Source organism: Colius striatus, chromosome 2 (assembly GCF_028858725.1).
Source record: "Colius striatus isolate bColStr4 chromosome 2, bColStr4.1.hap1, whole genome shotgun sequence".
Taxonomy (NCBI): Eukaryota; Metazoa; Chordata; class Aves; order Coliiformes; family Coliidae; genus Colius; species Colius striatus.
The window spans coordinates 69,052,836-69,124,924 of NC_084760.1; the positions used below are offsets into that span (position 1 = coordinate 69,052,836).

Consider the following 72,089-nt stretch of genomic DNA (forward strand, 5'->3'; position numbering starts at 1 on the left):
CAGCAAGCAACAGTACATAGAGAAAAACAAATTATAACAAATTGTGCTATAGGAATGAGAGTCAACAACTGCATCGACAATTAGATTGTGTTTTATAGCTAACATAGATATATTCTCCTGAAAGCATGCCATAGGGTCATAATTTTCATAAGAGGAAGGTTATACTCTGAAACTATATACTTCATAAGGCCTACAGTCTGCAGAAATGCTAAAATGCACTGAATGGAGTGACATTTAAATCTAATTATAGACAGATTTTCAAACTCAGTAGACAATGCAATTTCCTCTCTAGTTTAGTGGGGCCATATTTAAATTAGTTTTCTTGATTTTTCTACTTACATAACCCAAACCATTTCAATATAAAATAATGAGGTGAAGATTCATTTTTCTGCTTTAACATCGACCAGAAGAAATATGTCTTAGGGAGTTAATTTGGCAAAGCATCATGCCATTTGTCAACAACTTAAGATATAAAAGAAGTACCTTGGGAGCAAAGTCACGAAAGTATATTGCACAATTGTACACAAAATGCTGTGATATATATTTTTTCATAAATATTTGATGCTTTAGGGTAGTTACATCCAGCTTTGCTTTCAATCGGAACTTCCCGGAAGACAGGCAAGATTTATACAATTCTGTGGTAATAGTACATTTTGTTCTCACAAAATAATGTCTATTTATCACAGAATATGAATGGGAATATCTAAGCAGACAGAAGCCTGCGGCTAAAAATTTTTGGAATGCCTACCTTCGGGTTTCTGAATTGGTTTTTCTAAGCTGTCACAGGCCTTTTGGTGTAATGCTTCTTCTGGAATACTCTTTGCCTCCGGAAAGTCACACATGGGCCACACATTGCCATTTGGGAAGAGGCAATATGTCAGCAGCTGGAGTGTCCTCAGCATATGTTGCACATTTTCACCATGGTAAGTCACTAAGGCTAACTCTGCCAGAGGCATGCTGCAAGGTAAGAACTGTACACCAAAAGGATTTTTCATCCATTGATATTTCAACTGAAAACAACTGCTGTTTCTTAGTGAGGTATAAGGTGGGAGATGGTGCATCACTATCAGGGGAAGGTGTCAAGTAGAAAGGGCCAATGGTGACTGGCAGTAGAGCAGTTGGGACATGGATAAGGTTTGGATGTGCCTGCATACATACAACAATCAGAAAAGCCTGTAGGAAGTATGAACAGAGAGAGTGTGGCATAGAAAAGGAGCAAACTAAGATCCCACCAGGGGACAAAACTTGCTGGCAGAGACTGGGTTGGAAGTTGGACATCCCTTCTGCATACTGTATAAAAATACATTTTTCCTGTGCTTTGTACACAGACTTTACTTGCTGGCAGCAAACATCTGATTCCATCATTGTTTTCTCCTCTAAGCAGTGCCTTCAGTCAGTGGGGATTAGAGGTTTACAAGGCAGGCAACTTCTTCACGAAACTGCAAAAAATCACTACTGTGAACTTTACCTGTCAACCTCCTAATGATTTCAGTATGGTTTTGCTGGCTCTCTTGACTATCTTATCAAATGCCTGTCCCCACCTCATGGTGACTGAGGTTCAAAAAGTGTTCTTCTGTTTCTATGACACTATTTTCCAAATATAAAATGAGGAAAACAGAATTTCCTCACTCAAAGGCTGGTGGGAGATGAAAAGCAATAAAACTTTCTCCTTTTTCAATGCTCAAAATCATTAAGCTGCTCAGTAATTATGGCATAATAGTATCATATAATAACTTAGATAAAATGGTGGCTGAATAGATTTCTTAATAGCACAAAGATATAATTATGCAATAACACATAGAGGAGAAAGTTCTTTGCAGCCCTGAACCTGATTGCTATTGTTATGGGAAGAAGGAATAGCCATCATCACTTTCATCATCAACATAATCCCTTCCAACCTCACTCATCCTGTGATTCTTGTCATTATTATTAGTTGACAAATAGTACTTCTAGGTGCCTTAAACAGTTTAAGGCAACCCCAACAGATCGCTTCACTGGTTTTGGCTGGGGGAGACTTGTCTTTACTGTTATTCTAACAGGAGAACATTGAGCCTTTAGCTGCTGGAGGTATATTCTTCTTGTCTTCTCATGCTTGTCTCCTTTGTATGCCTGTACTGAGACTCCTTTGAGGACTCTGAGGGGGTCGATTCAGCATTAATCTCAATGTTTAATATCAGTGAAGGTTAATGCTTAAAATATATCACCATGCATCACTCTTACAGAAATCTTGATGGAACTGTCTTTTATTACAGTCTGATTTTTCTCTGGTTTGCCTTCTTGGAACAGACCGTGCCTTATGTTTCATTATTGTAATCAAACCTCAAATTAACTAAAGAGTATGCAGCCCATGAGATACTTCTATAAACATTACTCTCCATTTCAATTGAATAATGGATTTTGGATATACTAAAATTCATAATCAAATTCACTTTTGCTTGCCAACACTGGTTTACACGGTTGCAGGCAAATTGTACTCTAGCCGTAAAGCTTTTTCAGGAAGAAATATTTAATATGGTGTAGTAGCTGCACAACTGTAGTGAAATTGAAGACATCAGCACAACATGAAAACAATTTATTTGTCCATATTGACTAGTAATATTACAAGTTATTCTAATGCCCAATAATATTAAGGGTTTCTTCTTCCTCTGTGTATTGCCTGTAAAAATACTTCCCCTTACTTAGTAAACAATTAAACAAGTGTAAATTCAATTTAGAGGATGTGTATGGGTATGAAGAGAACTTTAGCTAGGAGCAGGAAACAGCACAGGTATCACAGAATCACAGAATGGTAGGGATTGGAAGAGACTTCTAGAGATCATCTAGTCCAACACCCCTGCTAAAACAGGTTCACCTAGATCAGATCACACAGGAACACATCCAGGCAGGTTATGAAAATCTCCAGAGGAGACTCCACACCTTCCCTGGGCAGCCTGTGCCAGGGCTCCCTCACCCTCACAGTGAAATAGTTTTTCTTATATTTAAGTGGAACTTTTTGTGTTCCAGCTTCTTTCCATTACCCCTTGTCCTGTCTCTGTATAAAACAGAAAAAGAGTGATGCCCCAGCCTCCTGACACCCACAATTTAGATATTTGTAAATATTAATGAGATACCCTTGCAGTCTCCTCTTATCTAGACTAAGCAGCCCCAGTTCCTGCAGCCTTTCCTCATAAGGAAGATGTTCCAGTCCCCTGATCATCTTGGTGGCCCTGCGCTCGACTCTCTCCAGAAGTTCCCTGCCCCTCTTGAGCTGAGGAACCCAGAACTGGACACAGGACTTCAGACAAGGCCTCACCAGGGCAGAGTAGAGGAGGAGGAGAACCTCCCTTAACCTCCTGAACACACTCTTATCATCGTTCCTAACTTTAAACAAAGAAGTGAGGGAAGTAAAGAAAATCATAATGCAGCATAAAATAATAATCTATAGTTGGCAGTGTTCAAAAGGGTTACAAATGTTAGTTTTCAACCTCATCTTCTCAAAGCGTTTTGTAGATCTGTCTTAACATTAAGTGTGAGAGATCAGAAGAGAAATGGTGGCACTGTGAGAAATGTGGTTTTTTTCCCTGGAAACAGTTTTTTGGTCTTCTAGTCTTTATTCTTGGCAAGGTTAAGGACTTGTCTCAAGGATAGCATGCTGGATTCTGGGAAAGAGATTTCAAGAGGCAGGAACGATCTTCTTCTAGCATATGTTGTAATAGTTTCCCATATACGTCTCATGACCCAGACAGAATAGGATCAGGTCACTGATGCTTGTTTTGCCATAACAGCAAGAGAAACAGATTTGAGAGGCAAAGGGTGTTGGTATTTTCAATCACTTTGTGCCTTTCTGAAAGTACAGGGGAAAAAAAACTGTCAGGTTTTTAACTGACGTTTTTCTGGATAGACCTGCATTTTTAGACATTTCTTTAATGGACTGTAGTCCAGAGAGTTTTTATATTTCTTTCCAAGCACACATGCCCTCATGAACATCTAGTAAATCTTGCAAGAATGTACAGTGCACTCCGACAGAATAAAACGAAACAATAACACTATTGTATTATATTAAAACTTTATCTATCAAATAGCATAAAATATCACAGTAAAGTTTTCTACTTCACAGAACTTTTTCTCTTTTCTTGTGATGTTCTTTTTAAGCGTCTCTTTCCAGGGCAAAGTGTAGAATTTGGCCTTGAAGGAACTGTAAATTTCTTAAACCTTAAAATGTCTCACATGACTCAAGATTTGCAAAGGTATCTAGGTCTGAGTGATAAAATCATCCTTTTGTGGTTCTGATAGGTTTGTTAGGTTGATTGAAGAGTCAGTGAGTGAAAATAGGACTCCAATTCTGATTGATGAGTCAAATGACACAGTTGAGAAAAAGTAGGACACTGCAGCTTGTGTTCCCTCTAAGTGGATAAAAATAAAGGACTAAATTTTCAAAAGATTCAGGTCACTGAAGTAGGCTTGGTATTCATTATAGCAGGTGCATGTGGCAATAGTACCCATGGGCTGTTCCAGACATTGGTTCGGCAAGGCAGTGAGCTGCACTTATTAAAATTTAACTCTGCTGAGGTAGAAGGGTTGCCTGGAAAATGAAACCATCCAAATAGCATGACTAGATGGGAGTATCACAAATTAGATGGCTTTGCTTGTGTTTCCTCATCTGTGAGTAGTAACTCCTGCTTACCTCATCGTGGTAACCTGGGTAATCAGGAATAAACACAATGGCTGAGGGTTTCCAGTACAGTGTGTTGGTTTCTGCTGCACTCCCAATGATAAGGTATTAGGCCTCAGAGCTCTCAGGACTGACCACAGAGAGATGGATTTGCTTTGCAGGAATGATGAGGGAAGAGCATCTGCTTCAATGCTCACCCCAAACATGTGCCGGCTGTAAAGCATGTGTCCAGGGAAGCGGATTGCCTGAGTTCTCCAACCTGCTAGGGTAGTTGTAGGAAAATATTGGAGCTTCTGCCAGCCTACAGATAAACACTAAGCTACTTCAAACTGTAGAATCCATCCAGCACACAAAATATCCTGTCAGACACAGAGGTCTTTTCATGTATAGCCGAGAATCTGGAATAAAGTGAGATTTATGTAATAAAATCTAGCAACTATACATAAGATGGGTCTCTAGAATTTAAATTCTTTATGAGTCTAGAGTCCTGAAAAGTCAACTTGCTGTACATCCTAGCTATCCATTATAGCTGCAGCAGGAACAAGAGACCTTTTCCTAGAGCTGCAACTGTACACCTTCCAAGATCCCTTACTTCTTGGGTTGCATCTATGCAGCATCTGAAAGCCATCCCAAGAACCTGCCTTATGGCCTCTGTATAACACAAATGCACCCACATTCAGCACCAGACTTCCCTACTTTAGCAAAGTGACTTGGCCTGGAAGTGATATGTAGTTACCACAAGGTCTCATATGGGTCAGGATGGTTGCAGGCATCCAGAAGTTCACTTAAAACCAACAGCTTCAAAAACATCTCTAGCCACTTGAGCCAAACTGCCCAAGGCAAAGAGCAATCAACGTCACAAACAGATTTCAGCACACTGACTCAAGTGCATGAAGAAGTCCAAGTGCACACGCTGTTCAGGCTGAACTAATTACCCAGGTCAGGGAGGCCCCAGAGAGCAGTGCTGTGCTGTGCACGCATGCTGGGGCCCAGAGGCAAATGGAACTGAGGCTGAAGGCTATTTTGGCAAGTTAATGTGACCTCTATGAATGGGTGAGAGGGTGTGTTAGCTGTCAGTAAAAATGTCACCACTCCTGGGTCCAGGTTTACTTCTATGTATCCTACCATAATACAAGTCCAACTCAGCCTGTTGCATGAAATTGGTTATACAAGTACACAAATTTTAAGGCAACGCAGACTGAATTAAAACAGGCAAAAGGACTTACCAATACTCCTCAATGTCAGCACTAAACTAAGAGACTGGGACTGGGCCTCAATTAACCAAAGCCAAAAGTCATGGAAATATTGCCTAACTACTTAAAAAAAGTAATTACAGAGAGGCCATCTAGTGCATAATCCTTTTTGGGGCTGTCTGTTCTGAAAATGACTCAAAGAAAGTTGGCACCATCATTTCCTGGTACCCAAGAACCAGCACGACATCTCTGAGACAAAACAAACATGGGTCTCATAAGACATAAGATCAGGAGGGCAGCTTGGGCACCCACAGCTTTTGGAGTCCACCTCAGCTACTGTATTATTTTATTTCCCTCCATAACCATCTTTAACACCAGCCTCAAGAAGGGGGAAGAAATACTAAATTCTACAGAGTAGAAGGAAGAGATAGAAAGTATTTTGTGAATGTTTATTTTCAGTATAAAGTATTAAGTATCTTGAACAGGAGGTTTAAAAAGACTGATTCTGCTGGCTGATTGCCACAGGACTTAGGAGGGCAAGGTCACTTCATTTAAAACACTGAATTTGAATTAACATAATGTTCTAATAAGGACATGTTGACATCCTGAATTCTCTGAGCTATTACATTCCTTCAGCGTTAACAGAATACTACAAATCACAGGTAATTACTCTTCTACCAAGATAAGGCACAACATAGAATATAACAGTGAAGAGTTACATATAATTATGTAAAAATATATACACATGTATGAAGGCACGTATTTATGTACATATATGCAGCCTTCATACCCACTGAACTAATACCTCTTAGAGTGACCAAGTTCCCTTTTTTACTGGGTAAAACTGACAGCAAGCATACATGAAATTACTTTTTCCATGACATAAAATGTTTATCTTACTAAAACAGTAATCTATCGGTTATTTCAGTCAGACATCAAGGTTGTGTGTTAAATATGAATGCTCATTGCAGCTCCGAGGACAACTACATTTACGCTGCATGAGGCCCGACTCACTCAAGAAAGAACTTGTTCCTGACCATGCATATAAAATTGCTTCATTCTAAATACTACTACTTCATGACATAAGCCTGCTCCTAAATATAGCCCCCAAACCTCATTCTTTTGCTGTCACAGATCAGTGGTCTTAACCTTTGTGGAGAGCGTTGCACCATTAACTTAACAGCATAGAATGGTTTTTTTTGAAGAAGCCAGGAAGTCCTAAGCCTTCTCCTCTCCGTCTCAAGTAGAATGCACAGGCAGGATATTGGAAATGGTGTGGACACAGATTTCGCTGACTCTTTTTCTTCCACTGCAATATTTCTACTGTCACCAGTTTGCTTGGAGATAAATTTTATGAACCTAAATATGTCTGTACTCTCCTATTGCATTTCCATCCTCCTGCCACATTAAGATGGGAATGAATCCCCTCTTCAGAGATTACTTTTTTCTGTAAAGTCGGTCTGTGATGTTTCGTTTTTTATAAGATTCACATTATTTGACCCAAATCTAGATTATTCACTTTAGCCAAAATAGAACAAACATCGTACCCACTGGAAGCAGAACACATGGCAACCCAATTGACTGCTTCTCGACTTATATTTGTGATGTTGTCTGTGAAGGCGTGATTCTTACAACCCCACATCCTGCCTGCCTACAGGGGCATGACATCCAATCAGAGCCACTAGACAACCTTATATTACCTTTTGTAAAAGCCCACAAATTGAGTGTTCAGAAACAACTGTTCAGATTTGTTTTCGTCACCACAGGAAATGTATTAGGTTCCAGCCTTCAATTAGCAGATAAAGCAGATGATAAAGGATTCTACTTCTTCTCAGTTTCACTTAAAAAATATATAATTCATGAGAATTATAAAATGTGGCAGAATCCTTAATGCAAGTGAATTGAAAGATTGTTACATTTATGGCTATGTCTCTTCATATACACATAATTTAGGACAGAGCAGCCAGACTGTAGACTTGCTTAAGCACTCAATTTATACTCGTATCAAACTTGAAGGAAAACCCTGAAGGACAAATCGTTTCCCTATTGCTATTCAAATTCAGCTGTCCGCGTGATGCAGCTTTGATGTTATTTCATGTTCTCCGCAAGAAACAGTTTGCCGGCTCCCATAATGTCCTGGGTCATCCCATTCTTCCCCCTTCCCCCCCGCCCCCTTCCTCTGATCACTGCACTGTGACCTTATGCTATTGGTGTGCCAGAGCAGAACGAGTTTTGGCAGATTTGCCTGGTCACTGATTTTATTTACTCTGCTTCTCATGACTTAAGGTTTTCCAGTGTAAGTATTATACTGTTTTGCAAATAAGGAGATATTCCTCTAAGATTGACGTCAAAACAGAGGATTTCGGTTGTGATTTTGCCATGAGACTAATTCTTCTTAAAAAAACCCCAAACCTTTCAGTGAACTTGAAACTCTTTGTATGCAAGTCACTTTCAGTTATTTCTTTTTGGTGATAAAACGTATTTCATAGTTTTGCTGTTAGTAACAGTGCCAAATATGCACATTTCCCTTTCCCCAGACTCAGCCCCCTCCGGGTCTAGAGCTTAGTGATCAGTACAGCAGAACCCTAGCATCAAATCTCTTTGACATATGCAATTCCACATAGGCCAGTTTCTGGGCTGTGGAGCACTCTTGAAACTATTCTTGCTTTTCCCCAAAGCTAACATTTTTGTTTAATTTACATTCACTGGACAAAAGACTAGAGTACAGTGGTCCCCCTCTCTGGTCCTTGTCAGCTACAAGGCTGTCATCTCTCTCCAGCCAACCACCTCCTCCTTGTCTTCCAGTGTTTGGAGTACTTTAGCATTTCACTGGAAATGTGTCAGTAATAAAAGAGATTTTTAGTCAACCAAAAAGCTCAGATAAAAATAGGCTGATATTAACACAAAACTTCTTTATTTTGATTTCACCTCTCCTAACAGAAAATGTGATTCTCACAGCACTGAGACGGCCTTACATTTTTTATGTAGGAGAGAGGATTTTGTCAGCCTCTGGACTTCACTAGAGAAGCTGCTAACTCAGTGATGTGATAAGGGAGTTGTCCTATCTCCCCAAGCAGCAGAGTTAGACAGACTAATAACTTTCTCTATCCTTGTCTAGCACTCCAGGATACAAACATGAGTCCCGTCTCAGTTCTATAGGTGAATTAGCATGTCTATCTTCTGCCCTTGACAGCTTACACTTGCATTTTCTGTACCTCAGAGGAGAGTTTGGTGCAATAGAGAGCATCAGTGACCACCAATAATGGGTTTCTTCTCCCTGCTAGCAGCTGGACTTCTCAGGCAGTAAGGAGCCTAGTCATCACTGAGTATAGCTAGTGGATGAGTGATGATGTGCTACATTTTATGAATTGGATTTGTATTTTATTAAGAGGGGTGATCACAGTATAACAAAACTTCTGCTGGAAAAAAAAGACTGATCTGTAGCAGCCTGCTCCAGAACTTCAGTCACTACTTGCTGAAGCATGTTGTGACTTTCTTTTATATAGTATGTGACACTGAATTCAGTACACCGAATCCTTGACTAGCAAAGCAACATGAAAATGGACAGAACATACTCTGGAATTAAACTGGAATGGCATAATTGCATCGACATATGAAATTATAAAGGTAAATACAATCACTTGAAGTCAGAAAACTGAACATTGTGACACCTTTCTGCACATCTATCCCAATGAAATCTTTAATGAAACTATTAGGTATGTTAAGCGCTTAGAGTTAAAACATGAACATAAAAAAAGGCGGCTAAAATGCAGACTGTTCAGACCTTCACTTTGGAAGCAAGAACATGACATAGCTATGCTGCTCTGCCGTTGTTCCCCTGTTGTCCATGCCTCCAAAATTCTGTGGGGGAAAAATCCAATTACAAGAGCAGTGCAGGTTCTGTTCAGCAGAGCCCTCCTTTTCCCACTAGCCCAGCGAGCCTCCAGGTGTGAGAGATTTCTAAAAATGGAGAACAAGTGATTTATAAAAATGGAAAACTGAAGGAGGCCAGTAATAAAACTGTTCCGTTCCCCAGCCACAGTTTCCAATCACCACTAAAGACAGGTGTGTTCTTAGGCAAACATTTCCTAACCTTTAAACAAATATTTGGCTTGAAGGTTGGGAAAATACTGCTTTATAGCAAAGACATGCCCATTCCCTATGATAAATGCAACTGTACCTACCAGATGTTGCCATAAATTAGATCCTATTATGAAACCTATTGTATCTGGCAAACCAAGTACATTTAATAAAAATGGAGCCCAGTATGTCACCCATATTGTTTTAAATGGCCTTTCTATGATAGATGGAGGTACTCAGTCATTTGGAATTTAAGAGTACAAGTGATTAAGTAATTGGATGGAGTTAGCCAAGCATATCAAATTGGTCAATGAAGTTCCTTAATCTCTTTTTCAGTAACGATGGTTTTTTTTCCTGTAACAATGCTTAAATGCAGACTCAGTGCAATGCAATAAAACATTTTGGAATACTCCCTTCAAAAGTTTGTCTGAATTACATTCTTACAGACAGTGTCCATTCTTAATTGTCATTGCTGTTGGTTTAGACCATGTTTTTTCTACACATTTACAGAAAAAGGTACTTTTTAAAGATACACTGCTGCTGCTGAAAGATGCTGAAGTGGTGGTGTAGGGACATGACATCTCTGCCTTTGCCTGTCCTGCTGTCAATTAACTTTGGGATATACATGACAGATTTTCTTCAGTTGCTCATTTCAAGCCCCTCCCCTAATTTAACCAGGTTTGGTGTTTAACTGTGATTGGTAGCACTGCTGTTTGAAGTTCAGTATATACATATGAATACCATTTCCCTGGTATTACCATTTACCATTTTCATGGTATTCATTTCTCTTTTCATTTCACTTATACATATGGAAATATTTTCCTTGCATTTTCCTGGCAGTTCCACCATGGTGGAAGAGCCGATGAGCTGATCTTCTCACCAAAATTCCCAAGCATTCACAGTTCCTGCTCCCTGGTTTTAGGACTGAATGTGCATGCACATGACAGACACATGTTTGTAGGCTGACATGTGTGCCCTCCTGGCACAGCATCAAGAGTCTGCTTGCTCAGCCTGTCTCCTATGCACCTACCATATCCCAAGTGTGCCATTTGACCAAGCATTCAAGCAGCTGCTTTTTGCTTGCATTAACACATTTACATTTCAATCATGACACAAGACAGGGTGGGTTAAGCCCCTGGAACAGCTCAACTATAGCTGGCAGTGGGGAACAGGCCAGGAAGTGAATGAGCTGTTCTGCCAGGCCAGATTAATCCCACAGCCAAAGAACCACAGTAGCTCTGATATAAAAGGAAATGTTGATACATCGTTTTAAGTTTCTAGCATGAAAAATTATTTCTTGCCTTTCATTTTTGTATTCTCCCATTTTACTCTTTACAGATTATGGGGTACCTCATGGCTTAAGATACAGTGCTGGATTCAATATATTGTGTCTGAACTCACAGGCTCTGCCTCAGTAAGTTTCTCATTTACAAAATACTGCCTTGTCTCTGTGACTGTACGAGTCGCCATCACCTAAGACGTGAAAGGGAAGTGGTAGAGCCCTGCAGGATGCGACCAGGGAATCTCCTCTCTCTTTTACTTGAAGCTGCCTTTAGTCACCTTTGGGATACTTTAGGAAGTTAAATTTGTCACTGCTCCAGTTCATGTGGTGAGGAACTTCTTTGTGAGTTAACTGATTGCTTGCCAGAGCTTGAAATGGATGAAGAAATTTGCAGCAAAACTTAAGATCACTAGTTCTGAACACACAAAGGGCTGTCTGGAGACTGCATTTGCATTCATCGTGGACGCTGCTCTGAGTACCAGTTGGATACTTCCCACTATTAAAAAGTAAGCATCCCCAGGATAGAGAAGTAAAGACTCATTCAGCTTGGACAGGGCTTCTGAAGGACACCTGGTTCAAACCTCACTCCCAGATTAGGCCATATTTTGAAGTTACATCTCAGTAGACCCGAGAGAGGACATAAATGTCTGTCATCAGTGTTCCTCCTCAGCCTCAAGCTTTCCAGTCGCTGGCATTATCTTATTCTGCTTTGCTCAGCACCATTTGAAATGTGAAAAAAACACAACCCACCCAAAAACCAGTGTTTAGAGGGTTTCTCACTATTGCGGGGGGCGGGGAGCAAGGAAATCTGAAACTGCAGTGCGAAAAGCGAAAACCTCTGTGAGGCGCCCGGCGCGAGCCGCCCCGCAGAGGGCACTTGGTCAAATTCACTGAAGCTTAGCCAGGGCCCCTCGCCTGCCCACGCACTACTGGGTGACGAGAAGCAGAAAGAGGCAGGACGCCGGTTCGACCGTATGCGGAGGCGGGGGGTCGGGCGAGGCGGCAGCAGGCCGGCCCTCAACCGCGCTACCTGCGCCGCGCGGCCACGTGAGCGCCGCCACATCAGCGCCGCCAAAGTCAGTGGCCACAACCCGGGCAGGCGGCGGCCGCAGCGGCCACGCTTTCCGCCCCTTCCCCAGCCCCTCGCTCCCCCCTCGGCGACGCGACTCAACCCGACCCGGCCCGGGGCGCGCAGCCAGCCCCCGGCTTGGGAAGATGCTGCAGTCGCTGGCGGGCAGTTCCTGCGTGCGGCTGGTGGAGCAGCACCGCTCCACTTGGTGCTTCGCCCTGCTGGTGCTGGGTTACCTGCTCTACCTGGTGTTCGGCGCCGTGGTCTTCTCCTCGGTGGAGCTGCCCTATGAGGACCTGCTGCGCCAGGAGCTGAGCAAGCTGAAGCAGCGTTTCCTGGAGGAGCATGCCTGCCTTTCCGAGCAGCAGCTGGAGCAGTTTCTGATGCGGGTACTGGAGGCCAGCAACTACGGTGTCTCGGTGCTCAGCAACGCCTCGGGTAACTGGAACTGGGACTTCACCTCCTCTCTCTTCTTCGCCAGCACCGTCCTCTCGACCACGGGTAAGGGAACGGCGGGCCCACAAGCCGCCGGAGGCCTTCCGGGGAGGCCCGGACCCCCCTCAGGCCCGTCGCGGAGATGGAGGGGTTGGTGTGGGGCTGGCGGGCCTGTGAGAGGGGCGCAGTCCGGGCCTACCGTCCCCCCACTCATACTCAGGCAGCCCCGCGGCCCTGAGCGTGAGAGAGGGGGCAGTTGGGCCCCGGAGTCATTGCTGCTTCCCAAACTCTCCTATGTGAGAGGAATATTTAATGTGGGATGCCTCACCCGTATTTTAACCACCCCTCATTTGGCATTAAGAACTAGATAGCCAGTTTCTTCCCCACTCCTCCCCACAGCCCCTTGCAAACGTTGGGGCTTTCAAAAATCCATCCAAATGTCCACCTCTTTCTTTTGAACTTTTAAATGCTTTTTAGGGGTGTCTCCTTAAGCTCTTCGTCTCTTTGGCTTTCTTTAAGTCTGATTTAGGGAGGAAACTGCTAACCAGGGTGTACTAATGAAGTTAAATTTCAGTTTCATGTTTTGCCATCAGTTTCATGTTAATATTTAAATGTAAAAGATTAAAACATGCTTGCTTCCAGATAGCAATTTTCATTGGTGTTTTGCAAAACTTGAGGAAACATTTCCTTGACCATAGTTTTTATAAGCACTTATTTTTACAGCATTTGTGTTTCAGGTAAGATTGTAGAGGACAGCCTTCTCATAAAGAGTTCAGGCATTTGTGTTGGAAACCTATGCTGTGGTAATTTGAATGTGGCTCACTGAAATAAATAATAAAGGCTTCTCGAGTAAGAAAAGCTTTACAAGAATCACCTTAAAATTAGTCCAACCAGAGGGCTTTGAGTCTTGGTAGTACATTGATAATACTATAAAAGGTGCGGTGCTTTTTTTTCTTTTTTTCCTTTTTTATTTCACCCTGACTCCAAGTGAGCACTCTGTTATGGGAAATAAAATCATCTGATGTTCTGTAGTTTGCGTGGTCTTATTTTGGTGCTCCTGACTGATTTCAAGCAGGAGAGGCTTGTCCTAAAAATAGTTGTCATTGAGTATGCAGATCAGGTTGACTGCTTGTTATAAGGAAGTTGGCTTTTTTTAAGAAGTCAGACAGGGTTATGAGTGTCCTTGTAGCACTCCCCCCACCTTCCTAATAACTAGAGTTAGAGTTTGAAGAAGAAAGTGACACGCTTGTGTCAATGTGTTAAATGCTTTTGGTGAGTAACTTTCTAAGCTTAATCAATGCATAGTAATACTATTGGTGAGAAAAGCCTGGAATTGTGATAGTACTTCAGCACTTCATTTTTTCATTATGATTATTTTAAAGCCATTTAAACTTAAGGTGCCAAATTGACCTTATGATGCCTGTTTCCATTCCTAATCAATTACACTGTCTGGTACTATCAAACGTAAATGATTTTTGTCCAAGAGTTATTTTTGTATTCAAATTATTTTTTTCTATAAAATCATAACCAACATTTTCAAAAGTAGGATATTAAAAAAGCCTTGCTTTTCTGTTTGAACTTGTACAGTGTCATATATGTAACTTTTTTTTTTTTTTTTGCCTTTGATCAGACAAAAATGTAATCCACAGTCCCTGCAGTTTTGTTATTTTTAAATCTGGCAATATTGATTTCAGAGTTGAATTGATCAAAAAATGTTCACAGTCAGGACAGTGAGGGTTGGGACAGAGTGGGTAATGCTTTAGTACTGCCTGCTAAGACACAGGTACAGGATGTTGGAATTTGGTAGTACGGTTCAGGGAGAGTTATCTCGTTCCCACTGAACATCTGCTTAAGGACAAGGCATAACGTGGCCCTGCATGTTTAACTGATGTGATCATAGAGGCTCTACAAGGAAAGTCTTGAAATCACAAGCTACCAATGTCCAAACTGAAAACCTGTTAGAAAACTCCACTTAAATGGCGTGCACTTAGAAAACAGAGATCTGAAATTTGTGCATTATCTTTATTTCCGTGAATTTCAGAAACTGAAGTTTACCAAATCATCATTGATGTAATAGGCCACGCATCAAATGATGGTACTTCCTTGTTTGTCCAGCAGTCCTTTGGGTTGGGCACTCTTTAACAAAACCCATCTCTTTGGTGGTTTATGCAGTGGCCTTTGGCTTGTTTCCTATTTTGTATAGGCAAGAACTTGTACAAGCAGACAAGTACAAATTCAGACTGATATTCTATGTCCACTATTTGCTCAAATTCCCCCCAGAGCACATGGATTTCTGGTGAGGTATGTTTTTTCCCCTCCAATTTACTCTGCACGTGTGCAAGAAGTCTTTTCAGTCTTTTGAAATGGTCAATAAAATGAAAGACAAGCAAGAAACTGAACCTACCTGGTCATCTTAGGCGGCTATTTGGAAGTGTCTGAATGATCAAAAAATGCTGTGTTATTACAAACTGTGCACCTCAGGTGCCCTCTCTTTGCCAAGTACAGTAGGGACAAATGCAGAAAAGTGAACCCTGATACTACTGGTACCAACTGAGAGTTGTTTCTGTGTGTAAGTGAAATTGCAGGCAGCAGTGGCATGTTCCCTATGTTTAGCTGACTGTCTGTATGTTCAGCTGACGGAATTTGTCATTCATCATGTAAATAAATGCACACCTACGCCTTGTACAGAGAACAAGACTTGCTTTCATAGCTGTTTATTTTTCTATATAAAGGACGTATGGAAAGTGCTTAATTTTAGCATCCCGAGCTCTACTTCTTCCCTCCTACCCTTAATGGTATTCTTTGATGTCCTGCTCACTGGAGAAAATCTTTGAAGAAAGTGATTCAGCTAAGAATTTTGAGTTTAATAATAAGGACTTTAAGCAGTTTGCAGAATAAACACAGTAAGGCAAATTGTTACCTGAAAGCAATTTATAGAGGTGCACACATGGACTGTCACAGGACTGTCACAAGCTGCCTGAAGGACAGGCAAACAAAGGACAGTGAAATGGATTGGGGGTGAGACTTCAGCAGATTATAGCAGTGACTGGCAGCAAGTTTCTCTTCTAACAACATTATTCCTGACTGTGCAACATAGGCAGCCATGCAGAATGCCCTACGAGCAGTGTGCAAGAGGAAGCAATTTGGTCATTAATCATTGAGAACATAAACACTAAGAATACACAATGGCGCATTTAACTAGCATCTGTCCTGGAAACTGTAATTATGACCTTATGCACATCTGTGGTCATCGCTTGTCTCAATGCTAGATGTCATGAATGATCCTGCTGAAGAAGTTGTTTCTTATTGACTTTTTTGTGAGGCCATCTGTATGAAGATGTGCTTTATTTCTAACAATAAAAGTTAAGTAATTCTTCACGCTCACTCTCCCAGGTAGCCTGTTTTCACTGTTCTTGGCATACCATTAGGCTCTTAAGTTCTTACCCCATATTGGTGCAATATGGGAATACTGTACTACATCAATTGTAAGTAGAATGGAGTAAAAAGAGAAATTTAAATTGGTTGTGTTGTAAGGTACGAAGAACAAAGTGGCTTCTGTTTCTTCTGTTTCTTGTTGAAGGAAAATGCGTAGGGAAAGAAAGGAGACGCTAATTTAGGAATTTAGGGTTTGGTTTTGGGAAGGGGCTTCTTAGTGTAAGGATATCCTACAGTATACAGACTGTAAGTCTTACTCTGGCTGTCTGGTCTACATGACTGTAGATTTCATTTAACATTGGGGTACTAGAGGGATGCTGAGAAGGAGCTTCTTTGAATCCTTCTGTGTTGTAGTGAAGTTGGCAAGAGATACATTACAAGGAGGCTAGGATAGTCCAATCCCGATTTAAGGATTCACAGAAGAAAGGTGAGAAGAAGTTGGAATTTCTATGATAGCGATGTATATTATTAATTTTTTTTGTTAAAGCCAAACTGGACTCTCCTCTGAGCCACAGAAATCAAGACAGTAGAGAAGGGAAGAGAGGGCTGTTAGTATTCAGTTGCTTCTGAAGCCCATTATATGCTTATCTACAAGGTGGTTTGTACATATCAGCATCTTCTTCAGGACTTAGCCTGTGTGGGTTTCAGTGTTGGTGCTGAGGATGGATGTGTGACGCTGCACTGTAAGGGGTGGCACCCAAGATTGGTGATGTACTGGATGCTGGTTTCTGCATGCCATATTCTGAAGAGAGTAAGGAACACATATGCAGTGGTTGTAATAAAGTACTAACAGTGTTGGTTACCTTGAAACTGCTTATTTGAAGGACTAGTAAAGAAACAAGTAGGCTTTCAGGGAAAGTTTTTCTTTTAAGTAACTTCTTATATGAGTCTTGTTGGTAAGCAGTATGAGAAGGTAATATTAATGCATGTAACATTTGATTTGTAAGATTTTTCTCTCTTGGGTGTGATTCTCACAAGCATTGTTACTGCTGTCTTGTGACAAAACTAAACTATATCTTTATGGAAGGTAACAGGCTGGGAAATTGTGCTGGAGTCACTGGGTATAGAAAAGTGCATATGAAGAGACAAGGGATAGGGTTTCAGTTTCCAGTTTCCAGAGTTTCAGTTTCTCAGTTTCCCCATGTTCTTCTGTGAAGAGGTGGTCTTTCTTTTTTTTTTTTTCCCCTAATTATTTTTTTTATTCCCCACCCAGGGGAACAGACCCCCACATTCAATACAATACAGATCTCAATGAATCCGTGGAAGATTAGGGAATGCTATGAATGCATCATGCTGCTGCTTTGAAACACTTCAGTGTAATTTTGTATGCTGGTGGAAGCGGCTACTTGGGTCTTTCATACCTTATGGAAGAATGTGAATTTCATCTTAATTAAAAGAGAATAGTTGACAGAGGCTTTAGGGAAAGCAGAATTTTTTTTATCTTGCACTTTAATGAAAAATGTGTATTTTATTTTGCTGGCACCAGAATATGTGGCCTGTGTCCCCAAGGATGCCAGTATTAGTTCATTAATACACATCAAATAAATACATTTCATAATTCATAACAAACATATGTCTAGAGACCTGCCATAAGATTCTCTGTTGCCTCTTGTATTAAATTGTGCGAACTTTGTGATGGTTCAAACTCAAATCAGTCTCACCTCTGACTCCCAACAGAAAACTGAAGCTTCATTGTACTCATACTCTGACTGTAGAATTCGTAGATCATTTAAATGTGGGATATAAATGGCAGCTATTCACCAGAGTGGGAATGCCAGACTTTGGGAAGGAACTTTTCTTTTAAGAGTTTGTTACTTAGCAACAACATCTACAGGAAAAGGTAATTTGCCAGGGATGATCCTGGAGACAGAAGCAGGATTGTGCTGCACTCTGAAACAGGGTGAGTTTTTATACTGGAATGCCTTAAAGAAAAGCAAAGGAAATGAAGAGGTAGGTTGACAGATATGCCAGAGGAGAAGGATTATTCAATAGGCCAACTGTTCGGGCACTGATTTAGGATGTGAGAAAACACATTCTTTTCCCTCCTTTGCTGGGAGGGATGTGAAGCTCTACCTCAGCAGGCTGTGATTGAATGAGTGTTCTGGGACAGAATAGTCATAGCTGTTCCTCGAGGCTGTCTCCTCCTAAACAGATCAGTAGACTGTCCTGGAACCAGGTGTCCCACCTGTTAGATTAAGTAGTAGAAACACAAAGCAAAAGGCTGTTCTATCTGACTATATGTCTGCTTTCCTCCCAGCGGAAATTCCTGTATTTTATACACCTAGAGCAACTCCAGACTTGCTGCTGTGATATTTTAGTCTGGCCCTAGGGTTAAGATGCTGTCTCCTGGGATATGGGAGGTTTCAATTGAGTTTTGCTTAGTGCCATTGTCAGGACAAGGATCTGAATTCAGGTTTTTGAGCTGTCTTTAGGAAGAGGAGACAAGACTACCATCTGGGTGAGCTGCAAGAAGAATTCGGATGAATATACAGACTAGTAGTGAGAAAGTAGCTTGGATGCTTCTGATCTCCCTGTCTTGCAACACAAAAACATAGGAACATTCAACAAAATATAACCAAAAAAACCCTACCCCCAAAAAAACCCTAAAAAATAACCCAAATTGAAAACAAGAAAGGACTTGACAAGTTGTTGTTTTGTTTATTTTTTAAAAAAGGAAACAAGGAAACCCACCAAAAACCCCACAGACAAAAAAAAAATCTCATGTATGAACAGCTCCAAAATACCTGCATTTGTCAAAATTATTGATAATAAACTTTTTGGGAAGGATATTAGGCTCCATGCTTCAGCACACAAGCCACTCCTTAGTTACCAGAGATGACAGTTATAGGTAACAGATCAGTCACATTCTCTTATGTTTCTGGGGCAAAGTTCTTGTTTGCTTTCATGAAGTTGGAAGGATAGGAGAGGAAATCCAGGTGTAGCCTGTCTTGTCTTCCCATCAGGGTGGTTTCTCATGGGAGTACAGCAGTCAGCTGTGTCAAACTCCTGCTTGTGCTTGCTGAAACAAAGGATGGCAAGAGTAGCTCTAATCCCATGTTTCTGCTTTACAAGCCAACAAGTAGTAAAAACCACCTCCTCGCAGAAATGGGAGAAGCCATGGAGTAGCATGACTGTATTATTGTTTGGAGCAGTGCTGGCTGCTGATGGATGAAGTCTCTCAGAAGCTCTGTCCTTACTTCTGTCTCACCTGCCTCACTAAATTCCCAGTGCTGAGGAGCTAGCCTAGCAGTTCTCCATGGGTGAAGGAGTGCAACTGCTGCCTTTCGAGACCTTCTATGTCAGGTCTAGGCTCATTCTTCCTCTGCTGAGATAAAATAAGAGTAAAAATCACAAAGTCTATTGAACTTAGTATAATACAGAGTCTAACTGTTGTGAGGACTGAGTTACTGGTGTTCTGCCCTGAGCTTATTGGCTCATTTTTTGTTAATGTTGTTTTCCTATTTTTCTATTTTTTCCTAATTTAGTGATGGTAAAGTAATTTGTTGTTTGTCTTAGACGGTCTCTTGTTGCTCTATTATTATTTGCAATGATTACTCTGTTTGACTTTATCTTGTTCTGTGGTACTTATGTCTTTATTGAAAGAAAGAGTGTTATCTTCAGAAAAATGGGCATTTCATTTAGAAGTTTCTATTTCTAATCCTTTGCAAAGTTGGAAATTTTAGTATTGACATCTTCAAATTGAATTCTAAACTAAAAGTTACATAAACTTTCAGAGCACGTCTTCTAAAATTTATCAAATGTTGCAGTTCCCGAGCATTGCTTAGTAGGATTTTCCCTTTTACATTAATGTATCTTAAAATAAATTTTCTTTCAAATCTGTAATTTCTCCTGTATTGATTTGCCAGCCATTTTTTGTTCTTTCCTTGTTTCACTTTTGCCTACTACATTATTTTAATAATCTGTGGGGGTTTTGAATAGAAGAATATTATCATCTATGGGGATTTTGCATAAAAGAATATCTTAATCCATCGGGAAATGTCAACTTCAGCTACTGCTCCAGGTTAATTATAACGTAGGCCACAAGCTGCTGAACCATATGAAAATCAGGATATTTTTTGGCATGTGTAAAAGTGGAATTTTAGAAATTTGAGAAAAATTAGGATACCTATGAGAGTTTTGATGCCTTCAGGATTAAAGAATAGCCATAAAAAGTTTCTTGGGAAGTAACTGTCTAAATTCCTGCTGTCTTTTTGGGTCTGACCTCAGCTGCGTGAATGTCTTGGTTTCAACTGGGGTAGAGTTAATTTTCTTCCTAGTAACTGCTACAGGGCTGTATTTTAGTTTTAGTATGAGAGTAGTGTTGATAACACACTGATGTTTCAGTTGTTGCTAAATAGCACTTAAGTCAAGGACTTTTCAGTTTTTCATGATTTGCCAGAAAGGAGGTGCACAAGAAGCTGTGAGGGAGCATGGCCAGGACAGCAGACCTCAACTAGCCAAAGGGATATTCCATGCTATACCGCATCATTTCCAGTATATTAACTGGGCGGAGATGGCAGAAAGGTGCAGATTGCTGCTTGGGAGTGGTCTGGGCATCAGTCCGAATGGTGAGCATCAGTTGCATTGTGCATCACTTGTCTTTTCTGGGATATTATCTGTCTTTTTGATGTATTCTCTTTCATTACTTTTACAATTTTTTTTATATAGTTTCTTACTCTAAATATGACATTTTATTTAATTCTAGTTATTAAATTTTTCTTATCTCAACCCACAAGTTTTACCTTTTTTTCCCAGTTCTCCATCCTACTGGAAGGGAGAGGAATGAGTGAGCATCCACACCGTGCTTAGTTGCTGACTGGGGTTAAACCATTACACTGAAAGCTTTATATTTGTACAAAATTCAGCTGAAGTCCTAGAGTAGTTATTGTTGGTGACCCTGAGGACTCTGGGAGAAATGAGTGAGTTTGCTTTTCCCTGAAGAGGATAGCTAAAACCTTCAACAGATTGCATTTCTTATGAGGACAAAACAGTGGCTTGGTCCTGGTTAAGATCAGAACTGAAAGGAATGAAAGGAGGAAAGCTTTTCAAGTGACTGTGCTTCAGAAAAGTGTCAGAGTAGCTTTTACAAGAGCATACGGATTCTCTCTCTTCTGGAAAGAAAAAGATACACATTCATCTTTGAAAACAGAGTATGAAAACTTCCTTGTAGGAAAAAGGGCTTGTGACTCAAAGTGGTATGCCAGCTGTCTCCAGACACTAAATGTTTACTCACTGATGCTTCCTAGGTATCACCATAGTCTGTACTCAAAACTGATTCTGTACCAGTAGCTTAAGCAGTTTCAGAAAATATCACAGCATCTTTGAGGAACTAGGGGAATGCCAATGCAGAAGCAAGATCACTTAGGCCATATTCCTGGGTAGCAGCTGAGGGAGAAGATTAGGCAGGGAAACAGGTTTTGCCAGTGGAACTAGTCAACCTAACAATCTTGAGTACAGCTCTGCTTGTGTTGGAGAAAGTGAGGCTGTACCCTCTGACAAAGCTGTGTGCTGTTTGCCAGTAGAAACTTCAGCAGCAGTTTTCCATCTTTCTGCTGAAAAGTGAGAGTCCAGACTGTTGTTATGCAGACAGGGAGTAGAGGCTTTCTGCATCTTTTTACTGTCTACTGCTACAAAGTGAAAACTTCTGGTGTAACCAGAACTTCAGTACAGAATGTTTTCAAATGTAATTTAATATCACTGCAAATACAGCTTTTGAGAGAAGAGGTACCAGGAGAACGTTTTTTTTTTTCATCTATGTTGCTACTGGTTCGTTTAGTGTTTTACACAATGGATGTATTTTCTGAAGATGTTAAAAGTAGCTCCAGAAGATAAAATGAAAAGGTTAAAATGTACCTCTGAATTTTATGCTACATGTAGCATCTGAGTACCTCATTCTGTGTCTTTCAATTATTTAAAGACTGTTTAAGTTGAATTAAGTAAATAACCACAAATTTCTTTCACAGCAGCTACTTTACAAATCTAAGAGAAATATGAGTTAGTTTAAGGCGGGGACAGGGAGGGGAGGGAACTGGACACACCGAGAATTAGGTATTGGAATTATAGGGTTAAGACATTCTTTACATGATTTGGTTTTGTGTGTATATATATATAAAAACTTGGTTCTACTAATATATGGATCTAGCTTCAGAATTCTGACTTTTGCAAAAGAAAACTCATTTCAGGCAGAACTTAGATTTTGGGACTTAGTTGTACTGGCTGGATGATATTGTTAAATGTATTATACTGAAATTATCATCAAATTAATCCCTTTCTCAACTTTACTGAAAATATAAAAGGTTAAATACTCTTCATTCAGTGTTTACAGTAAAGGTACTGCATTTAGTTGATATGGCTGTACACCATTAAAATAGCAAACAAGTTACACATTTGCTTGGGTGCATTTCCTGCAATACTGATAAAAGCTGTGTAGCAGGCTTTTCATATAGAAATATGCAATGAGACTAAAAGCAAAAGCACATGGTCTGTTGGGGAAGGGAAAATGGTCTGTCCTACAGAAAAATATGCAGCCGTGGAGTCTGCCGGGAATTCTGTCACGAGTGCACATTTACTTTTGCATCTTCTTTTCAGTAGTAAATGTGCCTTAAAGTACCAGGTGAGTATCCTGAAGCTAAACACAAAATTGCAGGAAAAAGGTGTTCTGCAACCAGGAAAAAGGAGACGACTAGCTCAGCAAGGACTGTAAAATTTACTATTGTTTCAGGAAGTTCTTCTCCCTTTCTGTGATGCACGAGGGTTAAATGCATATTAAAACTAAACAGATTTCTAAATGTGAGAAGATTTCTCAGAATTAAGAGACAAAACGGGATCCTTCGGGAGACTTAGTAGCACTGTCTGGATTGGGGCTTACTTATGTTGTTATTTTAAAGCCAGTACTGAGTTGTCTCTCGGTCCTTTACTTTCTTTGTTATTTTAAACCTACATGGCACACTATGAACACGTTTTGTTCAGTCAGACTTCTAAAATGTGATTGGCAGACTTAGACGTTACATCATGTAGTGCCAAAGTCCGGCGACAAGCTAGAGAAGATATCTTCCTTTGTTTACAGTACAGTTTGAAAAGGTGTTTGTTACTTCAGGGTTACCAAGTGTAAAAACAAGGCAAAGATTCTGATTTCACCTCCTCTCCAATAAGCTGGGATGGTGCTAATACACGGCTTTAAAGAAAACTGTAGTGGAAAAAACCTTTATGTTCAGAAAGTAGCAACATATTCAGAGATCTGCTAAAAAATGAAGTAGCTTTGATGTTTAACTCTTGGGGACTTTATTGTACAATCCTATGCATCTCTGTTTGGAAAAGGGGAAAAGGAGCCCTAAAAATTGCGTGTTGTATTTAAGGTTAATATGAGAAGGCCTTGGAATCTCTATACTGTATGTTATTTAAGTAGTTGTTTACCCAACTGCAGTCTGTATAAGAGTAGCGTAGACCTTTCCCTTTGAAGTGTACATCCTAAAGGGAATGAGAAAACCTTAAAGCAAATGGGGAGCTTCCATCTTTTGAAAGGTTTTGGAAGCTCTAGGCTGTATGATTTTTTAATGGACAATTAAATTTTAAGCACATCGTGTCTTGTTACTTATTTTCATGGCTACATTTATATTTAGTATCAGCAGTATAGCAAAAATGACTCAGACTCAGACATTGTGTTACTGTTTGAGAGTTCTAGCTATTGTAAACTGTAAGAAAAATGCACAGAAATGAATGCAAAGTGCTGTAAGTCATTTGAATGGTTAATAGTTGGCGATGAAGCTCTCTTACGTGAGGGTAAGACATTGTTTAATTTACCTGTGTGCATTGGCATGTCTGTTGAGAAATCCACACTCCCAATGTGACTTCTGGTCCACTGCTGCAACTGCAGTTGGGCAAGCAAAGAACTGTGGACACTACGTGATGCTGCATTACATGAATCTACAGTTCACATTGATAAGAAAAGAGTAAATGTAAGGGCTAACTCCTGCCTTAGTTCGTTATTGGAGTTATTATGCATTTACATTCTGCTTATCTGTGGTACAAAGATAAATATCTTCCAGTCATATCTTTCAGTGCAGCTATTTGTACAAAATGAAACCAACTGGATGTTCAGATCATGCTTTCTCGGGTAATTGCTACCTGACAGAATTTTGTATGCTGCTTCGAGGAAAATGTCATTTACACTAGAAGTTATTATAGACATGAATCTCAACCAAAGCAAAAGATAGAAACTCAATATCTCAAGCAGAAGTTTGAGTTTCAAGGTATAATTGAAGGCTAAAAGCTGTCCTTAAATGCCATGAGGGAGGTGGAGATAATTTTTCACATTTCGAAGCACCTTTTATCAGTAGATCCTGAAGCATGCGTGTACCAGGAGCTGCTTTACTGATTAGAGCACTTACATTCTGCATCTTGTGAGATTAGAGTGATGTTTCCCTATCTATTTTGCAAAAGGATAAACTAAGACAAAGAGGAAAACCAGTTGCAAACTATCATGAGAGCCATTACTGTGGTTGAGAATAGAAGCCTGTGAATTTTCTTTCAGTTCTCTGCTCCCTCTGCTCAACTGTGTTCCCATACCGTGGATGTATTTCAGCATGCTTTCATTTTCTTGCATTGCTTTTTTCTTTTCTTTTAGTAATAATTTTTCTGCTTGATAATACTAGAGGAAATTGCAGCTACTTGAGTAGGGACTGAAGAGAAGCCATATCAAACCATGCAATACATACTTCTGTATCTTCTGTGGAGGCTAAAAATATTGCCACTCCCTTCTAAGAAATTGTTCAATTGTGTACTCTGTGTAGAAAACAAACTAGACCTCAATTAATACAGCCCACATAACTTGTCAAACGTGTGAGCGGGAAGTGTGGGAAGAAGACAGTGTTTGCTTTAGCACACTGGTAACTTTCCCTACACCCAGTAAAGTGTTTCTCCAGGGCGATGTAAAACAAAATGGACTGAGTCTACCGAATAGCTCTGTGAGTGGAAGGAAGATGTCTTAGATTCCCAGATCCCACCTTGTTGTCTAACTTAATTACCTGTAGTAGGACTGCTGCCTGCTGGGTCATAACAGTAAGCCAAGTCAGTTTATCAGACTAGATGTGTTCACTTTCTGCTGGATTAGTTTGCTCTGAGTTATTGTAGTCAGGTAAACTACAGTCAACATGAGGGTGTAGACCCACATATTCAAAAGGATCTTTCTCGACAAGTTTTGCAAACTTGGCAAAAGCATGGAAAGAATAAAAAAAATGAACAAGCAAATTAAAAACAGGCCTAAGAAAGGAGCTGGCAACTTAAGAACATGTTTCCTGTAATGATAATGTATCTGACAATTACTGGCTGCCCTTTGTAAAGGAGTGTTATTTCAAGCAGGATTAAATGACAGCTAGGAAAGCTGTAAGAACAGGACTTCTCTTTGTTAATACGGGTGCCACCACTGAAGTCTTTCTGCCTAATATACCTCAGGTATACACATCTCAAGGGGAACTTTATTTTTTCCCACTGGGTAAGCAGTGGTATGTGATAAATTTCATCATCTTTGAAACTGTAAGGAATGAACACTGCCTACCATTGTGTTTAGTTACTCTAACTAGTTTACAAATTCTGATTGTTGACAATTACAGAAAACTGGATGTGTTCATATGGCCAGACACTTGCAAAGAAATTCCTGCCTTCAAAAGATGTGTTAATTTACGCATTGCTGCCCCAAGTTTTTCAGTGCTAGGCCTTTATTTTAGAGTTACCAAATATTTTACATTCCCCTTCCCTTTACGTTGAGGTCTGAGAGATGCCACTTAGAGCATCCTGCTTTCTTTAGGGAGTCAGGGGTTCCATCAATCCAGTCTTTTTCATGTTGTCCACAGTTTGAAAATCCAAGCACTGACAGGAGGGAGGATGCTGAATATGAGAAACCTTAGTATGATTCAGTCTTTAGCCTGGATGACTGCTTAGTTTTTCTGTTATGTGTACTGTCGTGACATAATGGGATTTAAGGAAATGTGACTCAAAATCATTGGGCAGTGTTGATGGTCTTTGACATAGTGGGTCCAGAAAGGTGATACGGCATTTGGAGCGTTTTTGGTGAATTATCCTACTGGTTTATTATTGCCTGTTTTCATTGTGTGCAGGGCTATCTTATTATGTCCCTGAGCGGTTGGAATGATATATTTTCACTAGCAAAATTTAAATGTAAGAATTTCTGGAAATACCAAATATCATACCAAGAGACATTTCTCAAACAAACTGAAGAGAAGTTCACAATTTAAAAATAAATTGCTGTTAATCTAAACAGACATTATAGAGTTTGAAAAGCAGACAACATTTAAGTTGCTCTGTATCTTTACATTGCTGTCTAAATGTCTTGTATCTGTAGTTTGCTTCTAAGTGCTACATTGCTATTTCTAAATAACGTCTTCTAGATAAGCAAAACTATCTACATTTTATCATCTTGTGAAGAGAAACAGTATGTGCAGTTGTGATTTAAGGTTATGATTATGCCGGGTATCCTGATTCTAGTGTAACTAATCAAATTTATGTTCCCATAATTAGCATTTGCTATGTGGAGTGTCCTAGACATGTGAATGACTCAATAGGACTAGTATATCTATAAAATTTACTTCTAGTTCAGTAAGCAAGTTCTCATAACAGTTGAAGTATTTCCCTACTGGGCCTTACAAATTAAAAGTCTATTTTGAGCATGAAATCGTGAGTATATTCAGATGGCAGAATATCATCAAACATCATATTTAGGACTGATTTAAAGTTTAAAATAAGCCATCTCATCTGAAAAAGTATCTCACCTTGGCCCTGTGTAAATATTGTCTTTTAATTTCTCTTAATTATTAAGTTGGAAATTAATATTCCAGATGGAATATGTGGCATGTAAAAGTGGAGACTGACGTACTTTGGTTCTGTGTGGTTTTAGTTAGTTGCTTTAGTGATTTTTATTTGTGTTAAATTGATTTGCTTGATGTGCTGTTGAATTCTGATGTTTCTGAAAATAGCCATTAGAACAGAAGATAGAAATAGAATTTATTTATATGCAAATGAATTATGATATCTAATTGATTTACATATGAAATATCAAAGTGTGTTACAAAGATAGGTAAGGACTATGTGTCTTCTCTGCCAAACAAGGGAGCTGATGCTGGAGCTGATGCTGGTAATTTCCCCGAGTTCCACCTGTTAAATCAGTAACAGGATTAGAAGCATAAATTCCTATTCCCCCGCTGTATCTAGTAGACAACGCTTTCTTCCATGTGAGGTTGCATTTTAATGCAGAGATGCTGCTTACAGATTTGATTTTAATACCACAGCATCAAGCAACATCATTTTTTCATGTTGTGCGATAATTCCTTACTGCTCACAATAACAATTTCATTCACTGTTTTCGTGCTCTGTATTTTCTGATGGTGCAATAAAGCAATTTTTGTTTCAGAAGTGGAAGTGGGAAGCATACAAATTTGCAGCTGGTTGTTTCTTTTTATTCTCACATGATAGGAAGAACAACTGTGGCTCATTTCAGTGCAAGAAGGGATAGCTTAGCAAGACTAGATGGGTATTCTTCACTAATTGGATATGTGATTAAAGCATTGCAGTAAGTGTCACTGCAACACGTTCAAAGCTTTTGACACATCCCAAGGTGCCCTGGGGATGGTAAGAGATGCTAATTATCAATTTTTCAGAGACCTTCCGAGTAAACTGCACCAGACTTCAAACTGAGTACAATACTATTGCACAGGTGCTGGGCTCAGCAGCAGCAGCTGTCCCGTCCCTGTGATACTCTATGCATAAACAAAGGCTAAAGTAATTGATAGAACTATTACAGGAAAAATCAGAGGAGATAGGGAGAGAGAATGTTCCAGCATGAAATAAAACCATGGTTCCAGACCTTTTGTGGAAGGAAAAAGCTCCCTCTTTTTTTACCAGTCTCTTCAGAAAGTATCCTCTGAGCTTCACTGCCATTTGATGCTAAGTGCATCCTACTGGCTAAGTGATTTTTTCCATAGGTGCAGACTGCCATATGTAAAGATGAAATCTGAAAGTATTACTTTGTAAAAGATACATCACATCTGTGTAGCAGTCCAGGTGAAAGTCACATCATGCTTTTAAGCACATTAACAAAAAAGAAATGAGAAGGTCATTATCATGGATAAACTACTGGCTAAATCTAGTCTATAATATGATTTTTCTCTTTTCTGATCTTTCTGCCAAAACATTTTTCATGTTAAGATTTTTGACCTACGTTGAATATTTAAGGATATAAATCCCAGGAAGAACTGCAGAAAGGCTTGTACCCCCTTGAGAACCTTGATGGTGTTAAAATTCTTAAGAATTTTAATGCACCTGTTTCATTGATTGCAATGTTGATCTTGATGTTCAGGGGCTTTAAAAATCCATTATTGTGGGAATGCTGCTGCAGATATGTTGCTAAACACGGTGGTGCAAAACCTTGTCTTGTTTTCTGACATTTCAGAGGACTACAAGTAAAGCTTTTCTAATAAAGGTCATTCGTATTTCTCTTTATCAAATTTCAGTTTCTGAGACTTACAGAATTTGTTCTATCAGGAAACATTCATAATAAAGTAGTCTGTTGATGAGGTCTGTACTTTGATTCAGATTTTTGACCATCTGTTGCCTAGCAGACAGGTAAACCAATAACAGAATAATTGGAATTTTCCTGTCTCAATTCTCAGAGGAACTCTCAGGAAGTCTTGCCGTACTTTTGACCCATTGGTTTGGATTTATTCATCAGACTTTTGTAATTTTTCTTATGTTTTTCAACAGGGGAAAAAAAAATATCTGAGATACCAGGGAAAATAACTGTTGAAATAAGATAAAGATTTATTTATTTATGCTAAGTATTTGCTAAAGATGTCATAAGTTTATGATTTAGATAGATATTTCTGGAAATGTGCTGTTATCAAGAGGTCTGTGTGGGGAAAAATCTCCCAAAATCAGATGGATCCTGATTTGATTGCAAGTTAATTAATGCTTGTAGGGTCTTAAGTCCAGGATAATACTAAGAGGAACCAATTTCTAGTATAAAGAATTAAGTTTTTAAAAGAAAAAAAAAACTTTTCTTAACTTAAAAAACCAGCAACAACAACAAACTCAAACACTAAATGTACAAGGGCATGTGCGTCTCTTGACTATCATCAGTGATAGAAGTAAAGCCTAAATGCTTTGGCCACAGAGGTTTAGCAACCCTCTGTGTGCTGAAGGTACTCAAGTATTTAGTCTTTGCTCCTGCCTTGAGCACAGTGTGAAGCTAGATACACTCAGGACATGAAGTCTTTAATGATACATCGCTTCAAAGGGCATGACTGAAGTTGTCAGAGCTCTCTCTGTGAGACCGCAGGTCTAGCCCACTTGAACCTCCTGATAGATTTTGCGTGTCACAAGAAAAAAAGAGCTGCTTAGTGTCTGGTTTGATAGGAGCTGTGTGGCTTGCAGCTCTCACAACATAAATGGGAAAGTTTTGCCATCTGAGGGCCTGAAGAACCTAAATTCTTCCTGCAGTGTTTGCTGTCCTGAAGGCATGTTTGTTAGCCCTGGAATGGAGTACCTGCCTCTCCTGGAGTCCTGCCACCCTTGTATTGCACATAGTAGGTCCCTTTTTGGGGGCAAGCAATATATGCCTTTGTGTAGACTGTGCTGGAAGGGTTTAACAGTTCCTGTGGGTTGGTAGTGTCTGCTTTCTTCATACATAATGTATCCAGACAGGATTAGCAAGATGCGATGTCAGGTGATGGCATGAAAGAATGCTATAGTTTTCCACTTCAAGTTATTGTCTTTCTCCTTGTTTTTCTCTGATACCTTTGTTGAGAAGAGGTAGAATTGTACCAAATGCTCATAAGTAATCATCTCAGATGTGGAAGTGAAATATTAATTTTTATACATAATCTTTTGTCTGCATTTGGTTCCTGTGCAGTGGATTCTGTTTACTGTTATGCAGCTCTAGTGCAGCGCATCCTTCTACTCCGCAGTATCTGTACTGAGCACTTCCTTATGACCCTTGTATCCCCCCATGTGGATCTTAAGTGCTGATAAAGGAATTACTTCATTGTTAGCATCACTGTTAGACAGTTGTGTTTTTCACGTACTTCATTGTCTAGTAACTACGGGTAAATCTGGCTAAAACAACAGTCACTAGAAATGGTCAAAATGTTATTGTTTGGTGGTCATTCGATATGCCAATCTGACTGTGGTCCTTACATTTAGTGTGCATTGTATGGTGCTGTGAGTAAGACATGGATGAACTTTCTGAGAAAGGAAGCATAGAGTATCTGGGTCAGAATTAGAAAATATTAGCATTTGTTTAGTTTGTCCCAGACTTATTTGTAGTTACCATTCACTTCATGGAGCGTCCTTGGATGTTATAAAGTTACCTGTGGTTCAGTTAGCCTCAGAGACTGTTAATACTGCTGTCATCCACCTTACTGAGTCATGATGGCAATTCAGAAACTGTAAGTCTTTCCTACAAAAAATCTAGAGTCTGTCAGAGAAGTGGAAATGCTTCACATATGGGGAACTGTAGTTTCTAAGGCCCTGCTGAATACAAATGCAGGACCTGATGCTAGAGAAGTGCTGTTAATTTCTATTTCAAAATCTGAAGGCAGCTGAAGCCTGCCAGATTTCTTGGCACTGCAGTAGTGTTTTGGTTCAAATCAAGAGTGCACTGCTGAAACAAGTCTCCAGATCATTCCCACTTCCCACTTGTGGTTCACACTTGTGGAACATTTTTGGAGTGTGCCAATTGGACTTCTTTTTGATTTAACAACCTTGAAGAGGCACTCTTGGAGAGCAGTGAAGTGCAGCACCGCTGTTAACTGAGCATCCAGTCTTTTCAAACAGAGTAGGGCAAATCTGAAGTTAACCCTGGCATTATAATGATGAGTTTAGATCCATGCTAACAAGTATTCCCCTCTATGGATCCACATTTACTGTGCTGCAGTACTAATGTAAGCAAGGTGACTATGGAATTCTTATTTGTTCCTCATTTATTTTAATCTGTTGCTATACTTTACATTCCAATAGTCAAAATAATTGGTTCTTGGCAGGAATTGGCAGATACTTGCTCCTTTAAGTAATATGATCAAATGCTGCTTTTTTTCATCAGGTGGGATTTTTTAGAATAAGATCTCAGCTCCTGTTGCAACCAAACTATTTTAATGTTTTAAAGGATTAGTCTTACCAAGAAACTCAACAACACAATAACATTTTCTTCATCCTGACAGTTTGTAGTTTCTCCCACTGCCTCTGTGGGATGTGAAGAGAATCAAAAATGATCACTTTTTAAATGGAAAATTACTGTCTAGAAGTATGTAATTTCCAGAGGTCCCCCTGCAGCTTTTCTCTTGCTGATCAAAGTGACAGCAGGATACTTAAACTGCTTTATGTTTTGTCACTCAAATTTGATTGCTAAATGTTTTTAACATGCATCTTTTTATTGGTGTTTGTGGATTGTGAGAGCAGCTAACACAGGTGGAGCAAAGAAAAGCTGTTCTTCATCAGTCTTCAAGAACGTGTGGGTTTTTCCCTAGTTTGAAAAGACAAACTTATCTTTTAATCTCTACATTAGAGAAGAATATTTACATAATGTGTATGAACTTTAAGAAATATATAGAAGGTTATTTGTGCTTTATTGTCTTTTTTCCTGAATATTTAAGATGACAACAATTCCTCCTGCTGTGTTATTGATACAGAAAAAAGCACAAGTAGAAAAACATCCTCAGGCCACAACATTAATTTTTGCACCTCCTATATCTCACCTTTAGGTATAAAAGATGCACAGCAACCTTAGTTTAGTACAGAGTACAGAAATTTCTTCTCAAACAGACAGTTCTCCAGCATCAGCAGCTGGGTTGGAACAAAGGCAGCAACCATCTTTTAATGTATTTCCAAGCTGGAAAGAAAAAGAATATTGCTTGGAGATCCTAGAAATAGGTTAATGGTAAACATGAATAATGCAAGGATTTCTGTGCCATTTTTTATAATTTTGGAATTACAAATGGCAAACTCCCAGGAGAAGAGGACAGCATGTATTACTCTAGAAAATTGTAAGTGGACTTATGATAGAATAAAAGATACAGGAGCTCTTGGTACAAATGAATTGTACTGTCTTTTTTTCTGTATCTAAGAAAATAGGCACTCAATGTATGGTTTTATTCTGGTCCCAATATTTAAACTAACCTGAAAAGACCTAACGCACTTTTAATTTTCCTTGCATAATTAATAGTCAAAGGAGAGCCAGCAACATGTCCCAGTGGCAAATGGCATCCTGGGCTGCATTCAGAGCACTGCCAAGCAGGTCATGGGAGGTGATCCTTCCCTCTCCTCGTTATTGATGAGGCCACACCTGCAGTGCTGCGTGCAGGTCTGGCTTCCCTAGTATAAAAATGATGGCTTGGGTTTTGGGTTTAGATGTTGTTAAGAGCCAGCTAAATTACTCCTACAACCTTATTACTAAACTAATTGTATTCAAAGCCATTTCAGCCTTTCTTGGGGCAGCAAGTGACATTTGTAAGCTGATTATACAAACATGTTCCTTTCCAAGGCAACTCCAAACCTAGCGAGCAGGACACTGATTTTGAGGAATTAAGGGTCCTTGGCTTTGATAACTAATGGCAGTAGAGGACAGCCTTGGAAGGAACTGGAACTCTGTATGGTCAGGACATATATGCAAATCAGCGTGTTGGAATCTGCTGTTTTGGGAGAAGTCCATTGACACTAAAAATTAACAAACCAATTCTATTCTGAGAAGTGATTTGGTGAGAAATCATTATGTAGAAGATTTAATTCTCTTGGTTAATTGAGTTATTTAAATGTGAGTTTAGCACTTTTATTCTAGTGAGGCTTGAGGGATATATATTTAAGCGCTCTGGAATAGCATCATGCTAAATCATGTCAGCTGGAAGTTTAAATCACACTTACTGTGTGCTGTGCGAGGATGAACCTACTGAATGTTTTCCTCAGTGGCAAAGCTGGGTGAAGAGTTTCCTGCCACACTCTTTATCACCTCCCTAGTTACCGTGGTGCAACTTTTTAAAGATTGCTCTGTAAACTCATATTAGTGAAATGAACAAGGTTTCAAACAAATCTCCTCCTCATTTTCTCTCTTTTTTATTTAAACCTAGATAATTTCATCAGTTCAGCTTGCAGCACCTCTTCCTCTTCTCTCCTCCAGTGCACACAAACTAGTTCATTAGCTCAACTGAGGAGGAAGCAAAATGTAACACCTAAATAGATTTCCTTTGCTTAAAAGTGCCTATCATGGTGGAATGTTTCCTCCTCCTTTTTGCTATATAGGGTAGCTTATCTCAGCCTGGCTGGAAGTCAAAGTTCTTGATTTTTATCTGACAAAACTGTGTTGGTGAACTTTTAATTTTTACTCCTTTAAAACACATTTCTCTGTTTTAATACTTGATTTTAATGGTATTGCTGTGTCTTAAACCTCTTACTATGAGTTCTGAAATGTCTTTTCTAGCAGCAGAATGCTACTGCTTTGCATGATTTTAGCCATGGACCAGATTTCATGTCTGTTTACAATCCTTTACATTCTTCTTTTCTCTCTATATTTCATGGAAGAAAGACGTATGCCCAGTGATATGCTGAAAGGCTGGTTAACTGCCTATCAGCCATATTTAAAGCTGGTCCTACCCAGTGCACACCCTATAGAAGCAGAAAAAGCTAAATACCTTTTCTGAAATTATTTGATTCTGAGCAGATGCTTTGACATAATACAGCATATACAGTATCTTTTTTCTAATTTCCTTCATTACATATAGTAGGTGACCTTTTGCCTGCAAATGTATGGCCCAGTCAAGTGCTCTGCTTTACATAAACTTCCTAATCATCTACTTCAATCATAATGCTGTTGGTTTGAACTCTGTAGGGCAAGTTTATGATCACTTTGATTGCTGCTTTGCTCATCCTTACAGTAGAAAAAAATCCTCAAGACTTGTGATCTGTCTTATCACGAGTCTACCGTCACCTGACTTTTTTTTTTTTTTAGAAGATAATAGACCAGTTATAAATAAGGATATTTCACTGTTAAAGACAGTGGAAAATGTCAAAGATTTTTTTAAAAAGGAGTGTAGAAATTATGTAAATATTATCACTGACCTTCATCATGATCATATTCCAGTGACTCATGTTACGCTTGGGAAGAATGAATGATTTTTGCATAACTTCAATACATAGCACATGATTAATTTTATCTATTGGGGCATTTTGAGAGTATGAGCAGAATTAGAGGGCTGGCTCCTCTTCAGAGACACTGCTGCAAAACAGTAAAGCAATAAACACGATTGTCATGGTATGCTGTCCCATTGGGATTGGATGTTATGACCGCCATTTGAATGAGTGCATCCAGGATGTGCTGTAGATGACCCCTTCCCCACCCTGAGAAGTTCCCTGGTGCCACATAGAATCATGAAGTGGAAGGATTGGAAGGGACCTTTAGAAATCATCTGGTCCAACCCCTCTGCAGAAGCAGGTTCACGTGGATCAGGTCACATAGGAACATGTCCAGGCGGGTCTTGAAGACCTCCAAGGAAGGAGACTCCACAACCCCTCTGGGCAGCCTGTGCCAGGGCTTCCTCACCTTCACAGCAAAATAGTTTCTTCTTATGTTTACATAGAACTTTTTGTGTTCCAGCTTCATCCCATTACCCCTTGTCCTGTTGCTAGCTACTATAGAAAAAAGGGATGTCCCAACCTCCCAACACCCACCATTTAGATATTTATGTAAATGTTAATAAGATCTCCCCTCAGTCTCCTCTTCTCCAGACTAAACAGCCCCAGTTCCTGCAGTCTTTCCTCGTATGAAAGATGTTCCAGTCCCCTGATCATCTTGGTGCCCTGCGCTGGACTCTCTCCAGCACTTCCCTGTCCCTCTTGAGCTGAAGAGCCCAGAACTGGATATAGAACTTCAGATGAGGCCTCACCAGGGCAAAGTAGAGGGAGAGAAGAACCTCCTTCGACCTGCTGGCCACACTCTTCTTGATGCATCCCAGGATGCCATTGGCCTTCTTGGACCCGAGGGCACATTGCTGGCTCATGGTTAGTTTATTATCAACCAGGACTCCCAGGTCTCTCCCTGCAGAGCTGCTCTTCAGCAGTTCGACCCCCAGCCTGTACTGCTTAATGGGGTTGTTCCCCCCAAGATGCAGGACTCTGCACTTGTCCTTGTTGAACCTCATGAGGTTCCTCTCTGCCCAACTCTCAAGCCGGTCGAGATCCCGCTGAATGGCAGCACAGCCTTCTGGGGAATCAGCCAGTCCTCCCAGTTTGGTGTCATCAGTCAACTTGCTGAGGGTCCACTCTGTCCCCTCATCCAGGTCATTGATGAAGATGTTGAATGAAACTGGTCCTAGAACACATCCCTGTCAAACTCCACTGGCCACAGACCTCCAACTCGATTCAGTGCCATTGATCAGCACCCTCTGGGCTCTGTCATTCCGCCAGCTCTCGATTCACCTCATTGTCCACTCATCCAAGCCACACTGCTTGAGCTTTCTGATGAGGATGTTTTGGGAGACAGTGTCAAAAGCCTTGCTGAAGCCAAGGTAGATGACATCCACTGCTCTCCCCTCATCTAGCCAGCCGGTTATGCCCTCATAGAAGGATATCAGGTTGGTCAAACTGGATTTCCCCTTGGTGAATCCATGTTGACTCCCCCTGATAACTATCTTTTCCTTCATATATTTAGTGATAGCATTCAGGATGAGTTGTTCCATCATCTTTCCAGGGATGGAGGTGAGGCTGACTGGCCTGTAGTTTCCTGGGTCATCCTTCCTGCCCTTTTTGAAGACTGGAGTGACATTGACCTTTCTCCAGTCTTCAAGCATCTCACCTGTCCTCCGAGATTGTTCAAAAATGATGGAGAGAGGCTTAGCAATCACATCAGCCAGCTCCCTCAGCGCTCTAGGATGCATCCCATCAGGACCCACTGGCTTATGAGCCTTAGGCTTGGCCAACAAGTCTTTAACCTCTTCCTCTTCCACCCAGGGCAAGTCCTCTGCTGTCCTGTCTATCCTGTTACCCTTACTGGACTGGGCTTCCCGAGGGCCAGCCTTGGCTGTAAACACTGAAGCAAAGAAGGCATTCAGTACTTCGGCCTTCTCTGCATCCTCGGTCACCAGGGCACCGTCTGTGTTTAGCAGCAGGCCCTCATTCCCCATCATCATCCTTCTACTGCTGATGTACTTGAAAAATGCCTTATTACTGTCCTTAACTTCCCTGGCTAAATGTAATTCTAGAAGGGCTCTAGCCTTCCTAGCTGCACCCCTACATGCCCTGGCAATGTTCCTATACTCTTCCCAAGAAGCCAGCTCCTGTTTCCACCTCTCATAGATGGCTGCTTTCTGCCTGAGTTGTCCCAGCAGATCCTTGCTCATCCATGGAGGCCTCCTACCTCCCTTTCCTCCTTTCTTGCGCACTGGGACACACTGATCCTGGGCTTGGAGGAACTGGTGCTTGAAGATTGACCAGCTCTCATGGGCACTTCTATCTTCTAGAATCATATCCCATGAGATCCGTCAAAGATCTTCAAAGTAGATCTTTGAAGAGGCCAAAGTCGGCTCGCCTGAAATCCAGGGTCACAGTCCTGCTTTGTGTCCTGCCTCTTCCACACAGGATCTTGAACTCTACCATCTCATGGTCGCTGTAACTGAGGTTGCCTCTGACCTTCACATCCCCAGCCAGGCCCTCCTTATTTGTCAGTACCAGGTCCAGCAGCACACCGCTCCTTGTTCACCTGCGACTGGAAGTTGTTGTCAGCAGTCTGTTGGAACCTCCTGCACTATATGTGCTCAGCTGTGGCTATCCCAGCAAGTATCAGGGTGGTTGCCCCATGAGGACCAGGGATTGTGATCATGAGGCAGCTCTCAGCTGTTCACAGAAGGCCTCATCCACTTTCTCCTCATGGCCTGAAGCAAACTCCCATAACAATATCACCTGCCTTGCCCTGCCCTGCCCATTAATTTTTACCCATAAGCACTCTACCCGCTCCTCATCCCACCCAAGCACAGTTTGGTACACATTGATTGCTCCCTCGCATAGAGAGCAACTCCGTCTCCATGTATTGTTAGTCTGTCCATAGGGCTGCTGGTGTTGCAGTAGGTCACCTGGGGTTAGGGGTCCCCAAGGAGCAGTGGCTTGATTAAACATGTGGTAGGAAAGAGGGAAAAGAACAACTGACAGAAGAAAACAGATGACACAAAACCATTGGCTGTTTAAGTCATGAAGGGAGAGGAATGACCTTTAATGCTGTCATTGGTGTCCTCATTCATCAGACCAGCCCATGACAGTGGTCATGGACAGACAATGTCCTGAGGGGTAAGAAAAATAGCTGCAGCCTGCTTGCACAACCATTTACCCCAGAGACTGGGGGAAACTTTGAGGTCTGTGACATCTCACCTGGTGTCAGATCCATTTATAAGATCCACCTTTCGGGAGAGCCTGTGAGGACTTCTGTGTGGAAGTCCAGGCTGAGATATGCAGATTCTGCACAATGCAGCTTTTTCCCACCCCTGCACTCTGCTACTAAATGCTAAATTCAAGATCCTGAAAGACCTGTAAGAAGGCCACTGTTTTTTAACAGCGAGCAATTAGAAGATCAAGGAGCTGCAGGAGCAACTCAACTATGAAGAGAGAAAGCAGTGATGATACAGAACTACTTAAATTGGTCAAAGTGGTGTCAGAGAAGGGTGAAGGGAGTAAACACCCAGTGCCAACAAGTGCCAAGCTAACATAGGGTGGAAAAGTAGTGTGAAACACTCGTAAGCACTGCAGGATTTGACATAAACTTTTACGAGTTGGATGCTGTTGTAAGCTGCGTAGAGGCTCTGGCAAAGTGTGACAGCATATAAAAATATGTCTTAAGCTGAGATACAAGGATCTGTTCTAACATAGATCTCTGTGAAGTGATCTAACAGGAAAAATTAGAAACAAGTAAGACAGAAAATACCTAGAAGAGGAACTTGCACAAGAGGGATACACGCCACTGAGAAGTAAAGTCATGACCAAGCTTCTTTAGAAAGATATAAAGCAAAAGGTTAACTCAAAAGACAGTGAAGGGAAGAGTAAATATTTTATTGAACACAAGATTGACCTATATAACTCAGCACCAGGATCAATGTAGAAAAATTCAAGGATTTTTTTATTAAATAAGTACTTCTGTAGACTATGATGGCATTTAAAGTTACATCAGAACAGATAAAGACATTTTGTATATTCATGTAAAGTTACAAAAGTAGAAGTTGTTGTAATTTTTTTTCTTTTTGTTGTACAAGGCATTTATAGAAGGTAAGTGCCTTTTAAGGAGAAAAACCCCATATGTGTGAACAGAATTGAAACCCAACTGTCTACATCTTGTGGGGTTTTGTTCTTTGTAAGATGAATCAAATATGGCCTGTCTCGAGACACTGAGCTAGGTGGAACATTGATCTTATTTAATTGGGTGAATCCTGCTGGTCTAGCAAGTGTGTTTTTCTGTGAGGTTTTTTGACAGAATGGTACCTCTAAGCTATGAATAGACAATAGATAGGATTACCTTGTAATATCCTTTTCTCTCTGGTGTCACTTGGCTTCTGAGTTTGGGGAGGTTATCCGAGGGTTTGGTTTTTCCAAAGGTCAGTGCTTTTAAAATGAGTGATAGTTATCTGATATTTGCATAATATATATGGCAGTACAGTATTAAGTATGTCTTGTCTGTCTTCATAATCAATAATACAGTTATCAAATATGCTACATGTGCAATTTAATTCTATTCACCCATAGGAAATTCCTTGATGGAATAAAGAAATGTCTTTGTAAGTAGTCCCCTTTTTGTGAGCATCCTTTTCTCACACAAAAAAGCGTATGTTAGGGTTGCAATTGAATGTGATAGTTTTCACTTAAAAGGGCAAATTGGCACACTTTTTGTTATCTTATTTATGGAGAACTAGCATGTGCTAGGCACTTTACGGAGAGATTATAGAAAGGAATTTCCCTGAAGAGCCTGCAGTACAAAGAAGATACAAACAGGTGCAGAGATGGGAGGCAATATAGCCCAAGTGTCTGAAAGACGTGGAGTATCTCCTGCCTCAGATCTGCAGTTTTCTCTCCCTTAATATATGGCTGCATTTGTCTTTTAATGACTTTTTTACAGTGATGACTAAGATAGCAGGTATTTTTAGGAAAAGTCACATAAAAAAGAAATTCATACTTGGAAGAATGATGGATATTTTTCCTCTGCACTTGCCATAGCCTCAGAAATAGTGACTGTTTTAGCTCAAGTTTTTCAGTGTAATCATTCCCAAGCAGTGAGTCTGTATCCTGAGCAGTAAGCAAAGCTTCGTCACTCATCTGTTGCTTTTGGAAGATGTCATTCTCTTACTGTTGCTGGCTGAGTGGAGCATATATTCCCTCCTAAGTCTCAAACTACTGTCAATGCTCTTCAGTATTATAGTTCCTGTAATTGTTAGCAACTGAGGAATAGATACACAGTCCCCTCAGCTATCCCTTAAGTAATGCAGCGTCACCAGAGCAGACCTTAGAAGGTAGCATGTTCTTCAGGAACCTCACCTGATTCTGTGATTTGGGAAAATTTCTGTAAAACCATACAGGCTACTCTGAGCACCCAGTATCAATACAACCTTCTTGTAAACTTTCCTACAGTAAAGTCTTTAATTGTTCTACACTTTGAGTGTGGGTACATACTGTGTAGCACCTGGAAGAATAATATCTGTCCCTCAGAAGGAATTCTGAGAAGTATTGAAGAGGTAACAGAGCCCCTTCTCACCAAGAAAGCAGCTGATTGCTACCTTGTTCAACACAGAGGCTGTACTCTGCATAATGACAAACATGTTGGATTTTTTTTCTACACGATACAGATGTTTAGGTTCAAATTAGTGAAAGCTTGGATTTATTGTACAGTGCAGACATACATTAAATTTAGGAACCTGGAGATTGCAAGGGACTTTTTAGGTCTGCAAGCTCAACTTCTGCTTCTCATGCCTCATGATACTGCACTGTTGATAGTCACCAGGCTTCATTAGGCTCCATTTTAAACATGGCAGGGTTCTCTCTGAAGTACTGAAAGGGAACGGCTGCTCCAAAACTCTTCTCTGAAGCTTAGAAACATTTTTCTAATTTCTAGACTAAATGTATTCATGCCTCATCAAAGCTGTTCGTTTGTGTAGCAATATTATTCTTCATCTGAAGCATTTCTTTTCCCTTGGTAATACTTGTATCCTGATGCATTAACAGGGAGGTGCTATATCTCTTTTCAGCCTCCATTCCAGCTCTGCTGAGGAAGCTAACCACTTTCATATTCCTTTCACAAAATGATCTCTATTCCCCTCTATTCATTAATTTTTCTCTGCTCATCTTGCAGTGTGAATTTAATTCTTTAAGTGTGGATATACAGAATGAGGTAGATTAGTCCAGATGAGGTCTGTTCTATTCTGCTTTGCTGATGACACCTTGATGTCATGGAGCATTGACATTGCCTTTTTAATGTGTTTGGGTCAGTTTTAGACATCCTATGATCTACTCAAAACACATATATTTCTACTCTTCCAAATTTCTTATTGATTGTCTCTCATGAAATACATTCAGGAAAACTAAGCAGCTGGGGCTGGTCCTCATATGGTTATGAGAAAGGGAAATAGAGAAAACAGGGTAGGAGAAAGTCACAGGAGTTGTTCTTTGGAGGTTGTTTTGATGCTTGTGCTGTTCAACGTATTCATAAGTGACCTGGAAGAGGGAGATAACAAAGTTGCTAAGACACAAAATTATTTAAGGCAGTAAGGATGATGGAAGAGGCTTGATGTCAGTTTCTTGGCCCTGGATACCTCCGAGGGGCACAATCCAGGGATTCTGATAGACAGGGCCAAGAAAGTGACAGCTCAGTGGTAGCCAGAAATGCCAGTCAAATGCCCACTGTTATTAGGGATGAAGTAGAACACAAAGTGAGAAATTACCTCTGCAGTTTCATAGATCTGATTCACCTGCATGTGGTGTGCTCTGTGCAATTCCCATTCTCTTATCTCAAAGCAGATAAAGCAGAGAGTGAGCCAGGAAAAAAAGCCAGTAATTAATACAGTTTTTCTGGGGTTCAAAAGACTGAGCTTGGGTAAATTATTCATAATGTCATTAAAATTCAGATACAACTGAAGTTTCCTGTCAGGTTAGCTAACACAGACACACTGCACCTCGTGTGTTTCTTCTCACAGACTTTGTACGTTGTAATGATAAGACATTTTGCCTACCTTTCGTTGTCTGGAAGTGTCTCTCTGCATCTTAAATAAGAACATTTCGTTTTCTTACCCTGCTGGGAAACTTAAAAGAGAAATGCTTCTGCTGTTAAAATCATTAATATAGAGGGGAAATCTCTTGCATTCACGTAAAATCTGAAGGGGCTTGCAGAGCAACCAGTCCCACAGTGGAGAGGCAGCCAGTTCTCAGAAGCCCTCAAGGAATATCTGCCTGATACTGTACTGCACTGAGCAGGCTGGGTGAGTACAGAGTGAGGCCAGTTCAGAGGAAGTGGCATGACGCTGTACACACTGGGTTCTGCCTGGGCTCCTCAGGATAACTACTTCTGAGCACTAATGTAACCCAAATGAGATGGCAGATTTGGAGCTACAGAATTATTAGATCCTGTCTGTGCTTGCTTGGTTTGATATCAGTGTCCGAAGTAGATTTCAAGAGATTTCCTCTTCCTTGCTGCAGTGCAAACAAAAAGCTCATTTTTTGGTTGGCAAACAGAAGAAAGCATTCCTGGTTTATTCTGGATTTACTGTTCTTTTCTGAGCCTATGTTTTGCATTTAGAACCAAGCTGTCTGGCAGAGTGTGCTTTGGCAGCATAGCTGCCTGTGCTGTGTACAAGTATAATTGCACACGCCTGTGGAATTGAGATTGCTGGCTATGGTCAGCCTCTACACCAGTGAATACACTCCTGCACTCTGCACATATCACTATTGGTACTTCTAGTGTGTAAGTGACTAGGCAAAAATACAGTCACAGTGGTTAGATCTCGGGAGTTTTGATCTGAAAATGTCTGTCCTGCTTTTAGATAGCTTTGAGGAAGCCTAGAAGTATATAGCTTGAAATGATAGTTATAATACTTCTGTGTAATATAAATGATTTTCACAAAAACTTTTAGAGTGTTTTGCTACAAAGTAGATGTAGGAATGTTTTTCTGAAGTATGGATTATTCCACTTGACAAGGTGAGTAAAAAGTTACATCCCTTTGTAAAACTAAACAAAAAAGGTTAGTAGGAAAACACAGAATAAAACATAGGATTGCTGGCCTAAGTTCCCGTTCCTGGCTAGGCATTACATCCTTTTCCAAAATAAACATTTTTACAAGTGTGTTTACAATTTTGAGATATAATTCTTTGTACTAATTACCTACTTGTTGCTAATACTTAGGCTTAAAGCAAGCCTTTAAACGGCATTTGTCAAAAAGAGCACAATTCAGAATTGGAATAGTGTGGGTTTTTTCCTCACACAGTACAGCTAATACGAAATCTGTACATGAGCTCCCATCTGTAGCTCAACCTATGCCTCCTCTGCTTTGTTGCAGGTTATGGACACACAGTGCCTTTGTCTGATGGAGGAAAGGCCTTCTGCATCATCTACTCAGTCATCGGGATCCCATTTACGCTGCTTTTCCTGACGGCCGTGGTGCAGCGCATCATTGTATATGTCACCAGGCGGCCTGTACTGTATTTCCACATTCGCTGGGGCTTCTCCAAGCAGATCGTTGCAATCATCCATGCTATAGTCCTTGGATTCATCACTGTCTCCTGTTTCTTCTTAATCCCAGCAGCAATATTTTCTGTTCTGGAAGATGACTGGAATTTTTTGGAGTCTTTTTACTTTTGTTTCATTTCCTTGAGCACCATTGGCCTCGGAGACTATGTGCCAGGAGAAGGCTACAATCAAAAATTCAGAGAGCTTTATAAAATTGGAATTACATGTAAGTGTCCAACTAGCCAGCTAAATAAAAGGCTTTTTATTAAAAAACACAAATAATCAACCTTTCCCTCTCTGTTCTGTGAATGGTATTTGTTTAGTGAGCTGTCAGCTAGCCAACTGGGCATTGTAGGTAGCTGTGCAAAGAGGAGACCTTCAAATTAGGACAAATTTTTTATTTTAGAAAGAAGCTAAAACCAGAATTCCGTTGTGCTAAACCACAGCTACTTACTCTGTTGTTAATAATAGAAGGAAATCATAGAATGGTAGGGGTTGGAAAGGGACCTTTAGAGATCATCTAGTCCAACCCCCCTGCAGAAGCAGGTTCACCTGGATCAGATCGCATAGGAACATGTCCAGGCAGGTCTTGAAGACCTCCAAGGAAGGAGACTCCACAACCCCGCTGGGCAGCCTGTTCCACTCAGCATCTTAGGTTAAGATTTCAATGCATCAGAGAGCCAAGAAGATGAGTCTTGTAACTTAACTTCATCTCCTAAGGTGAGATGACAGGTGGACAGAGATAAATCATGGTGCAACATGAAATGAGGCAGAATGGCAAAGTTTTTTGAGTCCAGTTTAACAGAAGGTATCTGAAGCTGTCACTGGTGCATACCAGCTGTCAAAGATAGAGTGAGATGATAGCAAAGCAAATGTTAATGTTATTTAATGACACAGATGAGGGGCACAGTAATCAGTGATTTGAGCAAAGTAGAGCTGCAGAAATTGTGTTGGCATTCTGGATGAGTGTGTGCTGAGGGCAGCTATCTCCAATGTCAGTGTTTTGAAGAATCCGAGTTTCTGATATGGCTTCAATTTGCTCAGTCCTGGTTTGTCAGAGGCACCAGTTAAGATGTGAATGACCAAACCAAACCTTTCCTCTCTGGTCCATTTCTTAGACTGGTGTGCATTTATCTGTGCTTTTATGTATGAGTCAGCAATCTTCATGTAGGAAAGGTATCAGTTAACTTGGTTTTGTGGTTTATCTAAAGAAAGATCAGGGCTTGAATTTTCATCCCTTGAACAGCCAGCAAGGCATTTTCTTTTTTTCTCCTGCCAGGCCTATTGTAATTGAAGGAAATTTCCCCTTCTACCTATCATGTTTATCTTACCAGTGGTAGCTTTTAATTATTACCCTGCTGATCTACAGAGCTGATTGGGGGATGCTAAATGATTAAGTCAACAGAGAAAGTGATGCATAGTAAATTCCTTGTAAAAAATCTAGCTGTTCTGAAAATTGGAAGAAAACTTCATGGCTCAGATTATCTTTTTTTCAGACTTTGGAACGCTTAGCAAATAAATTGCAGGAAATACTAAAATGAAAAAAAGTGGCTTTTAGGCAAAGTTGGGACATTAGAATATTACGTTTCAACAGTTTTTAAGGTCATAACTTGTAAATGACTCTTTTTCCTTTCATGTGAACAATTCAAGGAACCAAACAATGTATAAAATGTCTTCTCTTGCTGAACCTCAATTTTCTTCAAGAAGAGTTTTGGAAGAAGAGTTTTTAGGAGACTTCAAGTCCTGTTCTAAATCAAGTCGTGATAGGCTAGACTGAGTTTCAGAGATAATTACAGAACTCTAAGTGCAGTTTTATAGATGCCTTTTAGTTGGTATAGCTTTGTCACTTTGTCTTAATGCATAGTTACCATTTGATGTCATGAGATAAAGCTAAAATGTCATTCATAAAGTGTAGCTGTAGTGCTGATTTAGATCAGTACCTGGCATTGCAGTATTGATTTAATGATGTTCCTGGAAGGAAAAATAGTTATTGCAAGGGAATAATTTGTAACTACAGGTGAAATATTTATGCCATTATGTGACAGAACAGTGACCACATCTAGATTATAATAATTGATCTCTGTTTGTTATTTCAGCATGTTTAATGCCCAGCCTTTGGTGAGCATTTTTGTGCTAATAATTATACACTTCCACTCAATTTACTCCTTGAAATGATAAAATATTCAAGTAGTCATGCTCGTCATTAAATTGTAATGTTCAGTACCAGGAATCTAATGAAATATTGAGGTTTAAGAAATGCTCATTTTAACACCTTCCCTCAAATTCTAGATGCATCTATTTGGAAGGAAGAAAAAAAGAGTGAAGTGGGCTGTTAAGCATAAAAAAAATGCCATTTCCAAAAGTCACAGCCTAGGAGAGCTGACTACTACCTTTAAAAATCAAAGTCAGTACATCACCAAAGTCATCAGTAATATCTTTTAAGTAACACTTCCAAATTTGGATAGTTTATGTACGTTAGTAAAACATTGAAAAAATCTTAGTGTTTTATCAGATATTGGAACTTTTTCAGATATTAAAAATATCAACAGCAATTTTACAGTAATATTTCATTTTTGTTTTATTTATATTGTTCTGTCTTTCCACTCATTTCAGGGTGTTGGATATCTTATTTTCCTTTATAAGAATTTAAAATTTTATTGAAATACAAGTGATTTGTCCTGCTAAACTGGTACAAACAACAAATAACCATTAATTAGCTGCCGTATTTTTTGCTTGTTTGTAGCCTGTAGGAATGTTAAGGGGAAAAAAAAAATCTTTTGAAGAGCATTTAGTCATGAAGGTCATAAGTAAGTGGAGGAGCATGCATGTGGTAAATTTTAGTATTCATTTAATGCCTTCACATATTTTTCTCTTGCACAATTGTAACAGAATTAAAGCCACTAGCGTTTCTTATTTAAATTATGTGAGGTCTTCTTGATTGTAGACTGAAAAAGGAGGGGGGAGGTTTGACAGTCCATAGTGGGTTACAGATCTCTGAAACTGGATCAGAAAGAAAATTAACATACTATTGAGAGATGACAGGAGTGGGAAGAATTGGAGGGTTAGAACTGTTCCAGCCTCAGTTAATATGTTAATAACGAAACCACGTTGTTGTTGTTGTTACATGCAGGTTACCTGTTGCTGGGCCTTATTGCAATGTTGGTGGTTCTCGAGACTTTCTGTGAACTCCATGAACTCAAAAAGTTTAGGAAGTTGTTTTATGTGAAGAAGGACAAGGAAGAGGACCAAGTGCATATAATGGAACATGACCAGCTCTCCTTCTCTTCCATCTCAGACCAAGCAGCCTCCATGAAAGACGATCATAAAGCAAATGAGCCTTTTGTGACTTCCCAGTCCCCAACGTCCAATGACAGCTCTCTAAACAATTAACACAGGGATATCCAAACCGTTGTTTTGGTGCATTTATGCTACTTACCATAAGAAATAGAAAGCTTCCTTTATTTTTTTTTTCTCAAAGTATAAAAGCTGGAAGACTGTGCTACTTTTACAGGGATTCATCACTTGTGACATAGAAAAGACTTGGAAAAAACGTGGGAGCCACCCTGGGAATAGGGAAAAAACTGTAGGATGTGGCTGGGAACATTAGGCCATTTTGCTTGAGGGATATAGTCAGGTGTGCTGCTTTCAGACGTGCCCGAGAGAAGGGCTTACATGAGCAACTTCATCCAACGTCCTTAGGAGAGTAGGCTTACCCTCACATCCAGGTCATTTAGTAGCACACCTCATCTTGCAGCTGGGTGACTTAGCAAATTTGGGGATGTGCACTTCTGATTGTCAGAAGCATAGTCACAGATTTAATCCTAACACACCAAATATCTTAATCCAGAAAACATTTCCAGAGCAATATCTATAAATGTGCTCAGGGAGGTGGGGGTTGGGCAGTATCTCAGTGATCCCTCTATTATGCAGTAGCTTACAGTTGCAAATAATAATTCTAGGAATGAAAAAACAAGGCTCTGATCCCTCCTTTGCCCACGCTATTTACATTCAAATTTCCTGCTTCCTTATAAGGTCCCCCCATCCAAGGAAAATGTCCTGAAGGCAGTATGCCTTGAGTCTTCCATGTGGCTTGTCTTTGTATGAAATCCTTTTGTAAACTGAGAGACAGCAAGACCTATTTGAAGTGCTGGGTGAGGTGGGGTTGTAGAGAAGGGAGAGAGCTTCATTTCAGGCCTTTGCCCTCTGAAATGGGCAGGAGTGGATTTTTAACCGCGTGGAATGGAGTGAAAAAGAGGCAGCATACACCACGATTGTCATTGTCATTGTCGTGTGCTTAAGACATTTCCTTAGGAGATGATTGAAGTCTGTTTAGCAGACGGAGGATTCTAGGCTGTTTCTCCTCCAGTCCAGCCCAGCCTGTGCTCTGCTGAGCTGAGAGGTGAGCGGAGGGACTGAAACTACTTCACCTTTGAACGTAGCCCCTCTTTCTTCTTTTGCTTTTCTTACTAGTATTCTGAGCACTTTGGAGGAGAAGGGAATGTTTCAGGGCAAAACCATTTTTCAGTTTTTCATGTGGCAAGAAAAAAGGAAAAATGTTGCATTTGGTTCAGATGGAACCGAATTTTTTTCCCCTTGGGAAGTCTCTAAAGTCAAGATCTTGCTTAACTTCTGAAGCTGGAACCTCTTTGGCTGTAACAGGAGAGGCATTTTAGTCCAGCTACCAGTCACTGTGCTGAATGCAGGGATCTCAGAGTGAATCAGTGAGCAGGAGATGAAACTTAATGGTTGTGGTACTCTCTCTTCTGGCCTTAAGAATCTACGGTATGGGAATCCTGATAATGCTCTGCAATGAGCAGAAGATCCAGAGCACAAATAGCCATATTACAACAGCGTCCCACATAGGAATAGTGTAGAGGAGAGTCTTTTCCCTGCAGCGCAAGCATGCCAGATTGCCTGTAATTTGGCTTTTAGTGTTTAGAGCTGAATAGTACTTTACTGTAAAAGAAAAACAAATGCAGTGTGTCTAGATTTAATGCACGTGGGAAAAATACTTGAAAGTAAGTAACCCAAAATTTACAGTGTTTGAGCTTAGTTATAGCTAGCATCAAACAGATTTTGTATCTTTACTGGAAAATTCTTACTCTATGGTTAAATCAGCTGAAAGTCTTCAATTAAAATTTATATTTATACAAAAGCAGAGCCTGAAGGTTTTGGTTGTTTTAGGTTTTATAAGTTAGGTGAGAGTATACCGTGTTTGCATGTTCCCAGGAAAGTGGCTATTTTTATACTGCTTAAGTTAACACTGTTCTATTTATAATGAATGTTAACCAATATATATGTACATATATACATAAATATATTTATATACTGTACATATATTATAAATCACCAGAGTTTAACAGACTTATGAATGGCATTTTAGATTTTTTTTTTCCCCAAGGCTTCTCTTTATACAGTCAATAATTGTAAAGTATGGCATTGAAATGATACTGGCATAAAATTAAGAGTACTGTACTACAAGAAACATTTATATCAGCGGGTTTTTTTCAGTGGAATTTTATTGATTGTTTTCAGTACCTTAAAATTCAAGATCTCTGTTAATTTCGAGTGTAACATTAAGCTTTAAAGGATATGCACAGATGCTAAACGATACACAACGTTAATTTTGCAGCGTGTACACAATGGCAAAATGTAGACACATGAAGTGAAAGCACAGAATTCAAAGCAGAAGCGATAAATTGAGCAGTATACTGTGATGTAGGCATTTGTTATTTTAAACTTCAATAAAAAGTCTGGCTTTTGCCTGCCTGCACTATGAAGCATTTCCTTCAGTGGAGATGGGGGGGGTGTGTGCACATACTGTTGCAAAAATCCTCTCTCTGTTTATCAAGGTGATGTGTCCTTTTCTTGGCCATCGTCCCCTCCAGCAGAGACCATCGATGCCAGAGTGCATACCTAACCTTGATATTAATTGTAGTTCAGTATTGGGTCAATTATTCCTGTAGAAAAAAAGGCATTGCAAAGTGTGTTTGGTTTTTGTTTCAGATGGTGACGGATTATAGCGAATAAAAACTAGTGGTATAACATTCACCTTGTCTTTAGAACCTCACTGCTCCAATATTTGAGGAGGGCCACCACCAAGTGTGCCAATGTATTTCTGAAACAAGTTCCACCGTCTGATGTATGGGGATTGTACAAGTCACCCGACTGCACTCTGCACATCAACTGAAGTCCATGCTGCTAGTAATGTAATGACTATAAAAAACAGTAGCTCATCTAGAATAATGAAATTGGTTTATTTTTAAGTGCATTACTGCTATGTTTCTGGGCACTATTTAGGCTCCGATTTCATTCTGGTCTGCAGTGTCACGTTATCCTGCAACCGTGAAGCTTCTGTCTCGGCCCTGTGTGGGCAAAAAGTAATTAGTGTGCTTGCATAAACAGAAGATGGCAAACCGTAGTGTTGGTTTAAATGGGAATTAGCAAGTCCTGTTTCTGCATTCCTGAGCTGGTTTCCTGGTTATGGGCAAAGATGTGTTAAATTTGTTTAGCAATTGGCAGCTGTGATTTGTGCCATGCTTTCTTGAGTGAGAGGAGAGCAGCCTCCCTGAGGAGAGGCTATAGCTGCTCTGAGGTTGAAGGTGAATAGCAATGGCATCAGGTGGAGGGAACAGGGTAGGACTTGGAGAGTGCAAAGGCAGCTCAGGCCCCCAGGGAAGGACCTGTGCCTGCTGCCGTGTGAGGGAAGGAAGGAGATAATTTGGTATTGGGATTATCAGAGCGGAGGAGGGTGTTGATTTTTGAAGTTACTTTTAATCTTCCACACTGAGTTTTGGGGACTTTTGAAGTATACTGCAAGGAAACAGAGAGAAGTAGATGTTGAGAGAAAAGATGCATTTCTGTCTCTTAAAGGCAGAAATGACCCTTGTGATGCTCATCCCTGACCTCTTGCAGGACCCAAGACACATCAACAGTAACTGGTTATCATGTCTGCTACATTGGAACAGACTGGATTTCCAAGTCTGACAGAGACTCTGTCCCCTGTCCCAGATGCTAATTACCTTCTCTTAAAAATTTAACCTTTCCTTTGGCTGTACAATTTCTGTAGTGAATCATTTCAGTTTTCACTGGGCTTTGTTGTGTTTTTGTCTTCTAGGTGACAGAGCACATTACATCAGCTATCAGCTTATCCTCTTTCATGGCAGGGCAGGCTGAGCTCCTCTGGTTGCTGAACACAGGGCATTTTGTCAAATGCTCAGCTCATTCCTGGTTCTGTTTTTCAACAAACTGAAAGCTAAGTAGCCAGCGTGCCATCTGCGCAGAGGGGCTTCACGGTGTCCATGGAGCAGAAAAGGGAAATGGCATTAGGCCACTATGCCCCCTGCCACCGTGCTTCCCATCTCCCTGGGAACCCCCAAGTTTCCCTTCATCCTTCTCTTCACCCAGGTCCAGAGGGCACAGCTGGTGAGGCTGCAGCATAGGAGGTACAGGCTGCAGCTCTCTCTCTTCCCTACAACCCCACCTCACTCACTGTCCCTGCTTACCCTGGGAGAGATGCATGGGGACGAGGGACAGTGTGGCAGCACTAAGTCCTCTCTGCCGCAGGTGGTCCTAAGTGTCTGAAACGGAGGCATTGATTTTAAACACAATCTGCTGTGCCCTGTTAGAGCTGGGAGCTCTGGATCCCTTTTCCAGCCCATCTGAGGCAGGAGGTTGGCAGAGCGCAGAGGGACTTGGGCTGACTCACTGGAAGGGACAATTACACATTTACTTCAGGCAATCTCAGTGGGCCCGTTTTAGGTAATATGGGAAACTCATCACTCCTCCTGGCAGCACCTTGGGCATCAACAAGATACTGAGCACATGGCAGAGGAGGAGTGTGCCCTTGGTTGGGAGTGAAGCACCTTGCAGGGAAGGAATTGCAGAAAGAGAGGTAAGTTTTTCATTTCAGGGTACAGATCAAAAAAAAAGTATTGCATTCACTGAAGCTGCTTTAGGGCTGCACCATCCCCTGATGATATACATGTCCCTGTGATGCGTGCTGGGGACATTCATGCTGCAATCCCTTTAGTGAGGTCAGGCTTTGATGGGAATGCAGCTGAGGCTGCAGTTTCTTTTTAGAGATGAGACAAGAGCCCTAACTCCAAGATATTCAGGTGGATAAGGCAAATATCCTGAGTCAGGCACTCACCTCTAAACAATCCAAAATCCTATGAGTGTCTGCCAAGTTACTGAGAATTTGATGGTACATATATTGCCATCTCATCTCACAAAGGAGGCTAATAAGGTTTAATGTTTTTTTCCTTTGGATTTTATGCATTGAAACAAAAACTAATCTCAAAATGTCAATGGTTTTTCCAAAGGCTTTAGTCCTGAATGCCCTTAAATGCAAGTTTGGTGACTAAACAGAACAAACTATTGATCTGTACACAGACAGGAGACTGACACTGAACACTTAAACAAAAATAGATCCACTGAGCAAGTAGTTAGGCAGGATTTTCTTTCCCAGCTGCAAAAAGTAAGCCTGTGTGAAACTCCAAGAGATGATAGCCAGAGCAGAGAACCCCAGTTCAGCAAGACCCCAGGAAGGTCATTTCACTGCATCCCAAGAAACTGGATAGCTAATGCAGGCAGTTACTGTTTTTCCACCTTTTTGTGACTGTCACACTTGCAGTCACCCTGTAACCCAGGGTTACCAACCCTTTGTGAATGCAATCCGAGCTTATTTTTAAATGTAAAGGCGGTGCATCAGCAATATGATGATGTCCTAACACAGGTCTATGAGGCATTCCCTGAGGCCATGTGGTCGGTCTGGCATCTTAATAACCCCTCACATCTTGTGAGGTGTGAGATATAAAACCAGAAACCATGTGTTGAATAATATAAGGAATTACCCCTCCAATTTCAGCCAGTAATTTTGCACCTCTCTGAAAAAGAACCAGGTTTGCCTTGTTTACTTATTTTATAAACCCTCTCCTGCTGGTAGATCATATCTCTATCATGCTCTAGAAATGCAGACACATTCTGTCCCCTTTATATTTGTGCTAGTTTTTCATCTCTGGTATAAGAGATGAAAGCATTGACACGTTCAGTTTGAGAATGAGAAGTGTGTAAGAGACCTGAGTCTTCTCCCTCAATCCCAAGAGCCCAAATTCAACTCCCTAATGACAAAGTGGTCTCTGAAGGACTATGAGGAAGCAGAAACAAGCAGTGAGCTGAGATGTGAATTTCGGTTCCTCTCTTGGATTCAATTCATATTTTCACCTCCACGCAGAGTACATGCTCCCATGGGAACTTGACAATTTAAACATAAATTGGCCTGGTTCACAACCAAATTTTCATGCTGTGCACAAGCTCTTCTCTATGATACTGTTTAATCTGGACCCCAGCTAAGTGGATTACAGGAAAATACTTGTGACAGGCTGAGAGTTGCTGGATAAATCTTTAGTATCTAGAGGGGCAAACTCAAACCAAATAGAGACTTAGGCTTCATCTTGGCTAGAAGTATGTATTAAAGCCATGGCAGACATGTATATCTTTTTAACAGGCTTAAGTCTTACTCAGCTTTCAGCCCTGAGAGATGCTGCTGTCAAATGATTGAGTCTACATCCAGTGCACTTCATGTGTGGCCAAGACTGGTTCTGAAGAGGTTTTGGGGTAAACGGTACTCCTGCTCAGAAAAAAAGACTTCATGCTCTTCTATGCTGCAGGTGAGCAGCTGGGAAATACTCCCAGGTAAAAAATATGCACTCTAGAATAACAGCTACTTTGGTTATGTTTAAATGCATTGATACCTCTTGAAGCATTTATATACAACGTTTTCTTTTTGTTATCACTTACTAGAATTTGGTTCTCCTATTCTAATAAAACAAGAAAGCCTAGATGAGGATTCAGCTTGAGAAGGGTACAGGCTGAAAGCCCCGCTTTACAAATACTTGTGGTTTTTATCGGTAAATTTCCTCCAGAATCATAAGGTCTCTCACAAGCCAAATGTACTGACATATGGAAATGTCTGCAGGATTGGACTCAGCCTGGGTCAGAGGAAGAAGTCCCTCATTTGCAAGCACTTTCCAGTTGCAGATGGCAATGCCTTTCCTTCACATTCTTTCCTTCACTTTCATGTTCTGGCAACTCCCCAAACATAAGAGTCTTCCCCCACTGTATCTAATGCAACTTAAAATTTAATGTAAAACAGCGAGCTAAATTGTCCCAGCTGACCTGGAAACCACTCTGGAGTCAGAAGGGACACAAAAAATGTGGTCTGTGCCACCGAGGCATCCATGCACCTGGACCAACAGGCTGTTGCTGCTTGCAACAGCTGCACTGTCCTAAAGAAGAGTAAAACTGAAATTCAAAATGAACAACATCAAATAAGAAAGAGGAAATCTGCAGGAAATCTGGGATAAAGAGGAAACTGGCCTAGTATGGGACTAAATTGCTAAATTAGTGTCACAAACACACGTGACTTAAGTCTCGTTTCAACTGGAACTGAATAATACGGAAGGAACTGCAACCCCATATCTTACACTGTCATCAAATGAGAACCATCCCTATGTTCACACCATCTCTTCTGTAACCTCATGCAGTATTCTCTTGTAACAGTCAGATACCTTCTCCCAGCATCCCTGTTCAAAGGCTGCTTCAGCACTTTAAAAAAATTAAGTTAAATACCTTCTTTTTTCCAACCAAAATTCTTTCAGGGTCAGTGTACACCTGGTTGATTTTGCATCAGCTTGTATCTGAATGGAGACAATTCTTCTCCTGTCATGCATTTATTGCTTAAGTGTAACCCAGTCCTCCCTGCGTCTTCTGTTAACACAAGATAGGCTATTTAATCCACCCTTAAGAAACAGAATCATCTCTTGTTTCAGAGTAGCCCTTTTCCCATTTGTCTATTTAAAATCATCCCCTTGAAAGGCAGGTGATGAAAGGTGTGCACAGAGAAGCTCAGTGAGGCTGTTGAGGTGCCTTTGCCCATGACAGGGCCTCGCCTGCTGCTGAGGAGAACATTTCACCTGATTCGTCTGGGATCCACTGTCATGTCTTCCCTTGGATCTGCTTCACTCTAAGCTGCAGTGTATCATTTTGCAGTGCACCTGGATCACCCTCTTCTGCAGCATCCCTTGATACCATCTCAGCACACGGCGAGAGACCTGTGCTGACCCCAGATGAATTACTGCACACGTTTTTCCCATCATACCTCATACTTCTACGTAATTCTTCCTATGAAATAATCTGGTCACCCATTGTAAACACAGGCCTTGTCTCGCACTGTAAGCATGAAGGGAAACAGGCTAATTTCTGATTAGGGATACCTTTTTATGCTGGTAACACCCTTATTAATCTTACATTGTGCTCTTCACTCAAGCCCTTACTGCAAGAATTCTAAACTGTGTGTGTCCCAGCTTTGCAAACAAATCCTTGTGAGTCATTGTACTAAATTCCTCTGTAGAGATGAAGCCAATCAATCTATGCTATTGACTAGATTAACCTTTTTCTCAGCACTCTCCATCTGTATGCCTTTGTACGTAATAACTAGCTATTTCCAGGATCACTTACTGTTAATTCTTTCCAGTGAGCATGATGGGGTTTATCTTCCTGACTTTACCCTTGCTCGTTGATAAAATGTAACAAAGGAGATGGAAAATACTTGCCGTGTGTCCTTGAAAAAGAAATGGCTTGATGGATGCAGAAACGCTGGCTTTATATACTAGAAATACAAGATCTGATGTGGTTTCATCTATTGGGTGGTTATTCTTGTTATCCTCCCCTTTCTCCCAGTAAGAGGTGGCCACACAGAGCCTGGATGTGCCACTCCCCAGGTGAAAGGTGCCTTTTGTTGGCATAACAACTTCCAACGGGTCTCTAGGTCCAAATGTCTGCACTCGGGAGTGAAATGAGCCCCCCTGCATAAGAGAAGTGCGGATGAGTGGGTCTCCCCTTCCCTTGCCTGTGAGAAGGGACACTGTCCTGAGCCAGGGCTGGCAGCTAGCCACCCGCCTCACCATCGCTGGGCAGGCAGGATGGCAGATGGTGCGGAAACTCCAACCTCCTTCCACACCAGCCCGTCTCCCTGCCACGGTCATTACTAAAAGTGCTCTTGCCAGTTTTCTCAGAGAGGTCAGACATATGCTGGGTGGGGGCTAACACCCATTCCTTTTCTCCTAGCTATTTGAAGTTGCCATTTGCTGGCCTCAAAGTCTGCCAGCTCACTGTAGAATTTGCTTCCCACAGAAGGGCGGCTGCGGCTCCTCAGTGCTGCTTTAATAATCTTCTCCTTAGGGGAGGTGCATGTGGTGGTGTGTTTGTTTGTTTGTTTAGTCATCTCCTGCTCTGTTGTGCTGAGCTCTTTCTCAGTTCCTCGCACTCCCCCACTCTGTTCCATTGCCTGCTGTTATTCTTGGCATCCAAATCAATGCTAACTGGTATATAATCAGCCTGTGTTTTACCGACCAACATTTGTTGCACTGTCAGCTTTCATTTCAGCTTCTGCTTTGATGCCAGTTACTGTTACTCTGATGCCAGCTCTCTGGTGTGGAGCTCTGATTGCTTTGCTGGGTGCTGTGCACCACTCTTCGGGCCACTTTTAATCATTTCCATGTCTATACCAGTGCAGCTTGTTGCCCGGTGTCGCAGCGTCACTTCTTACTAATCCGTCTACTTTGTTTGCTTCAATCTGTGAGTATCTGTGTGTTCCAGCTTTTACCTACCCTCTTGTTCATGTAATTCTGTCCAGAATATTTCTTAATTTTAAGCATAATATGATAAAATGTTAAAGAAATGGCTCCTGGCAGGCACGCTCATACATTGTAAGATGCCGGTTTGAGTGTTTTGACGTAGAGCTACTTCATTATGTTCTGCCTGGGATGCTAAATGCTAAAAACTTACTTCACTCAATCCCCACTTTTCCGAATTTGTATTTGATTGATCACTAGAAGCATGTGATGTGCTATCTAGGCATTTATCTGCATATTGTGCATGCTATGGTGGCGCTCAATTGATTTTTGTGAATAAGAGGCCACAATTTTAAAAAATCTGAAAGAAAAGCTGGTTTCTAGCTGTCACAATTCCTCCTCTCTCACTCAGGGCTCTGCCAGTCTCTCTTTTAGACCGCTTGCCTGTTTTCTAAACAAAGTTACCTTTGACAATGCCCCTCTCCCCCGACAGATAGCTCCATGAGGTGCAGCAGCTTTCTCCTCTCCCAGGCTGCTGTTGCAACAAGCGAGTGGTTGCTGATGCTGTCTGGCCATAACACGTTGACCACACGGACTCACCCTGTCACAGACAGGAATAGCAGGTGAAAGCTCTGGAGACCTGAAAATATTTAGATGCCAAGGGGCTAGGAGGGCTTGTATGGACATCTCACAATTTAAACATCTAAAAAACAAACCTCAGTCTCTCCATGCCACTCATAACAAGAGTTCTTAAAATTTTATCCTAAATGCCACTCCCTTTGGTGTTTGTCCCGACTCCCCAGGCCATGGCCAAGCCCCGTGGCAGTGATGTACACTGGTGGGTCTACACGTGTGGACTGAGAGGCACACTCACTCCTTCCTGCAGGGCAGGGTGCAGCTGTGAAAAACTCTTTCTTTCATATGAAGTAAAGCCTGGAGACTGCAAACTCCGTGCAGAAATGTATTGTGCTCAGATAGAGAGCAATTCTTAACAGAAACTATGTGGAGCAGGGTGGAAAGGGCTATTTGGGTTGGAAGGGAAGAGCGCAGTGGTGATGATGTCAGACCTATGGTTAGCATGGCAGGAGAAGGGCAGTAATGCAGACAGAGCAGGTGGGTTTGTGTGTCACCTGTTCTAGTCTCTAGGAGTCCTTCTGCAGCATCATGTAGCTGATATGTTCCAGGCAAACTGGAGGACATGGAGTTTTATCCTCCAGCATCTGAGACAAGTCTGCTGGGAAGAGCTGAGCAGCTGGGAAGGACACTCACACCAGAGCTCCAGAAGGGGAAAGCTGAATGTAAATTAGTTTCTTAAAAGCTTCCTCAATTTAAGAAGCAATAAGCTAAACAGCTAATAATCAAAGAAGAATCACAATTCTTTCCTTTTACCATTGCAAATAAGGAGACACAAGAGTGAACAGAGGATAAAATATTCTAAGAGATAAGATGCAGCACTTCATTTTAAGATAATTAAAGCCGACAGCCTGGATCCTGAGATAAGGAAAAGGAGGATGCAAAAGGAATCTGCACACTGAGAATCTGTCAGCTCGTTTGTGGGAGCTAATGTGTTCTCAAAACCAGACAGTATTGTCTGTTGGGCAAATACAAGTGGAGAGTAAACATAGCTGTGGGGTATTTTTGCACCAGATAAAGTAGGTATTATCATAAAGGGGGAGTTCTTACTCCTCAGTGGATCAAATCCTACCTCCAAATCATACTCTTTAAGATGTTGTCATTCTCTTTTAGCTAAACATGTTTGCTAACTTCAATGGATTAAATGTGAGTGAACAGGCACAGAGTGATCTGCTGAGCTCCTGAAAGAAAAAAAGTATATCCTCTGGGGTTCCTTTAGCCTATGCCAGGAAGCTGGGGTAGGCAACAGCATTCAGTGGCTGGGCTGGGCGAGGTCTGTGGTTTGAAGGACAAGAATTTCTCCTCTGCAGAGAGTCAGGCTAACTAAAAAGGGATATTGAAAAAACAACCAATGTATACAAGAAAATTACCTGGCAAAACAAGACCTGGCAGCTTTAGCTATGGAGTGAGGACTTGCAGCAGAGAGTGATGGTGGCTTTTATGAGTGCTGGCGGGCACAGGAGGTGCGAGCAGCCTTGCAGGCAGCCTATCTAGGTCAGTGCATCCATGTATGTGCGATGGCTCTGGCCTTGCTCCCAGAGAAAGGTAAGACACAAGTGTGCATCTCTTGCTGCACTTTTCTCCATCCCAGGGCCAGAGCTGTGGAGAATCCTGGACTCATCTGGGGCTACAGGGGCTGGTTACGGGTCTGTGCAGCTGCAAGGACTGAGGGTAATGATGAGGAGCAAGAAGCTCAGACTAGAGAGAAATCAGAGAGTTGTGCTGGGGGGCAAGCATGACTCAGGAGATCAGTTTTCTTTTTAGACTGTCATAAGTGCTGTTTAGAGACATAGAGAAAAAGCCTGAACTGCACTGTGACTAAAGGATGAGTTTCCTATCTAAGGGGAAATAGCAAGGAAAGGATAAACCCCTTGTTATGAGAATAGCCAAATATATTCCTTTGATCTAGCTGGGTTTAAACCTCATCCATATGTTTATTAGCCTCCTCTTATCTGAGCCATATGCCTGCTTGCAGCTGCATTTTCCTTATCACACGACAGTGGAAGAGGCTCAAAATGCCTAAAATCCATGTGGCTTTCATATGCTTCATAAAATCCTAGCTGTCACCCATATCAGTGCTGTAAGTTCATAACTGCCTTAATTCTTCCTTACTCTCTTTTCATTGCCCACTCCTTTCTCCTCTCAGTCTCTCCTTTACCCTTCTGACCACATCCTGATGCACCATCCTCTGGCCCTGGGGACCCCTGGGCTCTTGTTTCCTCTCTTAGTACTCTGCTCACCAGGTGAATGGTTGATTTAAAACCCATTGTCGTGCAAAACTGTTTTCATACAATCATAGAATGGTAGGGGTTGGAAGGGACCTTTAGAGATCACCTAGTTCAACCCCCCTGCAGAAGCAGGTTCACCTAGATCAAGTCGCATAGGAACATGTCCAGGCAGGTCTTGAAGACCTCCAAGGAAGGAGACTCCACGACCCCTCTGGGCAGCCTGTGCCAGGGCTCCCTCACTTGAACAGTGAAATAGTTTTTTCTTATATTTAAGTGGAACTTTTTGTGTTCCAGCTTCATCCCATTACCCCTTGTCATGTTGCTAGCTACTATAGAAAAAAGGGATGTCCCAACCTCCTGACACCCACCCTTTAGATATTTGTTAACGTTAATAAGATCTCCCATCAATCTCCTCTTCTACAGACTAAACAGCCCCAGTTCCTGCAGCCCTTCCTCGTATGAAAGATGTTCCATTCCCCTGATCATCTTGGTGGCCCTGTGCTGGACTCTCTCCAACAGTTCTCTGTCCCTCTTGAGCTGAGGTGCCCAGAACTGGACACAGGACTCCAGATGAGGCCTCACCAGGGCAGAGTAGAGAGGGAGAAGAACCTCCCTTGACCTGCTGGCTACACTCTTCTTGATGCATCCCAGGATGCCATTGGCCTTCTTGGCCATGAGGGCACATTGCTGGCTCATGGTTAGTTTATTGTCAATCAGGACTCCCAGGTCTCTCTCTGCAGAGTTGCTCTTCAGCAGTTTGACCCCCAGCCTGTACTGGTGCATGGGGTTGTTCCTTCCCAGATGCAGGACTCTGCACTTGTCCTTGTTGAACCTCATGAGGTTCCTCTCTGCCCAACTCTCAAGCTGGTCAAGATCCCACTGAATGGCAGCGCAGCCTTCTGGGGAAATCAGCCAGTCCTCCCAGTTTGGTGTCATCAGCCAACTTGCTGAGGGTACACTCTGTCCCCTCATCCAGGTCATTGATGAAGATGTTGAACAAGATTGGCCCCAGAATGCATCCCTCTGGAACTCCACTGGCCACAGGCCTCCAACTCGATTCTGTGCCATTGATCAGCACCCTCTGGGCTCTGTCATTCAGCCAGCTCTCGATTCACCTCACTGTCCACTCATCCAAGCCACACTGCCTGAGCTTTCTGATGAGGATGTTTTGGGAGACAGTGTCAAAAGTCTTGCTGAAGTCAAGGTAGATGACATCCACTGCTCTCGCCTCATCTAGCCAGCAGTTATGCTCTCATAGAAGGCTATCATGGTGAGTGTCTTGCACTGCTTGGGACGCCTGTCAGGGGAAGGAAGGAATTGCCCCATTGCAATACCAAGTGACTGCAATACCAAACATGACTGCTGAGATTAGGAATGAATGCTGATGAAGTTACAAAAAAATGAAGCAGTAACATGTAGGCTGTTGGTGACTGAAGTCTGATGTGCTGGAAGAGGTTTTTGTGTCGGCACATTCCCTCAAGCCTGTAAGGAGTTGGGGGTATATGCAGATGCCCTGAAACATAGCTGTAATGATATGAGCTCCATTTGATCTCCTTGTGAAGCTAATGCTTGACTCAATTCAGGTCAAGTCTTAGATAGCAAATGTCTTTCCTTCATGCAACAATTCAAGTGCATTCCCTTCTTGGTGCTAACCCATAAAAGCAGGAGAAGAGGACTCATGATGCATGTGGAGCCTGTAAGAAGAAAATGATCAGTTTATGGATGAGGCATAGGAGCACTGCCTCTCTTAGACCAACAGTCTGCACTAACATGAACTACAACCAAACACCACTTCTGGCAATACATTAAAATGAAAATAAATAAAGTTAGCTGTATGTTAGGAAGATTGATTAGGACAACTGATGTTAAAGGGGTCTGTTCTTCAGCCCCTTCCAGCTTGACATTTCAGGACACCCTCTGGACCCTCTGACTAAGGAAACAAGCCAGACTCAAACCATATGGTTACAAAACCAGGTTTATCAACTGTGTTGATGAGCTGCATGGGTGTTTGACAGGTAACTTAGAGAGCTGCAATCATAGAATTTATTTTACCTAGCAGTCACTTTTCACACCTTTTCCTTTCCCAAGTAACTGACCTGCCTCTATTTATTCTTTCCCCATGGGCCCTAGCTTTGCTGATTTGGCCTCACTGACAGCCAATAAACCAGCATCTCCTTATCTCCTGCAGTTACACCCCAACACTCCTTTTTCACTCAGAACTGAAATGCCCGGTAGTTTTTGCCCTGTTCCTGTTTGCTTAGTGGAGGCCCAGGTGTAGCTGGCCAGCTGATTTCCCCCTTCCACCCTCTGCAATGCTTGGCTCTTTCCCACATTGATTTCCTACTATTTCAGCCTTAGGTTTGTTGCTTTCAAAAACGGTGCTTTCCACTCAGTTCTACTAAAAAGTAAGGCTGAGTGGAAGGAAAAAAAGGCAAAGAATTTCTGAATCCTCTGAATTTCACGTGTATAATACCAGCCTCTACTGCACTATTCAGCTTGAATGAACAGTACATCCAGCTTCAAGGTCACACACATTTGTAAAAATCTGGGCTAAAAAATATTTGCCTTCAAACCCAGATCACACTTCACGTGAAATACCCAGTGTTCACTGGAAGAAGTAAGGCCTTTCCAGGCACTAACAACCAAGCTTTCATCACAGTGGTGGCTGGGCTATTTGCTTTTTGTGCCATTTGCACTCTGTACCCCGTGTTTGCTGTGGGACTAATTGTACCTTGCCTTATCAGAGAGGTCAGCAGGGCTCTGACGCTGCCCACAGCAGGATCAATCATTTTGATTTTTGATCTTGGAGTCAGCAAGAGAGAAACCTCTATCTCTGGACTTCCTGCCAAAGTCTGTAGCAACCTGAAATGTTGGTTTACTTTCTAACGTGTTTGGGCACAAGTGTTGCACAAAGTGTTGGCAGAGCCAGAGTGAGATCCCCTGGGAGTGTCCGGTAGAGTGGGAGCCTTCAAAACTCTGAGCATGCAGCTGAAGGAAGCAGGGGGGGAGAAGCATGGGACAGGATGGAGCACAAAGGGAAGAAAGACTAGAGGCAGGGATCATGCCAGAAGGGGCCACAAATGAGAGGTAAGACAGACAGAGAAGAGGCATTGATTTGACATTTTGTAAGTGACATGGAGAGAAAGACTTTAGAATTTACCATTGCCAGTGACGGCTTCTGGAAGAAAAGTCCATAAATCATGTTGCTTTTCTTAGTGGAAAGATGCAGTTTTGAGGGGAAAATCTCTCAAAAACGCTGTTCTAAGCCTGTGAGAGGGAGATCTCTGACAATGAAACACTGACATCAGGCAAGCAGCTGTCTCCACACATTGAGACAGCTGTTAGGAACCAACAAAGAGCGGCCTCATTTCAGAATTAGCATGCGTAACTGCTTGGTATGTGGTGTATTTGCTCTTGCAAGCCATAAATAACCATAAATAAAAGTGTTGCCTATATGCATGAGCCATAACTAGTGAGCATTCAAAATCAGCTGAGTCCTTCCCTAGGTGACATATTGCAAAGCCTACTCAAGTCTCCTTCCCTCATGGCCTTAGCCATACTAGCTTCTTTGCACAAGACTTGACCCACCTCATCTTGCTGTCCAGACAAGTTCTTTAATTTATTCTCCCTACTTTCTGATGTAAGACTTACAAAAGCACTTAATGCTCAAACACATCACTTTTAAGTAGCCAGGAGTTGGGCTTCAAAGCTAGAGGTCGTGCCCAGGTGATGTGGTACTGGGCTATGAGAGGAATGGCACTCACTTGCGTGTTGCAAATGTTGCAGTCCTTTGTGACTTTGCTAGCACTGTTAGTTTGCTTAGAATATCTGAATTAGTTCAAATGGCACCATGTTCCAAGCACATCTGTTGTTACAGAACTATATAATTATCATATATGACAAGTTTGTATGACATAACTGCTCTTAAATGTGAAATCCTACCTGTCTGAAGCTGGCCATGCAATGAATGGGTCTGACATTTCAATTGCTCTTCATTCTTCGCTTGTCAAAAGGGAGTCCCCCAACCCCAGTCTGCTGTGAAGTAGATGTATACTTGTTTATTACGTATTCAGACATTATAGCGTGAGTGTGCAGAAAAGTGCAGGAGAAATGGCAATTCTCCTGTCACAAAAGAACAGAAATGCTGTGGTGTTAGACAAGACAACAAAGGTGAGGTAAACGGCTCTATTAAGCAAGCTCTTGCTTTGGTTAGTGTACAAGTGGGTCTTGCAGAGAAAAGTGAAACAAAAAGCAAAAAGAATGCTGTAATCCAATACACTGTTTGAACAAATGACCTCAGTTGCTGTGTCTCCTACCATCCAAATTGTTCATCCAATATTACAAGACCACTAACATCATAGAGTGTGCTTTATTACACTGATAATCCAAGAAAATGAAAAGAGAAAAGAGATTTGTCACAGGCGTGTGCAGTAGATTTTCTCTACAAAGGTAAATATCTGACATGCCAGCAGATGTCTTATATTTCTGGCACTCCTCATAGGACTGTAAGACTGAATAGTGCCTGCACTGCTGATGCTGTGCAGTAGAGAATCGTAGAATCATAGCATGGTAGGGATTGGAAGGGACCTCTAGAGAGCATCCAGTCCAACCCCCTGCTAAAGCAGGTTTCCCTCCATCAGGTCACACAGGAACGTGTCCAAGGGGGTTTGGAAACCTCCAGAGAAGGAAACTCCACATCCTCCTTGGGCAGCCTGTGCCAGGGCTCCCTCACCTCAACACCAAAGAAGTTTTTCCCTTGTGTTTAAGTGGAACATTTTGTGTTCCAGCCTATGTCCATTACCCCTTGTCTTGTCTCTGGACACTGCTGAAAAAAGTGTTGCCGCATCCTCCTGACACCCACCCTTTAGGTACTTATAAGTGTTGATGAAGTCCCCTCTCACTCTTCCCCAGGCTAAACACCCCCAGTTCCTGCAGCCTTTTCTCATGAGAGACATGTTTCAGTCTGCTGATGATCTTGGTCGCCCTGTGCCAGACTGTCTCCAGCAGTTCCCTGTCTCTCTTGAGCTGGAGAACCCAGAAATGGACACAGGACTCCAGATGAGGCCTCGCCGGGGCAGATGCTGTGCATTTTGCATGGTAGTTAAAAGTAAGGTGTAAAAAACCAGAAGTGGTGCAGCTGAAGCAACATCTAAACGGCATTTTGGAAACTCTTTTTGGTGTGGGAAAGCATATTATGTCAAGTGACAGGACCTGATTGACAGAAGAGGTAGGGGAAGAGACAAGGAAGAGCTGAACATGGTCCTGGTTTGTCTATCTGTCACACAGCTCCACTGTACAGCATCATGGAAGGCAATGTGTCATCATCTCCTGCCTGCTATCTGGGTGAAATTGATAATGGATTGGGGTTCTTCATCCTTGTGTGATGATTGAATAAAAACAATGTACCTGAATCTGAATGTTCAGGTTTGTGGGGTTTTAATAAGACTGGTATGAAAAGTAACTCAGTTGCAAGGGGGAGCTCTTAATCACCCTTTTCTCAGGGTATTTAGCACATATCAGGACAGTTATAAATTTGATCCTTTAAAATTAACTGAAGGGTTTGGGTTTTTTTAAAATATGCTATTAAAAAGTAATTATTTCTGAAACAAAATCATGTTCATAATCCCACTTATATTTTTTTTTTCTAATGTGTTCAAAGCTAGTGATTTAATTTGACCAAAATTCACAGATGAAGTTCTCCTGGAGCTTCTTTGAGTACTGGGAGGGATATGGGAAATATCAGATAGTAGTTACAGTCTCCATTTTTATGGCATTAGCCCACCTGGCTAAAAAAATTAGTATGAGTGCCTCATCCCTGGATACAGAGACTTCTTTTTTCGTCTTTGTAACAGGAGCAAGGAAGCATCTTAATTATGCACAGCCACACTCTTAAGTGAGGGTGATGTCACCATTCCAGTATCTCCTTCCAACTTTCCACTGCACCAGTAGTAGCAGACATCACCCATGTCTCACCTGATCACTTTGGGCTCTTTACTGTTCCCTGCCCTGGTCCTCAAAAGGTGACACATGCAGTGGGTAGAGGCTTGTTTTTGCATCTTACCTGAATGCTTTCAATCTCCAGCAAGTCTGCAGTACTGGCCTGGGACCATTGCCTTCAAATCTTGACTTCTCTCAATTACTTGACCATACCTGATGTTATAGCTTGCATCCCAGGTAGATGTTTTTACTTACCAAAACAACAATAGTTATGCTGTAAGTAAAAACATCTACCTGGGAAGATGTGTGTCTCACCTTCACTTAGCCCAAGTGTTGTACGTATTTTCTTCTACAAATGTGTTTACTCTTCACGTAATTGATAGGCTGAAGTTTTCAGATGCTCTTGTCCTGTTGCTCTTCACCAATCAAGTATTTTCCCTTTTAGTTTAAACTTCAGAAGGAGGATTTTTGTCAAAATGATGGCTGTCTGCTTACTGATTGCCCTAAAATCACTGCCTCCCTGTCTTTCTGCTGTTCGGGTTGTGTATGCTGGTGCTTCTTTTTAGTTTAATGGGATTTTGCCTTCAGTTGCAACTGCTAGGTGATATTTCCATCCTTTGGTCACAGCTAAGAGGCTCTCCTTCACAGATTGAGGCTTTCTGGCACACACACCTCCACACCTGTTGCTTATAAGCAGACTGAGCAGCTGCCTTCATTTTCTTTTTTTCCAGAAGAGTATCCTCAAAGTCTATGGCATATGGAAATACTCTAAGGCACTAGATTTGATGGGGGCCAATGGAAGTCATATATTATCTCTACTTTGTTTCTGCCTTATTTTATATTCATAGATGAGGTGCAGCTACTTAATAAGCATAAAGAAGTTCTTCTACTGGGGAAAAAAAATTGAGGTGAAAACATACAGCTGAGGTAAAAAGCTGGAAATCAATAGCCAGAAACCGTGCTTATGCTTATGATTTATAAACCCCATTAGCTCTTGGAAGGAAGTTCTTTTGGGATTGCAATTTCCATTGCAAACTTCATTTCATATATAAATCATATAAACAAGTTTTCAAGTGCCTCAAGTGAGAAAGTAGCCTGAGGTTCAAAAGCTGTAGACTACTTGTGGTTTTTCAGAATCTAAATTAGCTGTTGAGTGTCCAGTGAAGATTTTGAATAGCAAACTCCAACAAAGTTGCTCAGTATTGTATGTGAAAATTCTTTTGTAAGCCTCCCTTCCACTGATCTAGAAAAAGAAGTGTAGTAAAAAATGCATGCAAATATTTTCCATAAAGAGCATAACACACTGATGTTATAGCTTGCGTCCCAGGTAGATGTTTTTACTTACCGAAACAACAATAGTTATACTGTCCTCATCACTTTAGAAGGAAGATGTGTGTCTCACCTTCACTTAGCCCTTCAAATCTTCAATTTGACAGTCTGGATCTATTAATGTGCTGGGATTTCTTTATTTTTAATACACACTTTCCAAACTAAAAAGCAAAAATATGAGCCTCCGGTGAACCAGCAGCTGGTGAAAGGCACAAGGGAGCAGCTCTTTGCACAGGGTGTGGTGCTTATCTGCTGTGATCACTGACAGTTTGAAAAGGGAGCCATAGAGTACACCTGGTTCAGTGATGGGACTTGCTACTAGGGAGTCTGCAACCATGCCCAAATCAGGGGAAAGACCTAGCTAAGCATCTCCTTCATATGGAGAAAGGATCTGCATTATCATAGGTAATTTCACATCTAAAGACACATACCATATAGCTACTCCTGCCAATGGCAAAATACCTGCCAAGTCTCTAAATAGGATTTTTTTCCAAACAAGGTATTGCCACCAGCTCAGGATTATTCTGTGTCTGCTAGATGGAATTATCTCTAAAAAATGTTTCTCCTTTTTACAGTTAATTCCTACAGCTACCTTTGAGCAAGGCATGATCACAGTACAGCTGTGGAGGGAAAGAATGTGTTTCTGAAACAAAAATCTCAGTGATAATGCTCAAAAGGCAAAAGTGATTCAGGGAAAGTAAGTGGAGGAGAATTATATCACAAAATATCCATGTTGATAAAGATTTTAAAAATCACTCTTTTCTGAAAAGTGTAATTATTTGAGATTGATGTTCTTCCTAAAAGCACCTCTTTTACATATATTAGTATACCTCTTAACATAAATATTTTGTATCTATATGCAAATATATATGTTATTGCTGTTTTTTACATCCATTTTTAAAACATTTGCATAATGAAAGCATGGACAGAGGGCATGTTTGGTTAAGATATTAAACAGACAGGTACAAGTATGGACCTGTTGTGTATTCTGTAAACAGTATTTCATTTAAAAAAAACCCAAAACTGAGCAACAGCCTATGGTAAATTAATATTACAGACAAAGAGAGGGATTGAAATCTGATTAATTAATGGATTTGTATTTTGCTGGTGAGCAAAGGGAATCACAGGGTGTGCTGCTGTGATGCCCATGGTAGTACTATTCAAATACCTATTTTTGACAATAAAGAATCTGCCTGTCACCATATCAAAGGATATGTAAGCAGGGGAGTATCACATGAGCAGAAAGAATGTGTTGTTTCTTCACAGGATACTAACACCACCACTGCAGGAATAGAACAACCTGCTCTAGGACTAATATTCTCTTCTACCATGCTTTGTACAAGGAAGATTTTTAAATAGGAGGAAAGGGATATAAAATTCAATCTATTCTCTTCTTGCAGTTGAAGGTTAAGAAGTGACTTGGTCTACATGTATGTGAATATGAGAGAGATTTGAATGTTTAGGGAGAAATACACACCAAAAAATAGAAATCTCCAGTGCTTTAACAGTAAACTACGACATCTCGGTACTCCCCAATCAGTTTGAACTCAGAGAACTTCTGCAACTTAGCCTGTAATCTACTAATACAGATGTGAAGTCATTCTGAAATCCTCTTCTTACAATTGTCCAAAGAAATATTAAGCTACTAGATGAAGATGTCATGAATTAGGTAAACAGAAGCAACCGAATATAAAAACTATTTATCTCTCCAGTTTAGTCTCCAAATATTATGCTTTAATTTGTGATCTTGTTCAAATATCATAAATCAGCTTCAGTTCTGGACAAGCTAAGCTGCCATCCTCCTGGATGAAGTGTTTTCCTGTACTTTGAAAAGCTCTGTTTCAGAAACTTATGAGAAATAGCTGAGGCAAGGGGAAATGCCAATATAGAAAAAACACATGTAAATTTGAAAGCTCCATCAAGAAGTAAGATTTTCAGAAATCTCTTTGGGTAATTAAGAGTTCATTTAAAGTCTCATTTTGACTTTTGTAGGAAAATGAATGACAGATGAAAATCTGATTTTTTTTTTTTGTTCTCTTCTCTGCTGAATTATTGAATTATTCCTCTTTTTAGAACCAACAATTGCAGTGTGGAACAAAGAAAAATTAGTTTAAAGTAAGAAAGGCATAATAATAGGAAACGTTATTTCTAATCACTCTGCCTGTTTTCTGCCTAGTTCTTTAAATAAGCTCTTACAAGACTGTGGAAGGAATTAGTGGTGAGAACTACACTTGTTTGTGCTGTGTGAAGAAATGTACTGATAAATAAAGAATTATTTTCCATGATAGTAGGGAAAGACAAGCAGATTGTTCTGTGAGCAAGCTGGATGAGAAATGGTAGCTTTGGCTGAGCCCTGGTTGTCCTGTCTGTGCAGCAGGAACTAGAACATCGTGGGGATGTTCTAGGAGGAAGGAGGAAGACATTGTAGGAAACGTGAAATACCAAAACCATGGGAGAGCAAGAGAGTAGCTCAGCTGTGCTCTGAAAGAAGAGCAATGGCCTTTGAGTCAGAGGCCTCAAATTTTTATTTACTGTAAACATATATTGGTCTAGGGATGGGCTCACTCTGCAGAGCAGGTCTACAGAGACAGCTTGGAGGAGTAAGGGACATCAGAACAGTAATTAGCAGGAATCTGCAAGTGGAAGACTTTTCTGAGTAAAAGAGGAAGGAACTTGAAAGCTGCCATTAACTCCAGAGGGAATGGTTATTAAAGATTGGCCCATGTGGCCAGGCCTGCAGGCTGGAGGCTGAAGAGAAATCCCTGGAGACATGCTGGTAGATTCTGTAACATCTGGTTGAAGAAGTAATGCAAGTATGTTCCCTAATAGGTGTCTCATTTGTCTAAAAATAGGATTACTTATACACATTTAACCCTCTCTGACAACAGCAGCTTTTCTATGCAGTATTCAACCCATTGACTCTCTTTTCTGTCATCTTGGTGCAAAAATTCAAGTAACTTTAAAACCTATAGCTCTAAAAAACTGTTCTCAAAATGTACTAGTAAAGATGCTAAACGTCATACATATTTCATCTTAATCAGATGCAAAGAAAATAAATACAAGCAAGTCAAAAGATTGCTGTAGGTTTTTTTCATTAAAGGTAAACTGCATCTTTGTTATGGCTGAGCCTGGCAGAAAGTTCTGCTTTCTGCCATATACCAACTACAGCCTCACTGAATATAAGATTTAAGGCTCATTTTTAGGTGTTTTAGGCTCAAAGTTATCCTTTTGCCTGGTCTACAACAACAACAAAAATACTGTAAAAGCCAGTTTAAGTAAACTATGACTCAGTTTTGAAGTTTCAGTTTTATTGTGCACAGGGGATCACTCCTCCTAACGTGCAGACTTCAGAGCAACTCCTGCTTGTGCTTTTGTGTTCCTTACATATATGTTATGTTTCCCAGAATCATCATATGTATTCATTATTTTCTCAGAACTCATTTACATAGGGTCCATCCACTTTGGGCATGCACAAAGAAGGTCTTTGAGGGTCTCCAGGACCTTCTGGTGATCATTGTCTTGATGATCCTTCAGTCCAGAGTCTATGCATCATCAATTTATTTAAATAACTCATTTCTTCTTTTAACAGTGAGTGGGCCTTAGCCTCAAAGTTCTGATATTCCAACTTGTGTCTTAGTCTGCATCTACATTTACATCCCGGGTGTCTTAAGATAGTTGACATCTGCATCCTGAATGTCTGTATTTTAGATGTCATAAGATAGCTGAAGGCAAAGCAAGTACAAGTTAAGCAAGCACAATTTAATCTATCATAAATGGCAACCCAACATTTTCTGCTTTAAGATAGCACTGGGTATACAGTCTTCTTTCAGTTCTGTTGTCTGTGTTTTTTCAAGGATGTAAAACAAACTTAACTTGGCCACTAATGCAAACAAAGTTACTTTTGCAATAGCATGGTTACTAAATCACGTGGCTTAAAAAATTGCAAGGATTACAAAGGTATCATCAGCATGACTATTTGTGGCCAGGAACATTTCTTTACATATATAAACGTTTTCTGAAAGAATCAAGCAAACTATCAGCCTTGTTTCATGTGAAAGTGACACATTTTCAGTCTGATACATATGATCCAATGCTAATTAAGCTCTTGATATCTGTGCTTCTGTGAAAAGTGACTCCCTAATGCTTCTCGTCCTCTTTCATTTGCAATTACGTGAACACAAAAGGAATTGGTTTCTTCTCTTTCTTTTATATCATACAATTTATATTCTTAACTTGCACAATGGTTATCTGCAGAAATGACATGATTGCTCTGAAAATTGCACCTGGCTCATGAAAGATACAATTGATTTCAAAATGCTGACTGTTCTTACTTCCTGTGACCTCATAGCAGGCTTGAATTCACTAAAGGTTGTCTAAATTCGCTGGGCATCTCTGATGAAGTATTTCATTCAGAGGAAGCTATGGTTTTCATTTGCGAATGTTAATGGGTCTGTGACCTCCTTTGTTATCAGCTTGGGTCTCCTATTGAAACTAAAGGGAGCTGCTTTGAGAGAGTAATGGCTTTGGAAGAGTACCTGTGTGCAGACTTTCATGCAGCTTGTGAAGATGGCTCTGAGCTGTATTAACACCCACAGAGCTGAAATAAGTACTGTTCAGATAGAGTGTTTCTGTACAAATTGCCTCTGTACCCCACCAGAAGCAGTAGTGGCTGCCTATTGTATTTCAGATCTTCACTCGCCTTTGTCCTCTACCCTCGGTAGCTATAAACAACAGTGAGAGAGTAAAATATATTAATCTAAACCCACCTGGACATGCCAGTCTTGAACAGGTTTGCAGAAGAGCTCAGGCCACACACAAAGCAGTAATTCAACATGACTCTCTGATGTCTTGTAGAAAAACCTTACCAGCTGTGTGAAATCCTCCTGCCAGGAGGCCCTGCGTAGTCCTCTCATCATGTTAGATCTTACACTTCAGGACCTCAAATTGGGAGCCAGGGAGTCATAAGAAACCTAATGACTGGACTCATTACTCAGTCAACACAGCCACCGATATACCTGATCAAAACCCCCTGACAAGCCCAGCTTTGCTGGATTTTTTCCCCCTAGCAATGCACAGCAAAATGACATCTCTATACTTTAGCTTTGCCTCAGGGTTAGTGTGTCTCTGGTAAATGTTATGCTGCAGTTGTTGCCTGAGCTGCAAATACCATGCCGTTTTGCCACAGCTTGGATGTTTCTCCTCGAGTGACCTGCGCTGATTTTTTGAGGCTGTGTTCAAATGCCAATGTTTTGTTGGTTACAGTCTTCTCACTGGTTATATGTCTTCTGGGATGGTTATTTTGTTTGGCCAAAACCTTCACAAAGGTCAAAATTGCTTTTCTCATACTATGTGCAGAGCTTGCCATGGCACTGTTGCAATAGCCATTTTGACAAATGCTCTCTTTGCAAAGACTGTGGTCCTTTGCTTGCCAGCCCAGATTAGATACAAACTGTTAGCAATGGGCAACTTGTGTTTGGTAGGTCAAATTTCAGGTGTGCTTGTAATGTAATGGGTGTATCTGGAAAGATATGTTACCTTTAGTTATAATTACAGTTGCACTGTACATACACAGTTCTGTATGTAAATTTTTTGCAGTAGAGTCCAAATGTTATACTGGGGGGACCATTTGACAATAGGTACCTCCTCTCCTGGAATGTAAGTAACGTGGGAAGCCTCTCCATAGAAATGTGGGGCCGGCCACATGGGCAGGGACATCCAGAAAAGCAAAACTGTTGCTGCAGTGAGAACTTTTGCACTGGTGGACACTATGTAACACAGTTGATAGCATTTGGTTGAAGAAATCTGCCTTAATCTCTGCTTTGCTTTCAGAACCTCGGCTAAGAAAAAAGGCCAAGTTCAATGCACAAGGACTCTCCTGATGCCTGGATGTAAAGAGCTACTTATCTCCCAGAGACTGCCTTATCTCCTGCTGCCAGATGTCATGCTCTGAGCACATGAGGCTCCAGTCTCAGCTCTGTGTGCCAGTCAACATGTTTTCACCAGCATTTTCTATCCTGTTTGCTGCTTGAGAAATGCCAAAGAGACTGCATGGGGCAGCCTTGAGTGGTTGGTCGGTTGAAGGAAAACATTAAAAACAAATACTGTGGTTTATCATCTTAGTATCTACACAAGAGGGGAGAAACTATTTTGCAATAAAACTCTCACTAGAGTACTCTTTGTACTATTGTATATATTTCCAGAGTCTGAAGAAGCTTTATTATGTGGCAGCTCTTTTCTCTTTGAACTGTCAAACATACACTGAATAGATAACCAAAGTACTGCATGAGCTTGAAGAAGAAACAACTGATGTAGAACATGAACTACTAGCAGCATTAATTGTTTGCAACACACAGGATCTGGTTGCCTGGTGAAGCTGCATCTTCCAAAACAAAATCTTATTGAAAGTTAGCCAAATGTCTGTACAGGTTTCTATGAATATTATACATAT

The 72,089-nt window shown here is 41.0% G+C and overlaps 1 protein-coding gene across 1 annotated transcript; it reads left to right on the forward strand.

Moving 5' to 3' along the window:
- Positions 1-12,421: 12,421 nt before the first annotated feature.
- Positions 12,422-48,246, forward strand: KCNK1 (potassium two pore domain channel subfamily K member 1). Its single transcript, XM_061989985.1, has 3 exons — positions 12,422-12,776; positions 42,710-43,105; positions 46,010-48,246. Exons 1-3 carry the CDS (start codon positions 12,422-12,424, stop codon positions 46,267-46,269), a joined length of 1,011 nt encoding a protein of 336 aa, XP_061845969.1. The 3' UTR covers positions 46,270-48,246.
- Positions 48,247-72,089: the final 23,843 nt, after the last annotated feature.

Excerpts from the sequence above, each read along its gene's own strand:
- KCNK1 (XM_061989985.1), top strand. The coding sequence starts at position 12,422 with ATGCTGCAGTCGCTGGCGGGCAGTTCCTGCGTGCGGCTGGTGGAGCAG. Across the intron at positions 12,777-42,709 it reads CACCGTCCTCTCGACCACGG|GTTATGGACACACAGTGCCT; the intron begins GTAAGGGAACGG and ends GCTTTGTTGCAG. Across the intron at positions 43,106-46,009 it reads TTATAAAATTGGAATTACAT|GTTACCTGTTGCTGGGCCTT; the intron begins GTAAGTGTCCAA and ends TGTTACATGCAG.